General features: G+C 45.0%; 1 protein-coding gene across 1 annotated transcript; it reads right to left on the minus strand.

Moving 5' to 3' along the window:
* Positions 1 to 37,896: 37,896 nt before the first annotated feature.
* LOC140016483 (uncharacterized) lies at positions 37,897 to 42,648 on the minus strand. The gene is made up of 3 exons (XM_072070011.1): positions 40,308 to 42,648; positions 38,804 to 39,734; positions 37,897 to 38,506 (listed from the first exon to the last, which is right to left on the minus strand). The coding sequence occupies exons 1-3, from the start codon at positions 42,646 to 42,648 to the stop codon at positions 37,897 to 37,899; spliced, it is 3,882 nt and encodes a 1,293-aa protein (XP_071926112.1).
* Between the last annotated feature and the right edge of the window lie 29,441 nt (positions 42,649 to 72,089).

The raw sequence follows: 72,089 nt of genomic DNA on the forward strand, positions 1-72,089 counted from the left end.
TTAAGAGGTTGGCTCGTGCATGAGTGACTATGCCCAATGGAACTCGGACCGGATCATTTCATGGGCCATGATCCATGCACACATTACTGATACGGTCCTTGATCAACTCGTTACGAGACACATAGCACGTTTGGTCAAGTATCTAGCGAAGTGGTCCAACACTTGGATTGCGTAACCTAGAATCTAACGGACGACACGATTTGATTATAGGGGGTAGAACGACGACTCCACAGTTGTGAGTACTCTAATGGATACGTTGGTAGAACAATCTAGGACGAGACGCAAAATTGCTCACAACCCTTGCAAAGGCAAGTAAAAAGGCTCGACTCTCTCTTGACAAGAAGAAACGAAATTAACCAAACTTTATTGATCCAACTTGTGTCCAAAACCCTTATAATGCAAGCCCTTTTATAGGCTAGAGGTTACTAAAACCCTACGAAAATCCTAAAAGAACAGTCGGCCATCTTGGTACCAAGACGGGCCGGCCCATGTTTCTACTACGTAGTTAATCCAACGCTAAGCAACATTAAGGCCTAAAGACCCTACTCGGCCCAATCACTTGGAGGCCCGCTTGACTCTCCATGGGCTTGGATCATGGTGTAGGTGATTTGCTTGTATCCTTCTTGGCCTTCAATATCCCTATGGACTCCTTTTTGGTCTTGGACCATTCGAACAAGCCCTTGGAGGGATTCCTTGAAGAACTTGGCTCGTACACGTGTTACTGGGCCCAATGGAACTCGGACCAGCTCATTGCGTGGGCCCTGATCCATACCCACGTCACTGATACGGTCCACGGTCAACTCGTTTCGAGGCACGTAGCACGTTTGCCCAAGGATCTAGCGAGGAGGTCCAACGCTTGGATTGCGGAACCTGGAATCAAGCGGGACGATAAGATTTAATTATAAGTGTTAGAACGATGACTCCACAGAGATGATTACTCGAATGGATAGGTTGGTAGAACAATCTAGGACGAGACGCAATATTGCTTACAACCCTTGCCAAAGCAAGTGAAAAGGCTCGAGAATCTATTAACAAGAAGAATCGACATTAATCAAAATGTATTGATCCAATTTGTGGACAAAACCCTTGCAAAGCAAGCCCTTTTATAGGCTAGAGGTTTCTAAAACCCTAAAGGAGCAGTCGGCCATCTTGGTGTCTAGATTGGCCGACCCATGCTTCTATTACGCAGTTAATCTAACCCTAAGCAACATTAAGGCCTAAAGTCCCAACTCGGCCCAATCACTTGGAGGCCCGCTTGACTCTCAATGGGCTTAAGACCCAACTCGGCCCAATCACTTGGAGGCCAGCTTGACTCTCCATGGGTTTGGATCATGGTGTAGATGATTTGCTTTTATCTTTCTTGGCCTTCAATATCCCTATGGACTCTATGTTCGTCTTGGACCATTCGAACAAGGCCTTGAAGGGATTCCTTGAAGAACTTGGATCGTACACGTGTGACTTGGCCCAATGGAACTCGGACCAGCTCATTGCGTGGGCTCTGATCCATACACACGTCATTAATACGGTCCTCAACCAATTCGTTTCGAGACACGTAGCACGTTTGCCTAAGGATCTAGAGAGGTGGTCGAACGCTAGGATTGCAGAAGCTAGAATCAAGCGGGACGATAAGATTTAATTATATGCGTTAGAACGATGACTCCAAAGAGGTGACTACTCGAATGGATAGGTCGGTAGAAAATTCTAGGATGAGACGCAATATTGCTTACAACCCTTGCCAAAGCATGTGAAAAGGCTCGAATATCTCTTAACAAGAAGAATCGACATTAATCAAATTGTATTGATCCAACTTGTGTCCAAAACCCTTGCAAAGCAAGCCCATTTACAGGTTAGAGGTTTCTAAAACCCTAAAGGAGCAGTCGGCCATCTTGGTGTCTAGATTGGCCGACCCATGCTTCTATTACACAGTTAATCTAACTCTAAGCAACATTAAGGCCTAAAGACCCTACTCGGCCCAATCACTTGGAGACCCGCTTGACTCTCCATGGCCTTGGATGATGGTGTAGGTGATTTTCTTGTATCCTTCTTGGCCTTCAATATCCCTATGGAGTCCTTGTTGGTCTTGGACCATTCGAACAAGGCCTTGGAGGGATTCCTTGAAGAACTTGGCTCGTACACGTGTTACTTGGCCCAATGGAACTCGGACCAACTCATTGCGTGGGCCCTGATCCATACACACATCACTGATACGGACTTCGGTCAACGCGTTTCGAGGCACGTAGAACGTTTGCCCAAGGATCTAGCGAGGTGGTCCAACGCTTGGATTACGAAACCTGGAATCAAGCGGGACGATAAGATTTAATTGTAGGCGTTGGAACGATGACTCCACAGAGGTGATTACTCGAATGGATAGGTCGGTAGAATATTCTAGGACGAGACGCAATATTGCTTACAACCCTTGCCAAAGCAAGTGAAAAGGCTCGAATATCTCTTAACAAGAAGAATCGACATTAATCAAATTGTATTGATCCAATTTGTGTCCAAAACCCTTGCAAAGCAAGCCCTTTTATAGGCTAGAGGTTTCTAAAACCCTAAAGGAGCAGTCGGCCATCTTGGTGACTAGATTGGCCGACCCATGCTTCTATTACGCATTTAATCTAACCCTAAGCACCATTAAGGCCTAAAGCCCCAATTCAGCCCAATCACTTTGAGGCCCGCTTGACTCTCCATGGGCTTGGATCAATGTGTTGATGATTTGTTTGTATCCTTCTTGGCCTTCAATATCCCTATGGACTCCATGTTGGTCTTGGACCATTTGAACAAGGCCTTGGAGGGATTTCTTTAAGAGCTTGGCTCGTGCATGTGTGACTAGGCCCAATAGAACTCGAACCGGATCATTTTATGGGCCATGATCCATGCACACATAACTGATACGGTCCTTGATCAACTCGTTACGAGACAAATAGCACGTTTGCTCAAGTATCTAGCGAGGTGGTCCAACGCTTGGATTCTGGAACCTAGAATCAAGTGGGACAACACGATTTGATTATAGGGGGTAGAACGAAGACTCCACAGAGGTGATTACTCTAATGGATAGGTCGGTAGATCAATCTAGGACGAGACGCAAGATTGCTCACAACCCTTGCAAAGGCAAGTAAAAAGGCTCGACTCTCTCTTGACAAGAAGAATCGAAATTAACCAAACTTTATTGATCCAACTTGTGTCCAAAACCCTTATAATACAAGCCCTTTTATAGGCTAGAGGTTCCTAAAACCCTATGAAAACCCTAAAAGAGCAGTCGGCCATCTTGGTATCAAGACGGGCCGGCCCATGCTTCTACTACGTAGTTAATCCAACCCTAAGCAACATTAAGGCCTAAAGACCCTACTCGGCCCAATCACTTGGAGGCCCGCTTGACTCTCCATAGGCTTGGATCATGGTGTAGATGATTTGCTTGTATCCTTCTTGGCCTTCAATATCCCTATGGACTCCATGTTTGTCTTGGACCATTCGAACAAGGCCTTGGAGGGATTCCTTGAAGAACTTGGCTCGTACACGTGTGACTGGGCCAATGGAACTCGGACCAGCTCATTGCGTGGGCCCTGATCCATAAACACGTCACTGATACGGTCCTCCATCAACTCGTTTCGAGACACGTAGCACGTTTGCCCAAGGATCTAGTGAGGTAGTCCAACGCTTGGATTGCGGAACCTAGAATCAAGCGGGACGATAAGATTTAATTATAGGCGTTAGAACGATGACTCCACAGAGTTGATTACTCGAATGGATAGGTCGTTAGAACAATCTAGCACGAGACGCAATATTGCTTACAACCCTTGCCAAAGCAAGTGAAAAGGCTCAAATATCTCTTAACAAGAACAATCGACATTAATCAAATTGTATTGATCCAACTTGTGTCCAAAACCCTTGCAAAGCAATCCCTTTTATAGGCTAGAGGTTTCTAAAACCCTAAAGGAGCAGTCGGCCATCTTGGTGTCTAGATTGGCTGACCCATGCTTCTATTACGCAGTTAATCTAACCCTAAGCAACATTAAGGCGTAAAGACCCAACTCGGCCCAATCACTTAGAGGCCCGCTTGACTCTCTACGGGCTTAAGACCCAACTCGGCCCAATCACTTGGAGTCCAGCTTGACTCTCCATGGGTTTGGATCATGGTGTAGATGATTTGCTTGTATCCTTCTTGGCCTTCAATATCCCTATGGACTCTATGTTGGTCTTGGACCATTCGAACAAGGCCTTGGAGGGATTCCTTGAAGAACTTGGATCGTACACGTGTGACTTGGCCCAATGGAACTCGGACCAGCTCATTGCGTGGGCCCTGATCCATACACACGACATTGATACGGTCCTCCATCAACTCGTTTCGAGACACGTAGCACGTTTGCCCAAGGATCTAGAGAGGTGGTCCAACGCTTGGATTGCGGAAACTAGAATCAAGCGGGACGATAAGATTTAATTATAGGCGTTAGAACGATGACTCCACAGAATTGATTACTCGAATGGATAGGTCGGTAGAACAATCTAGGACGAGACGCAATATTGCTTACAACCCTTGCCAAAGCAAGTGAAAAGGCTCGACTATCTCTTAACAAGAACAATCGACATTAATCAAATTGTATTGATCCAACTTGTGTCCAAAACCCTTGCAAAGCAAGCCCTTTTATAGGCTAGAGGTTTCTAAAACCCTAAAGGAGCAGTCGGCCATCTTGGTGTCTAGATTGGCCGACCCATGCTTCTATTACGCAGTTAATCTAACCCTAACCAACATTAAGGCCTAAAGACCCAACTCGGCCGAATCACTTGGAGGCCCGCTTGACTCTCCATCCGCATGGATCATGGTGTAGATGATTTGCTTGTATCCTTCTTGGCCTTCAATATCCCTATGGACTCCATGTTTGTGTTGGACCATTCGAACAAGGCCTTGGAGGAATTCCTTGAAGAACATGGATCGTACACGTGTGATTGGGCCCAATGGAACTCGGACCAGCTCATTGCGTGGGCCCTGATCCATACACACGTCACTGATACGGTCCTCCATCAACTCGTTTCGATACACGTAGCACGTTTGCCCAAGGATCTAGCGAGGTGGTCCAACGCTTGGATTGCAGAACCTAGAATCAAGCAGGACGATAAGATTTAATTATAGGCCTTAGAACGACGACTCCACAGAGGTGATTACTCGAATGGATAGGTCGATAGAACAATCTAGGACGAGACGCAATATTGCTTACAATCCTTGCCAAAGCTAGTGAAAAGGCTCGAATATCTCTTGACAAGAAGAATCGACATTAATCAAATTGTATTGTTCCAACTTGTGTCCAAAACCCTTGCAAAGCAAGCCGTTTTATACGCTAGAGGTTTCTAAAACCCTAAAGGAGCAGTCGGCCATCTTGGTGTCCAGATTGGCTGACCCATGCTTCTATTACGCAGTTAATCAAACCCTGAGCAACATTAAAGCCTAAAGACCCAACTCGGCACAATCACTTGGAGGCCCGCTTGACTCTCCAAAGGCTAGGATCATGATGTAGATGTTTTGCTTGTCTCCTTCTAGGCCTTCAATATTCCTATGGACTCCACGTTGGTCTGGGACCATTTGAACAAGGCCTTGGAGGGATTTCTTTGAGAGTTTGGCTCGTGCATATGTGACTAGGCCCAATAGAACTAGGACCGGATCATTTTGTGGGCCATGATCCATGCACACATCACTGATACGGTCCTTGATCAACTCGTTACGAGACACATAGCGCGTTTACTCAAGTATCTAGCGAGGTGGTCCAACGCTTGGATTGCGGAACCTAGAATCAAGTGGGACAACACAATTTGATTATAGGGGGTAGAATGACGACTCCACAGAGGTGATTACTCTAATGGATAGGTCGGTAGAACAATCTAGGACGAGACGCAAGATTCCTCACAACCCTTGCAAAGGCAAGCAAAAAGGCTCGACTCTCTCTTGACAAGAAGAATCGAAATTGACCAAACTTTATTGATCCAACTTGTGTCCAAAACCCTTATAATGTAAGCCCTTTTATAGGCTAGAGGTTACTAAAACCCTACGAAAACCCTAAAAGAGCTGTCGGCCATCTTGGTATCAAGACGGGCCGGCCCATGCTTCTACTACGTAGTTAATCCAACCCTAAGCAACATTAAGGCCTAAAGACCCTACTCGGCCGAATCACTTGGAGGCCCGCTTGACTCTCCATAGGCTTGGATCATGGTGTAGATGATTTGCTTGTATCCTTCTTGGCCTTCAATATCCCTATGGACTCCATGTTTGTCTTGGACCATTCGAACAAGGCCTTGGAGGGATTCCTTGAAAAACTTGGCACGTACACGTGTGACTGGGCCCAATGGAACTCGGACCAGTTCATTACGTGGGCCATGATCCATACACACGTCACAGATACGGTTCTCGATCAACTCGTTTCGAGACACGTAGCACGTTCGCCCAAGGATCTAGTGAGGTGGTCCAACACTTGGATTGCGGAACCTAGAATCAAGCGGGACGGTAAGATTTAATTATTGGCGTTAGAACGATGACTCCACAGAGGTGATTACTCGAATGGATAGGTCGGTAGAACCATCTAGGACGAGACGCAATATTGCTTACAACCCTTGCCAAAGCAAGTGAAAAGTCTCGAATATCTCTTAACAAGAAGAATCGACATTTGTCAAATTGTATTGATCCAACTTGTGTCCAAAACCCTTGCAAAACAAGCCCTTTTATAGGCTAGAGGTTTCTAAAACCCTAAACGAGCAGTAGGCCATCTTGGTGTCTACATTGGCCGACCCATGCTTCTATTACGCAGTTAATCAAACCCTAAGCAACATTAAGGCCTAAAGACCCAACTCGGCCCAATCACTTGGAGGCCCGCTTGACTCTCCACGGTCTAAAGACCCAACTCGGCCCAATCACTTGGATACCCGCTTGACTCTCCACGGGTTTGGATCATGGTGTACATGATTTGCTTGTATCCTTCTGGGCCTTCAATATCCCTATGGACTCCATGTTGGTCTTGGACCATTCGAACAAGGCCTTGGAGGGATTCCTTGAAGAACATGGATCGTACACGTGTGACTGGTTCCAACGGAACTCGGACCAGCTCATTACGTGGGCCCTGATCCTTACACACGTCACTGATACGGTCCTCCATCAACTCGTTTCAAGACACGTAGCACGTTTGCCCAAGGATCTGGCGAGGTGGTCCAACGCTTGGATTGCAGAACCTAGAACCAAGCGGGACGATAAGATTTAATTATAGGCGTTAGAACGATGACTCCACAGAGGTGATTACTCGAATGGATAGGTCGGTAGAACAATCTAGGACGAGACGCAATATTGCTTACAACCCTTGCCAAGGCAAGTAAAATGGCTCGAATATCTCTTAAAAAGAAGAATCGACATTAATCAAATTGTATTGATCCAACTTGTATCCAAAACCCTTGCGAAACAAGCCCTTTTATAGTCTAGAGGTTTCTAAAACCCTAAACGAGCAGTCGGCCATCTTGGTGTCTAGATTGGCCGACCCATATTTCTATTACGCAGTTAATCTAACCCTAAGCAACATTAAGGCCTAAAGACCCAACACGGCTGAATCACCTGGAGGCCCGCTTGACTCTCCATAGGCTTGGATCATGGTGTAGATGATTTGCTTGTATCCTTCTTGGCCTTCAATATCCCTATGGACTCCATGTTTGTCTTGGACCATTTGAACAATGCCTTGGAGGGATTCCTTGAAGAACATGGATCGTACACGTGTGATTGGGCCCAACGGAACTCGGACCAGCTCATTGCGTGGGCCCTGATCCTTACACACGTCACTGATACGGTCCCCCATCAACTCGTTTCGAGACACGTAGCACGCTTGCCCAAGGATCTAGCGAGATGGTCCAACGCTTGGATTGCGGAACCTAGAATCAAGCGGGACGATAAGATTTAATTATAGGCGTTAGAACGATGACTCCACAGAGGTGATTACTCGAATGGATATGTCGGTAGAACAATCTAGGACGAGACGCAATATTGCTTACAACCCTTGCCAAAGCAAGTGAAAAGGCTCGAATATCTCTTAACAAGAAGAATCGACATTAATCAAATTGTATTGATCCAACTTGTGTCCAAAACCCTTGCAAAGCAAGCCCTTTTGTAGGCTAAAGGTTTCTAAAACCCTAAAAGAGCGGTCGGCCATCTTGGTGTCTAGATTGGCCGACCCATGCTTCTATTACGCAGTTAATCTAACCCTAAGCAACATTAAGGCCTAAAGACCCAACTCGGCCCAATCACTTGGAGGCCCGCTTGACTCTCCTTGGACTTGAATCATGGTGTAGATGTTTTGCTTGTCTCCTTCTAGGCCTTCAATATCCCTATGGACTCCATGTTGGTCTTGGACCATTTGAACAAGGCTTTGGAGGGATTTCTTTAAGAGCTTGGCCCGTGCATGTGTGTGACTAGGCCCAATGAAACTCAGACCGGATCATTTCGTGGCCCAGGATCCATGCACACATCACTGATACGATCCTTGATCAACTCGTTACGAGACACATAGCACGTTTGCTCAAGTATCTAGCGAGGTGGTCCAACGCTTGGATTGCGGAACCTAGAATCAAACGAACGACACGATTTGATTATAGGGGGTAGAACGACGACTCCACAGTGGTGATTACTCTAATAGATACATCGGTAGAACAATCTAGGACGAGACGTAAGATTGCTCACAACCCTTGCAAAGGCAAGTAAAAAGGCTCGACACTCTCTTAACAAGAAGAACCGAAATTAACCAAACTTTATTGATCCAACTTGTGTCCAAAACCCTTATAATGCAAGCACTATTATGGGCTAGAGGTTACTAAAACCCTACGAAAACCCTAAAAGAGCAGTCGGCCATCTTGGTATCAAGACGGGCCGGCCCATGCTTCTACTACGCAGTTAATCCAACCCTAAGCAACATTAAGGCCTAAAGACCTTAATCGGCCCAATCACTTGGAGGCCCGCTTGACTCTCCATGGGCTTGGATCATGGTGTAGAAGATTTGCTTGTATCCTTCTTGGCCTTCAATATCCTTATGGACTCCATGTTGGTCTTGGACCATCCGAACAAGGCCTTGAAGGGATTCCTTGACGAACTTGGATCGTACACGTGTGACTGGGCCCAATAGAACACGGATCAGCACATTGCGTGAGCCCTGATCCATACACACGTCACTGATACGGTCCTCAATCAACTCGTTTCGAGACACGTAGCACGCTTGCCCAAAGATCTGGGGAGGTGGTCCAACGCTTGGATTGCAGAACCTAGAACCAAACGGGACGATAAGATTTAATTATAGGCGTTAGAACGATGACTCCACAGAGGTGATTACTCGAATGGATAGGTCGGTAGAACAATCTAGGACGAGACGCAATATGGCTTACAACCCTTGCCAAAGCAAGTGAAAAGGCTCGAATATCTCTTAACAAGAAGAATCGACATTAATCAAATTGTATTGATCCAACTTGTATCCAAAACCCTTGGGAAACAAGCCCTTTTATAGTCTAGAGGTTTCTAAAACCCTAAACGAGCAGTCGGCCATCTTGGTGTCTAGATTGGCCGACCCATACTTCTATTACGCAGTTAATCTAACCCTAAGCAACATTAAGGCCTAAAGACCCAACACGGCCGAATCACTTGGAGGCCCGCTTGACTCTCCATAGGCTTGGATAATGGTGTAGATGATTTGCTTGTATCCTTCTTGGCCTTCAATATCCCTATGGACTCCATGTTTGTCTTGGACCATTCGAACAAGGCCTTGGTGGGATTCCTTGAAGAACATGGATCGTACACGTGTGACTGGGCCCAACGAAACTCGGACCAGCTCATTGCGTGGGCCCTGATCCTTACACACGTCACTGATACGGTCCTCCATCAACTCGTTTCGAGACACATAGCACGTTTGCCCAAGGATCTGGCGAGGTGGTCCAACGCTTGGATTGCAGAACCTAGAACCAAGCGGGACGATGAGATTTAATTATAGGCCTTAGAACGATGACTCCACAGAGGTGATTACTCGAATGGATAGGTCGGTAGAACAATCTAGGACGAGACGCAATATTGCTTACAACCCTTGCCAAAGCAAATGAAAAGGCTCGAATATCTCTTAACAAGAAGAATCGACATTAATCAAATTGTATTGATCCAACTTGTGTCCAAAACCCTTGCAAAGCAAGCCCTTTTGTAGGCTAAAGGTTTCTAAAACCCTAAAAGAGCTGTCGGCCATCCTGGTGTCTAGATTGGCCGACCCATGCTTCTATTACGCAGTTAATCTAACCCTAAGCAACATTAAGGCAAAAAGACCCAACTCGGCCCAATCACTTTGAGGCCCGCTTGACTCTCCATGGGCTTGGATCATGATGTAGATGTTTTGCTTGTCTCCTTCTAGGCCTTCAATATCCCTATGGACTCCATGTTGGTCTTGGACCATTTGAACAAGGCTTTGGAGGGATTTCTTTAAGAGCTTGGCTCGTGCATGTGTGACTAGGCCCAATGGAACTTAGACCGGATCATTTCGTGGGGCATGATCCATGCACACATCACTGATACGATCCTTGATCAACTAGTTACGATACACATAGCACGTTTGCTCAAGTATCTAGCGAGGTGGTCCAACGCTTGGATTGCGGAACCTAGAATCAAACGAACGACACGATTTGATTATAGGGGGTAGAACAACGACTCCACAGTGGTGATTACTCTAATAGATACGTCGGTAGAACAATCTAGGACGAGACGCAAGATTGCTCACAACCCTTGCAAAGGCAAGTAAAAAGGCTCGACTCTCTCTTAACAAGAAGAACCGAAATTAACCAAACTTTGTTGATCCAACTTGTGTCCAAAACCCTTATAACGCAAACCCTTTTATAGGCTAGAGGTTACTAAAACCCTACGAAAACCCTAAAAGAGCAGTAGGCCATCTTGGTATCAAGACGGGCCGGCCCATGCTTCTACTACGTAGTTAATCCAACCTTAAGCCACATTAAGGCCTAAAGACCCTACTCGGCCCAATCACTTGGAGGCCCGCTTGACTCTCCATGGGCTTGGATCATGGTGTAGATGATTTGCTTGTATCCTTCTTGGCCTTCAATATCCGTATGGACTCCATGTTGGTCTTGGACCATCCGAACAAGGCCTTGGAGGGATTCCTTGAAGAACTTGGATCGTATACGTGTGACTAGGCCCAATAGAACTCGGATCAGCTCATTGCGTGAGCCCTGACCCATACACACGTCACTGATACGGTCCTCGATCAACTCGTTTCGAGACACGTAGCACGTTTGCCCAAGGATCTAGTGAGGTGGTCCAACGCTTGGATTGCGGAACCTAGAATCAAACGGGACGAAAAGATTTAATTATTGGCCTTAGAACGATGACTCCACAGAGGTGATTACTCGAATGGATAGGTCGGTAGAACAATCTAGGACGAGACGCAATATTGCTTACAACCCTTGCCAAAGCAAATGAAAAGGCTCGAATATCTCTTAACAAGAAGAATCGACATTAATCAAATTGTATTGATCCAACTTGTGTCCAAAACCCTTGCAAAGCAAGCCCTTTTGTAGGCTAAAGGTTTCTAAAACCCTAAAAGAGCTGTCGGCCATCCTGGTGTCTAGATTGGCCGACCCATGCTTCTATTACGCAGTTAATCTAACCCTAAGCAACATTAAGGCAAAAAGACCCAACTCGGCCCAATCACTTTGAGGCCCGCTTGACTCTCCATGGGCTTGGATCATGATGTAGATGTTTTGCTTGTCTCCTTCTAGGCCTTCAATATCCCTATGGACTCCATGTTGGTCTTGGACCATTTGAACAAGGCTTTGGAGGGATTTCTTTAAGAGCTTGGCTCGTGCATGTGTGACTAGGCCCAATGGAACTTAGACCGGATCATTTCGTGGGGCATGATCCATGCACACATCACTGATACGATCCTTGATCAACTAGTTACGATACACATAGCACGTTTGCTCAAGTATCTAGCGAGGTGGTCCAACGCTTGGATTGCGGAACCTAGAATCAAACGAACGACACGATTTGATTATAGGGGGTAGAACAACGACTCCACAGTGGTGATTACTCTAATAGATACGTCGGTAGAACAATCTAGGACGAGACGCAAGATTGCTCACAACCCTTGCAAAGGCAAGTAAAAAGGCTCGACTCTCTCTTAACAAGAAGAACCGAAATTAACCAAACTTTGTTGATCCAACTTGTGTCCAAAACCCTTATAATGCAAGCCCTTTTATAGGCTAGAGGTTACTAAAACCCTACGAAAACCCTAAAAGAGCAGTAGGCCATCTTGGTATCAAGACGGGCCGGCCCATGCTTCTACTACGTAGTTAATCCAACCTTAAGCCACATTAAGGCCTAAAGACCCTACTCGGCCCAATCACTTGGAGGCCCGCTTGACTCTCCATGGGCTTGGATCATGGTGTAGATGATTTGCTTGTATCCTTCTTGGCCTTCAATATCCCTATGGACTCCATGTTGGTCTTGGACCATCCGAACAAGGCCTTGGAGGGATTCCTTGAAGAACTTGGATCGTATACGTGTGACTAGGCCCAATAGAACTCGGATCAGCTCATTGCGTGAGCCCTGACCCATACACACGTCACTGATATGGTCCTCAATCAACTCATTTCGAGACACGTAGCACGCTTGCCCAAGGATCTAGCGAGGTGGTCCAACGCTTGGATTGCGGAACCTAGAATTAAGCAGGACGATAAGATTTAATTATAGGCGTTAGAACGATGACTCCACAGAGGTGATTAGTCGAACGGATAGGTCAATAGAACAATCTAGGACGAGACGCAATATTGCTTACAACCCTTGCCAAAGCAAGTGAAAAGGCTCGAATATCTCTTAACAAGAAGAATCAACATTAATCAAATTGAATTGATCCAACTTGTGTCCAAAACCCTTGCAAAACAAGCCCTTTTATAGGCTAGAGGTTTCTAAAACCCTAAACGAGCAGTCGGCCATCTTGGTGTCTAGATTGGCCGATCCATGCTTCTATTACGCAGTTAATCTAACCCTAAGCAACATTAAGGCCTAAAGACCCAACTCGGCCCAATCACTTGGAGGCCCGCTTGACTCTCCACGGGCTTAAGACCCAACTCGGCCCAATCACTTGGAGACCCGCTTGACTCTCCACCGGTTTGGATCATGGTGTACATGATTTGCTTGTATCCTTCTTGGCCTTCAATATCCCTATGGACTCCATGTTGGTCTTGGACCATTCGAACAAGGCCTTGGAGGGATTCCTTGAAGAAAATGGATCGTACACGTGTGACTGGGCCCAAAGGAACTCGGACCAGCTCATTGCGTTGGCCCTGATCCATACACACGTCACTGATACGGTCCTCCATCAACTCGTTTCGAGACACATAACACGTTTGCCCAAAGTTCTAGCGAGGTGGTCCAACGCTTGGATTGCAGAACCTAGAATCATGCGGGATGATAAGATTCAATTATCGGCCTTAGAACGATGACTCCACAGAGGTGATTACTCGACTGGATATGTCGGTAGAACAATCTAGGAGGAGAGGCAATATTGCTTACAACCCTTGCCAAAGCAAGTGAAAAGGCTCGAATATCTCTTAACTAGAAGAATCGACATTAATCAAATTGTATTGATCCAACTTGTGTCCAAAACCCTTGCAAAACAAGCCCTTTTATAGGCTAGAGGATTCTAAAACCCTAAACGAGCAGTCGGCCATCTTGGTGTCTAGATTGGCCGACCCATGCTTCTATTACGCAGTTAATCTAACCTTAAGCAACATTAAGCAACAAAGACCCAACTCGGCCCAATCACTTGGAGGCCCGCTTGACTCTCCACGGGCTTAAGACCCAACTCGGCCCCAATCACTTGGAGACACGCTTGACTCTCCACGGGTTTGGATCATGGTGTGCAAAATTTGCTTGTATACTTCTTGGCCTTCAATATCCCTATGGACTCCATGTTGGTCTTGGACCATTCGAACAAGGCCTTGGAGGGATTCCTTGAAGAACATGGATCGTACACGTGTGACTGGGCCCGACGGAACTCGGACCAGCTCATTGCGTGGGCCCTGATCCTTACACACGTCACTGATACGGTCCTCCATCAACTCGTTTCGAGACACGTAGCACGCTTGCCCAAGGATCTGGCGAGGTGGTCCAACGCTTGGATTGCAGAACCTAGAACCAAGCGGGACGATGAGATTTAATTATAGGCCTTAGAACGATGACTCCACAGAGGTGATTACTCGAATGGATATGTCGGTAGAACAATCTAGGACGAGACGCAATATTGCTTACAACCCTTGCCAAAGCAAGTAAAAAGGCTCGAATATCTCTTAACAAGAAGAATCGACATTAATCAAATTGTATTGATCCAATTTGTGTCCAAAACCCTTGCAAAGCATGCCCTTTTATAGGCTAGAGGTTTCTAAAACCCTAAAGGAGCAGTCGGCAATATTGGTGTCTAGATTGGCCGACCTATGCTTCTATTACGCAGTTAATCTAACCCTAAGCAACATTAAGGCATAAAGACCCAACTCGGCCCAATCACTTGGAGGCCCGCTTGACTCTCCATGGACTTGAATCATGGTGTAGATGTTTTGCTTGTCTCCTTCTAAGCCTTCAATATCCCTATGGACTCCATGTTGGTCTTGGACCATTTGAACAAGGCTTTGGAGGGATTTCTTTAAGAGCTTGGCTCGTGCATGAGTGACTAGGCCCAATGGAACTCAGACCGGATCATTTCGTGGGACAGGATCCATGCACACATCACTGATACGATCCTTGATCAACTCGTTACGAGACACATAACACGTTTGCTCAAGTATCTAGCGAGGTGGTCCAACGCTTGGATTCCGGAACCTAGAATCAAACGAACGACACGATTTGATTATAGGAGGTAGAACGACGACTCCACAGTGGTGATTAATCTAATAGATACGTCGGTAGAACAATCTAGGACGAGACGCAAGATTGCTCACAACCCTTGCAAAGGCAAGTAAAAAGGCTTGACACTCTCTTAACAAGAAGAACCGAAATTAACCAAACTTTATTGATTCAACTTGTGTCCAAAACCCTTATAATGCAAGCCCTTTTATGGGCTAGTGGTTACTAAAACCCTACGAAAACTCTAAAAGAGCTGTCGGCCATCTTGGTATCAAGACGGGCCGGCCCATCTTCTATTACGCAGTTAATCCAACCCTAAGCAACTTTAAGGCCTAAAGACCCTACTCGGCCCAATCACTTGGAGGCCCGCTTGACTCTCCACGGGCTTGGATCATGGTGTAGAAGATTTGCTTGTATCTTTCTTGGCCTTCAATATCCTTATGGACTCTATGTTGGTCTTGGACCATCCGAACAAGGCCATGGAGGGATTTCTTGAAGAACTTGGATCGTACACGTGTGACTGGGCCCAATAGAACACGGATAAGCTCATTGCGTGAGCCCTGATCCATACACACGTCACTGATACGGTCCTCAATCAACTCGTTTCGAGACACGTAGCACGCTTGCCCAAGGATCTAGCGAGGTGGTCCAACGCTTGGATTGCAGAACCTAGAATCAAGTGGGACGTTAAGATTTAATTATAGGCCTTAGAACGATGACTCCACAGAGGTGATTACTCGAATGGATAGGTCGGTAGAACAATCTAGGACGAGACGCAATATTGCTTACAACCCTTGCCAAAGCAAGTGAAAAGGCTCGAATATCTCTTAACAAGAAGAATCGACATTAATCAAATTGTATTGATCCAACTTGTGTCCAAAACCCTTGAAAAACAAGCCCTTTTATAGGCTAGAGGATTCTAAAACCCTAAACGAGCAGTCGGCCATCTTGGTGTCCAGATTCGCCGACCCACGCTTCTGTTGCGCAGTTAATCTAACCTTAAGCAACATTAAGCAACAAAGACCCAACTCGGCCCAATCACTTGGAGGCCCGCTTGACTCTCCACGGGCTTAAGACCTAACTCGGCCCAATCACTTGGAGACCCGCTTGACTCTTCACGGGTTTGGATCATGGTGTGCATAATTTACTTGTATCCTTCTTGGCCTTCAATATCCCTATGGACTCCATGTTGGTCTTGGACCATTCGAACAAGGCCTTGGAGGGATTCCTTGAAGAACATGGATCGTACACGTGTGACTGGGCCCAACGGAACTCGGACCAGCTCATTGCGTGGGCCCTGATCCTTACACACGTCACTGATACGGTCCTCCATCAACTCGTTTCAAGACACGTAGCACGTTTGCCCAAGGTTCTGGGTAGGTGGTCCAACGCTTGGATTGCAGAACCTAGAACCAAACGGGACGATAAGATTTAATTATAGGCGTTAGAACGATGACTCCACAGAGGTGATTACTCGAATGGATAGGTCGGTAGAACAATCTAGGACGAGACGCAATATTGCTTACAACCCTTGCCAAAGCAAGTGAAAAGGCTCGAATATCTCTTAACAAGAAGAATCGACATTAATCAAATTGTATTGATCCAACTTGTGTCCAAAACCCTTGCAAAGCAAGCCGTTTTATACGCTAGAGGTTTCTACAACCCTAAAGGAGCAGTTGGCCATCTTGGTGTCCAGATTGGCTGACCCATGCTTCTATTACGCAGTTAATCAAACCCTAAGCAACATTAAAGCCTAAAGACCCAACTCGGCACAATCACTTGGAGGCCCGCTTGACTCTCCATGGGCTTGGATCATGATGTAGATGTTTTGCTTGTCTCCTTCTATGCCTTCAATATTCCTATGGACTCCACGTTGGTCTTGGACCATTTGAACAAGGCCTTGGAGGGATTTCTTTAAGAGTTTGGCTCGGCATATGTGACTAGGCCCAATAGAACTCGGACCGGATCATTTTGTGGGCCATGATCCATGAACACATCATTGATACGGTCCTTGATCAACTCGTTACGAGACACATAGCACGTTTGCTAAAGGATCTAGCGAGGTGGTCCAACGCTTGGATTGCGGAACCTAGAATCAAGTGGGACAACACGATCTGATTATAGGGGGTTGAACGACGTCTCCACAGAGGTGATTACTCTAATGGATAGGTCGGTAGAACAATCTAGGACGAGACACAAGATTCCTCACAACCCATGCAAAGGCAAGCAAAAAGGCTTGACTCTTTCTTGACAAGAAGAATCGAAATTAACCAAACTTTATTGATCCAACTTGTGTCCCAAACCCATATAATGCAAGCCCTTTTATAGGCTAGTGGTTACTAAAACCCTACGAAAACCCTAAAAGAGCAGTCGGCCATCTTGGTATCAAGACGGGCCGGCCAATGCTTCTACTACGTAGTTAATCCAACCCTAAGCAACATTAAGGCCTAAAGACCCTACTCGGCCGAATCACTTGGAGGCCCGCTTGACTCTCCATAGGCTTGGATCATGGTGTAGATGATTTGCTTGTATCCTTCTTTGCCTTCAATATCCCTATGGACTCCATTTTTGTCTTGGACCATTCGAACAAGGCCTTGGAGGGATTCCTTGAAGAACTTGGCACGTACACGTGTGACTGGGACCAATGGAACTCGGACCGGTTCATTACGCGGGCCCTGATCCAGACACACGTCACAGATACGGTACTCGATCAACTCGTTTCGAGACACGTAGCACGTTTGCCCAAGGATCTAGCGAGGTGGTCCAACACTTGGATTGTGGAACCTAGAATCAAGCGGGACGATAAGATTTAATTATAGGCGTTAGAACGATGACTCCACAGAGGTGATTACTCGAATGGATAGGTCGGTAGAACAATCTAGGACGAGACGCAATATGGCTTACAACCCTTGCCAAAGCAAGTGAAAAGGCTCGAATATCTCTTAACAAGAAGAATCGACATTAATCAAATTGTATTGATCCAACTTGTATCCAAAACCCTTGGGAAACAAGCCCTTTTATAGTCTAGAGGTTTCTAAAACCCTAAACGAGCAGTCGACCATCTTGGTGTCTAGATTGGCCGACCCATACTTCTATTACGCAGTTAATCTAACCCAAAGCAACATTAAGGCCTAAAGACCCAACACGGCCGAATCACTTGGAGGCCCGCTTGACTCTCCATAGGCTTGGATCATGGTGTAGATGATTTGCTTGTATCCTTCTTGGCCTTCAATATCCCTATGGACTCCATGTTTGTCTTGGACCATTCGAACAAGGCCTTGGTGGGATTCCTTGAAGAACATGGATCGTACACGTGTGACTGGGCCCAACGGAACTCGGACCAGCTCATTGCGTGGGCACTGATCCTTACACACGTCACTGATACGGTCCTCCATCAACTCGTTTCGAGACACGTAGCACGTTTGCCCAAGGATCTGGCGAGGTGGTCCAACGCTTGGATTGCAGAACCTAGAACCAAGCGGGACGATGAGATTTAATTATAGGCCTTAGAACGATGACTCCACAGAGGTGATTACTCGAATGGATAGGTCGGTAGAACAATCTAGGACGAGACGCAATATTGCTTACAACCCTTGCCAAAGCAAGTGAAAAGGCTCGAATATCTCTTAACAAGAAGAATCGACATTAATCAAATTGTATTGATCCAACTTGTGTCCAAAACCCTTGCAAAGCAAGCCCTTTTGTAGGCTAAAGGTTTCTAAAACACTAAAAGAGCTGTCGGCCATCTTGGTGTCAAGATTGGCCGACCCATGCTTCTATTACGCAGTTAATCTAACCCTAAGCAACATTAAGGCATAAAGACCCAACTCGGCCCAATCACTTTGAGGCCCGCTTGACTCTCCATGGGCTTGGATCATGGTGTAGATGTTTTGCTTGTCTCCTTCTAGGCCTTCAATATCCCTATGGACTCTATGTTGGTCTTGGACCATTTGAACAAGGCTTTGGAGGGATTTCTTTAAGAGCTTGGCTCGTGCATGTGTGACTAGGCCCAATGGAACTCAGACCGGATCATTTCGTGGGGCATGATCCATGCACACATCACTGATACGATCCTTGATCAACTCGTTACGAGACACATAGCACGTTTGCTCAAGTATCTAGCGAGGTGGTCCAACGCTTGGATTCCGGAACCTAGAATCAAACGAACGACACGATTTGAATATAGGGGGTAGAACAACGACTCCACAGTGGTGATTACTCTAATAGATACGTCGGTAGAACAATCTAGGACGAGACGCAAGATTGCTCACAACCCTTGCAAAGGCAAGTAAAAAGGCTCGACACTCTCTTAACAAGAAGAACCGAAATTAACCAAACTTTATTGATTCAACTTGTGTCCAAAACCCTTATAATGCAAGCCCTTTTATGGGCTAGTGGTTACTAAAACCCTACGAAAACTCTAAAAGAGCTGTCGGCCATCTTGGTATCAAGACGGGCCGGCCCATCTTCTACTACGCAGTTAATCCAACCCTAAGCAACATTAAGCCTAAAGACCCTACTCGGCCCAATCACTTGGAGGCCCGCTTGACTCTCCACGGGCTTGGATCATGGTGTAGAAGATTTGCTTGTATCTTTCTTGGCCTGCAATATCCTTATGGACTCCATGTTGGTCTTGGACCATCCGAACAAGGCCTTGGAGGGATTTCTTGAAGAACTTGGATCGTACACGTGTGACTGGGCCCAATAGAACACGGATCAGCTCATTGCGTGAGCCCTGATCCATACACACGTCACTGATACGGTCCTCAATCAACTCGTTTCGAGACACGTAGCACGCTTGCCCAAGGATCTAGTGAGGTGGTCCAACGCTTGGATTGCAGAACCTAGAATCAAGTGGGACGATAAGATTTAATTATAGGCCTTAGAACGATGACTCCACAGAGGTGATTATTCGAATGGATAGGTCGGTAGAACAATCTAGGACGAGACGCAATATTGCTTACAACCCTTGCCAAAGCAAGTGAAAAGGCTCGAATATCTCTTAACAAGAAGAATCGACATTAATCAAATTGTATTGATCCAACTTGTGTCCAAAACCCTTGCAAAACAAGCCCTTTTATAGGCTAGAGGATTCTAAAACCCTAAACGAGCAGTCGGCCATCTTGGTGTCTAGATTGGCCGACCCATGCTTCTGTTACGCAGTTAATCTAACCTTAAGCAACATTAAGCAACAAAGACCCAACTCGGCCCAATCACTTGGAGGCCCGCTTGACTCTCCACGGGCTTAAGACCTAACTCGGCCCAATCACTTGGAGACCTTGTGATGCGAGACGCGGAAGCAACTTCGGATCTAGAGGAACACGATGAAGATTGGATGGAGTTGAACCTGAACTTGGACCACTCAAGAACAGATTTAACGGTAGAGGACGCCACAATCAAGTATGTGTGCTTGATTGATAAGTCAAGAACAGCCTAGGATCAACTCTAGGATGTTCAACTTAGCTTTCACAAGCTAAGGGAATTTGCCACAAGGAATGGACGAAATTCTGGAAATTTTATTCAATACTCTCAAAAACTGAATGTAACATGCGGCTTGAGGCTATTAATAGCCGTGACTAAGACCTAATAAACTGGAAAGATAACAAGGAAAGTTCGGCCAGCCCCTTGGGCCTCCACTTGACCGAAAGCTAGCCCAACTAACTATAGATCTTAAGCGTCGGGGGCGTTGCCCCCGAACCCCCACCGGCTCAGCGAGATCCCCGTACGGCTCAGCGAGGGTACTTACTGCGGCTCAGCCCGCCGTTTGGAGCTTGAACACTTGCATCTTCAATTGTAAGCAGCATTTTAGTAGTCGTGCAAGGATGTTCCAACTCAATTCCTTCAATGCCTGGTTTCTCTTGGGTTTGGATGGCACGTACCAAGGCTTGGAGGGACTCCTTGAATCTCTTAGCTCGTCCTCGTGTCACTGGGCCTTGGGGCACCTTCACAGGGTCTACTTGTACACTTTGGCCTCGTGCTCAACCGCATCATTCCCCTCCTCTTGAAAAGGATTTGCCCTCAAATCGTACTCGTCCCCTGCAATAAATGGACTTAGATCAGCAACATTGAATGTAGCACTAACAGTATACTCACCAGGCAGATCTAAGCGGTATGCGTTGTCGTTGATGCGCTCAATGACTTGAAAAGGCCCATCTCCTCGTGGTGACAGCTTGCTTTGCCGTTGTTTTGGAAACCTCTCCTTGCGCAAATGTAACCAGACCCAATCACCTGGTTCAAAGACAAGCTTGCGCCTGTGCTTATTGGCTTGTTGGACATATTGGGTCGTCCTCCTCTCGATGTTGGTACGAACCTTGTCATGTAATGATCTCACGAACTCAGCTTTCTTCTTGCCATCTAAGTTCATATGCTCAGAAGAAGGTAATGGCAACAAATCTAAGGGAGTTAAGGGGTTCAAACCATACACAACTTCAAAAGGCGAGAATTGTGTAGCACTATGCACAGCCCTATTGTATGCAAACTCAACATGAGGTAGACACTCCTCCCATGACTTGATATTTTTCTTTATGATTGCACGTAGGAGTGTGGATAAAGTCCTATTGACTACCTCAGTTTGTCCGTCCGTTTGAGGATGACTAGAGGTAGAGAACAACAGTTTGGTTCCCAACCGACCCCATAAAGATTTCCAGAAATAGCTCAAAAACTTGACATCTCTATCGGATACTATTGTCCTAGGTATGCCATGCAAACGAACAACCTCTTTAAAGAATAAATCAGCAATGTGTAAAGCATCATCCTTCTTATGACATGCAATAAAGTGAGCCATTTTGGAGAACCTATCTACCACAACAAATATTGAGTCATGGCCACGCTTTGAACGAGGTAACCCAAGCACGAAATCCATGGAGATGTCAACCCAAGGTTGGTGAGGTATGGGTAAAGGAGTATACAAACCGTTTGGGTTGACCCGAGATTTAGCTTTGTGGCACACACCACATCTTCCAACAATCCTCTCCACGTCCTTGCGCATGCGAGGCCAATGGAAGTGTTCCTGCAATACAGCTAATGTCTTGGTGACACCAAAGTGTCCCATTAGTCCACCACTATGTGACTCCCGAATAAGTAAGTCACGTATGGACCCTCGAGGAATGCACAGCTTGGTAAGATAAAATAAGAACCCATCATGTACAAAGAACTTTTCAAAGTCAGATTTTCCCCAATTCGCATAAGCGTTGGCAAAATCCAAGTCATCCTGATACAACTCCTTCATGAGCTCAAAGCCTAGGAGTTTAGCATCTAAGGCAGTGAGCAAAATGTGTCTCCGAGATAAAGCGTCAGCTACTACATTAGACTTACCTGTTTTGTATTTGATGACGTATGGAAAAGACTCGATGAAGGCTACCCATCGGGCATGCCGTTTGCTCAGCTTTTGTTGTCCTTTTAGGTGCTTGAGAGACTCGTGGTCAGTTTTGATGACGAATTCCCGGGCACGTAGGTAGTGTTGCCATGTCTCCAGAGCACGTACAAGGGCAAACATCTCCTTGTCATAAGTTGAATAGTTGAGGACCGCGCCATTTAATTTCTCACTAAAGTAGGCAATCGGTCTCCCTCCTTGCATGAGTACGGCTCCTACTCCTACACCTGATGCATCACATTCCACTTCAAAAGTCAGATCAAAATTAGGTATTGCAAGGAGTGGTGCATGTGTGAGTTTGTGTTTCAGCAATTGGAAAGCCTTATCTTGGGCTTCCCCCCAAAAGAACTTCTCGTTCTTCTTTATGATCGCGGTAAGAGGTGCAGCAATGGTGCTAAAATCCTTCACAAAGCGACGGTAGAAGCTTGCTAATCCATGAAAGCTGCGCACATCACTTACAGAGGTAGGTGTTGGCCACTCCTGGATGGATTTAATCTTCTCTTCATCTACATGAATGCCCTGCGCACTTACAACATATCCTAGAAACACAACACGATCAGTGCAAAATGTGCACTTCTTAAGGTTGGCATATAGCCTTTCCCTTCGAAGTACTGCAAAGATGGCTTTGAGGTGCTCAAGGTGTTCCTCTAAGCTTCTACTATAAATCAGAATATCATCAAAGTAAACCACTACAAATTTCCCAAGAAAAGGTCTCGAAACATGGTTCATCAAACGCATGAAGGTACTAGGTGCATTAGTTAAGCCAAATGGCATTACTAACCACTCGTATAGACCATTTTTAGTTTTGAAAGCGGTTTTCCACTCATCTCCCTCTTTCATTCTTATTTGGTGGTAACCACTTTTCAAATCAATTTTAGTGAATATAATGGCACCATGCAATTCATCTAACATATCATCTAACCTAGGGATAGGGTGACGATATTTTACCGTGATTGCATTGACTGCTCGACAGTCGGTGCACATTCTCCACGCTCCATCTTTCTTTGGCACGAGAATCACTGGTACAGCGCATGGACTTAGACTTTCTCTAGCCCAACCTTTCCTTAGCAATTCCTCCACTTGCCTTTGCAATTCCTTTGTTTCCTCAGGACCCATTCTATAGGCTGGTTTGTTAGGCAATGGTGCTCCAGGAATGAGATCGATTTGGTGCTCGATTCCCCTTAATGGTGGTAGTCCATCAGGTACATCCTCAGGAAATATGTCTTCAAATTCCTGCAAGAGAGGTAAAATAGTAGAAGGCAAGGAGTCAGTGGGTATGGATGAAGTGACCAACTCTTCCTTGCACACAAGCATAAGTAAGAGTTGGTTGGAAGACAAAGCTCGCCTTATATCCTTGGCTTTTGCTAGCAAACTTAGCTTCCCCTTATTTTCTTCTCTCATAGCCGACCCACTTGTTGCCTTTTTCTTCCCTAGGGGTTCGGCCCTACTCTCTCCTTTTTCTTCCTCACTTTTCTCTCGCTTTTTCCTCTCAAGTTCTAGCTCATACTCCTTTTGGAGCCTCATTTGATCTTCATACACTTGTTTTGGGGTGAGAGGTACAAGTGTCACCTTTCTATTGCAATGAGTAAAGACATATTTATTAGCTCTTCCCTTGAATTCGACATCGCGATCATATTGCCAAGGCCGTCCAAGAATGAGGTGACTTGCTTGCATTGGCACGACATCACAAGTAATCTCGTCTTCATACTTGCCAATTCGGAATGGCACTTTCACTTGTCTAAACACACGTATTTCCCCTTCATTGTTCAACCATTGAAGGCGATAAGGTCTTGGATGTTTGATAACTTGGAGCCCTAGCATTTCTACCATGAGTAGACTAGCGACATTGGCACAACTCCCACTATCAATAACAACACTACACACCTTATCCTTGATATGACACCTTGTGTAGAAAAGGTTGTCCCGTTGTACCTCCATTTCCTCCTCTTTGGCGCGGGTAGTGAGGACCTTTCGAACCACTAGGCATCCAATCTCCTCATGCGTAGGTATCTCCTCACTCGATTCATTCTCTTCCTCTTCTAGAGGTGGCATCCCCTCGTACTCCTCTTCCTCATCTGATACAATTTCCCCATTTGGCAACATCAGCATGGTCCTTTGGCTGGGGCATTGAGAAGCGATGTGGCCAAATCCTTGACACTTAAAGCACTTGGTGTCTCGGCCACGTGGTTTGGAAGCTGCATTATTAGCCTTAAAGTCAGGCTTGGGCGTCGCCTTGGAAGGGAGGCCATTCGGCCTTGGAGGGTAAGAAGGAGCTGCGGCCTTCTCCTCCCTTTTTGGTTGAGAAGTGCGCCAATTTCCAGCTTGATAAGTAGTGCTTTGTCGTGCAGTACCCCTCCTCTTGAGGCGCCGTTCAATTGTAACCGCCTTCTCTAGCATTTCATTCATGTCGAGGTAGTGTTGGAGTTCCACTACTTCAGCAATCTCGGGCCTCAATCCATGTAGAAAACGAGCCATCGTGGCCTCTCCATCTTCACGCAAATCCGCCTTCATGATGGCCATTTCCATCTCCTTGTAATAATCCTCAACTGACATGGACCCTTGGTTGAGAGCTTGTAGCCGACGGTGTAGATCTCGGCTATAGTAGCTCGGAACGAATCTTTTTCTCATCAGACTCCTCATTTCCTCCCAAGTTTCCACAGGTCTCTCACGATTTCTCCTTCGGCTTAGTCTAAGTTGGTCCCACCAAATGGAGGCGTAGTCAGTGAATTCTACGGCTGCTAGTTTCACCTTTTGCTCCTCCGTATAGGTGTGGCATTCATAGACTAACTCAATTTTCCGTTCCCATTCCAAGTACGCCTCGGGGTCCGACTTGCCTTGGAATGAGGGAATCTTGAGTTTGACACCTTTAATGGTGTCGTCTCCTCGACGTTGGAACCTTTGATCATTTTGGTGCCTCCCCTCAAACGCTTCCTCTTCATCGTTTGAGTATGCCGATTCTTTGCCCTTACTCGGGGTAGGTGGAGGTTTCGAGTTCTCCAACTGATCAATTCGATCATGCAATGGTTCAATTTCATTCTTAAGCAATCGTTTGAACTCCCTCATCATGGCTTCCAACTGTAGTTTGATGTCCATGGTTTGTTCACCAACTTCACTAGACATATTTAGTCCACCTGCAAAACAAATAAACAAAACGAGTTCCTCTCTTTTTTTTTTTTTTTTTAATACAATGTATAGGTCACTCACACTCGTGTTTCACTCAAGTGTATCACTCTCTAATAATCTTACCAAGCAATTCCTTGGCTTGCTAGTTGCTCGAGTTGAACAAACCAGGCGTCACCGCAGTGTACGTTCTTGACTAGTCAACAAGTGACACACAAGCTAGTAGCAATAAATGGAGGTTAATGACTAAGACCTAGACACGACTCAAGACTCAGAATATAGCTGGACAATAACTAACAACTCAAAAGAAAGTAAGACAATTAACTTGAATGCTGAAATTTTGAAAATCCTAGAAAACTCTACCCGAAACCCAATTTTCTGGAATTTGTTGAGCTGCTGGTCCGTGGTCTTTTTGGTAAGGGTTTTGGAGTATTTTGGGTGGCCTTAGGCTGCTCAAATAATGGGCACTCTACTACCTAAAACTCAGCCCAATCGGGTGTCACAATTGCTCCAACGGTTTTAGGAAAATTCAAGAATTCAAGATTCGGAAATTGGAAAGTTTGATCTGATTTGGACACTTGGGGTTGCCAAGGATTGGAAACCTTGGAGTTTGGTTAGATTTGGGAGTCCCAAGTGGTTCAAATTCGAAATTTTGGGGCTGGTCAGATTTGGAAGTCAGATTTTGCACCAAATTTGGTAAACTTGTAGGCTGTCAAGAATTGGAGGTTGTTCAGATTCGGAAGTCCAAGTTTGAATCAGATTTGGTGGCTTGAAGGTTGACCAAGACTAGGGCTGTTCAGATTTGGAAGTCCAAGTTTGAATCAGATTTGGTAAAACTTGAAGGCTGGTCAAGAATTGGAGGTTGTTCAGATTTGGAAGTCCAAGTTTGAATCAGATTTGGTAAAACTTGAAGGCTGGTCGAAAATTGGAAACTAGAGCCGTCATTCTTAGAATTTTTTTTTTTTTTGGACTTCTGTTGGGGTGTTTTCACACAATATCCAGCTAGTTTAGACCAGAATTTCACAGCAATTAACGTAAACAACTTGGACAGATTTGGTTTCAAGATCAAAGTTCCATGAAAACAAGAACACGGTTGAAGGTTTATTTCAGGTTTCAAGACTGCCAAGATTAACCTCTTTGATCCAAGAAGCTCAAGACTTCCCCAATAAGGTTTTGATGTTCGAGTTTTGCAAAGCAACAACACAAAGGTTCAAGAAACAAGTGCAAACAGGTTCGGCATCCCAGCAAATTAATTCCAGCAACGACTCAAGGGAATGACAATAAGGTATGCATCACAATAGTTTTTTTTTTTTTTTTTTTTGGATTTAAACAGAACATAAACACAAGACAAAACTGGACAGAAAATTTCGGACAACAACTAAACAACAAAGACAGATTTCTGACAAGGAAACAACCAAGACAGATTTAGGACTTGACAAACCCGAGCACTTGAGCTACGAATTTAGAAGACTAAAACAGATCTAAAAACAATAAAAAAGGATATTCGTGATACCTCTAACCAGCTCTGATGCCAGCTGATGCGAGACGCGGAAGCAACTTCGGATCTAGAGGAACACGATGAAGATTGGATGGAGTTGAACCTGAACTTGGACCACTCAAGAACAGATTTAACGGTAGAGGACGCCACAATCAAGTATGTGTGCTTGATTGATAAGTCAAGAACAGCCTAGGATCAACTCTAGGATGTTCAACTTAGCTTTCACAAGCTAAGGGAATTTGCCACAAGGAATGGACGAAATTCTGGAAATTTTATTCAATACTCTCAAAAACTGAATGTAACATGCGGCTTGAGGCTATTAATAGCCGTGACTAAGACCTAATAAACTGGAAAGATAACAAGGAAAGTTCGGCCAGCCCCTTGGGCCTCCACTTGACCGAAAGCTAGCCCAACTAACTATAGATCATAAGCGTCGGGGGCGTTGCCCCCGAACCCCCACCGGCTCAGCGAGATCCCCGTACGGCTCAGCGAGGGTACTTACTGCGGCTCAGCCCGCCGTTTGGAGCTTGAACACTTGCATCTTCAATTGTAAGCAGCATTTTAGTAGTCGTGCAAGGATGTTCCAACTCAATTCCTTCAATGCCTGGTTTCTCTTGGGTTTGGATGGCACGTACCAAGGCTTGGAGGGACTCCTTGAATCTCTTAGCTCGTCCTCGTGTCACTGGGCCTTGGGGCACCTTCACAGGGTCTACTTGTACACTTTGGGCCTCGTGCTCAACCGCATCACCTTGGAGGGATTCCTTGAAGAACACGGATCGTACACGTGTGACTGGGCCCAACGGAACTCGGACCAGCTCATTGCGTGGGCCCTGATCCTTACACACATCACTCATACGGTCCTCCATCAACTCGTTTCAAGACACATAGCACGTTTGCCCAAGGATCTGGGGAGGTGGTCCAACGCTTGGATTGCAGAACCTAGAACCAAACGGGACGATAAGATTTAATTATAGGCGTTAGAACGATGACTCCACAGAGGTGATTACTCGAATGGATAGGTCGGTAGAACAATCTAGGACGAGACGCAATATTGCTTACAACCCTTGCCAAAGCAAGTGAAAAGGCTCGAATATCTCTTAAAAAGAAGAATCGACATTAATCAAATTGTATTGATCCAACTTGTGTCTAAAACCCTTGCAAAGCAAGCCCTTTTGTAGGCTAAAGGTTTCTAAAACCCTAAAAGAGCTGTCGACCATCTTGGTGTCAAGATTGGCCGACCCATGCTTCTATTATGCAGTTAATCTAACCCTAAGCAACATTAAGGCATAAAGACCCAACTCGGCCCAATCACTTTGAGGCCCGCTTGACTCTCCATGGGCTTGGAACATGGTGTAGATGTTTTGCTTGTCTCCTTCTAGGCCTTCAATATCCCTATGGACTCTAAGTTGGTCTTGGACCCTTTGAACAAGGCTTTGGAGGGATTTCTTTAAGAGCTTGGCTCGTGCATGTGTGACTAGGCCCAATGGAACTCAGACCGGATCATTTCGTGGGGCATGATCCATGCACACATCACTGATACGATCCTTGATCAACTCGTTACGAGACACATAGCACGTTTGCTCAAGTATCTAGCGAGGTGGTCCAACGCTTGGATTCCGGAACCTAGAATCAAACGAACGACACGATTTGAATATAGGGGGTAGAACAACGACTCCACAGTGGTGATTACTCTAATAGATACGTCGGTAGAACAATCTAGGACGAGACGCAAGATTGCTCACAACCCTTGCAAAGGCAAGTAAAAAGGCTCGACACTCTTGGCCTTCAATATCCTTATGGACTCCATGTTGGTCTTGGACCATCCGAACAAGGCCTTGGAGGGATTTCTTGAAGAACTTGGATCGTACACGCGTGACTGGCCCCAATAGAACACGGATCAGCTCATTGCGTGAGCCCTGATCCATACACACGTCACTGATACGGTCCTCAATCAACTCGTTTCGAGACACGTAGCACGCTTGCCCAAGGATCTAGCGAGGTGGTCCAACGCTTGGATTGCAGAACCTAGAATCAAGTGGGACGATAAGATTTAATTATAGGCCTTAGAACGATGACTCCACAGAGGTGATTACTCGAATGGATAGGTCGGTAGAACAATCTAGGACGAGACGCAATATTGCTTACAACCCTTGCCAAAGCAAGTGAAAAGGCTCGAATATCTCTTAACAAGAAGAATCGACATTAATCAAATTGTATTGATCCAACTTGTGTCCAAAACCCTTGCAAAACAAGCCCTTTTATAGGCTAGAGGATTCTAAAACCCTAAACGAGCAGTCGGCCATCTTGGTGTCTAGATTGGCCGACCCATGCTTCTGTTACGCAGTTAATCTAACCTTAAGCAACAAAGACCCAACTCGGCCCAATCACTTGGAGGCCCGCTTGACTCTCCACGGGCTTAAGACCTAACTCGGCCCAATCACTTGGAGACCCGCTTGACTCTTCACGGGTTTGGATCATGGTGTGCATAATTTGCTTGTATCCTTCTTGGCCTTCAATATCCCTATGGACTCCATGTTGGTCTTGGACCATTCGAACAAGGCCTTGGAGGGATTCCTTGAAGAACATGGATCGTACACGTGTGATTGGGCCCAACGGAACTCGGACCAGCTCATTGCGTGGGCCCTGATCCTTACACACGTCACTGATACGGTCCTCCATCAACTCGTTTCGAGACACGTAGCACGTTTGCCCAAGGATCTGGGGAGGTGGTCCAACGCTTGGATTGCAGAACCTAGAATATAGCGGGATGATAAGATTTAATTATAGGCCTTAGAACGATGACTCCACAGAGGTGATTACTCGAATGGATAGGTCGGTAGAACAATCTAGGACGAGACGCAATATTGCTTACAACCCTTTCCAAAGCAAGTGAAAAGGCTCGAATATCTCTTAACAAGAAGAATCGACATTAATCAAATTGTATTGATCCAAATTGTGTCCAAAACCCTTGCAAAGCAAGCCCTTTTGTAGGCTAATGGTTTCTAAAACCCTAAAAGAGCTGTCGGCCATCTTGGTGTCAAGATTGGCCGACCCATGCTTCTATTATGCAGTTAATCTAACCCTAAGCAACATTAAGGCATAAAGACCCAACTCGGCCCAATCACTTTGAGGCCCTCTTGACTCTCCATGGGCTTGGAACATGGTGTAGATGTTTTGCTTGTCTCCTTCTAGGCCTTCAATATCCCTATGGACTCTATGTTGGTCTTGGACCCTTTGAACAAGGCTTTGGAGGGATTTCTTTAAGAGCTTGGCTCGTGCATGTGTGACTAGGCCCAATGGAACTCAGACCGGATCATTTCGTGGGGCATGATCCATGCACACATCACTGATACGATCCTTGATCAACTCGTTACGAGACACATAGCACGTTTGCTCAAGTATCTAGCGAGGTGGTCCAACGCTTGGATTCCGGAACCTAGAATCAAACGAACGACACGATTTGAATATAGGGGGTAGAACAACGACTCCACAGTGGTGATTACTCTAATAGATACGTCGGTAGAACAATCTAGGACGAGACGCAAGATTGCTCACAACCCTTGCAAAGGCAAGTAAAAAGGCTCGACACTCTCTTAACAAGAAAAACCGAAATTAACCAAACTTTATTGATTCAACTTGTGTCCAAAACCCTTATAATGCAAGCCCTTTTATGGGCTAGTGGTTACTAAAACCCTACGAAAACTCTAAAAGAGCTGTCGGCCATCTTGGTATCAAGACGGGCCGGCCCATCTTCTACTACGCAGTTAATCCAACCCTAAGCAACATTAAGGCCTAAAGACCCTACTCGGCCCAATCACTTGGAGGCCCGCTTGACTCTCCACGGGCTTGGATCATGGTGTAGAAGATTTGCTTGTATCTTTCTTGGCCTTCAATATCCTTATGGACTCCATGTTGGTCTTGGACCATCCGAACAAGGCCTTGGAGGGATTTCTTGAAGAACTTGGATCGTACACGTGTGACTGGGCCCAATAGAACACGGATCAGTTCATTGCGTGAGCCCTGATCCATACACACGTCACTGATACGGTCCTCAATCAACTCGTTTCGAGACACGTAGCACGCTTGCCCAAGGATCTAGCGAGGTGGTCCAACGCTTGGATTACAGAACCTAGAATCAAGTGGGACGATAAGATTTAATTATAGGCCTTAGAACGATGACTCCACAGAGGTGATTACTCGAATGGATAGGTCGGTAGAACAATCTAGGACGAGACGCAATATTGCTTACAACCCTTGCCAAAGCAAGTGAAAAGGCTCGAATATCTCTTAACAAGAAGAATCGACATTAATCAAATTGTATTGATCCAACTTGTGTCCAAAACCCATGCAAAACAAGCCCTTTTATAGGCTAGAGGATTCTAAAACCCTAAACGAGCAGTCGGCCATCTTGGTGTCTAGATTGGCCGACCCATGCTTCTGTTACGCAGTTAATCTAACCTTAAGCAACATTAAGCAACAAAGACCCAACTCGGCCCAATCACTTGGAGGCCCGCTTGACTCTCCACGGGCTTAAGACCCAACTCGGCCCCAATCACTTGGAGACACGCTTGACTCTCCACGGGTTTGGATCATGGTGTGCATAATTTGCTTGTATACTTCTTGGCCTTCAATATCCCTATGGACTCCATGTTGGTCTTGGACCATTCGAACAAGGCCTTGGAGGGATTCCTTGAAGAACATGGATCGTACACGTGTGACTGGGCCCAACGGAACTCGGACCAGCTCATTGCGTGGGCCCTGATCCTTACACACGTCACTGATACGGTCCTCCATCAACTCGTTTCGAGACACGTAGCACGCTTGCCCAAGGATCTGGCGAGGTGGTCCAACGCTTGGATTGCAGAACCTAGAACCAAGCGGGACGATGAGATTTAATTATAGGCGTTAGAACGATGACTCCACAGAGGTGATTACTCGAATGGATAGGTCGGTAGAACAATCTAGGACGAGACGCAATATTGCTTACAACCCTTGCCAAAGCAAGTGAAAAGGCTCGAATATCTCTTAACAAGAAGAATCGACATTAATCAAATTGTATTGATCCAACTTGTGTCCAAAACCCTTGCAAAGCAAGCCGTTTTATACGCTAGAGGTTTCTAAAACCCTAAAGGAGCAGTTGGCCATCTTGGTGTCCAGATTGGCTGACCCATGCTTCTATTACGCAGTTAATCAAACCCTAAGCAACATTAAAGCCTAAAGACCCAACTCGGCACAATCACTTGGAGGCCCGCTTGACTCTCCATGGGCTTGGATCATGATGTAGATGTTTTGCTTGTCTCCTTCTATGCCTTCAATATTCCTATGGACTCCACGTTGGTCTTGGACCATTTGAACAAGGCCTTGGAGGGATTTCTTTAAGAGTTTGGCTCGTGCATATGTGACTAGGCCCAATAGAACTCGGACCGGATCATTTTGTGGGCCATGATCCATGAACACATCACTGATACGGTCCTTGATCAACTCGTTACGAGACACATAGCACGTTTGCTAAAGGATCTAGCGAGGTGGTCCAACGCTTGGATTGCGGAACCTAGAATCAAGTGGGACAACACGATTTGATTATAGGGGGTAGAACGACGTCTCCACAGAGGTGATTACTCTAATGGATAGGTCTGTAGAACAATATAGAATGAGACACAAGATTTCTCACAACCCATGCAAAGGCAAGCAAAAAGGCTCGACTCTTTCTTGACAAGAAGAATCGAAATTAACCAAACTTTATTGATCCAACTTGTGTCCCAAACCCATATAATGCAAGCCCTTTTATAGACTAGTGGTTACTAAAACCCTACGAAAACCCTAGTGCATAATTTGCTTGTATCCTTCTTGGCCTTCAATATCACTATGGACTCCATGTTGGTCTTGGACCATTCGAACAAGGCCTTGGAGGGATTCCTTGAAGAACATGGATCGTACACGTGTGACTGGGCCCAACGGAACTCGGACCAGCTCATTGCGTGGGCCCTGATCCTTACACACGTCACTGATACGGTCCTCCATCAACTCGTTTCAAGACACGTAGCACGTTTGCCCAAAGATCTGGGGAGGTGGTCCAACGCTTGGATTGCAGAACCTAGAACCAAACGGGACGATAAGATTTAATTATAGGCGTTAGAACGATGACTCCACAGAGGTGATTACTCGAATGGATAGGTCGGTAGAACAATCTAGGACGAGACGCAATATTGCTTACAACCCTTGCCAAAGCAAGTGAAAATGCTCGAATATCTCTTAACAAGAAGAATCGACATTAATCAAATTGTATTGATCCAACTTGTGTCCAAAACCCTTGCAAAGCAAGCCCTTTTGTAGGCTAAAGGTTTCTAAAACCCTAAAAGAGCTGTCGGCCATCTTGGTTTGAAGATTGGCCGACCCATGCTTCTATTACGCAGTTAATCTAACCCTAAGCAACATTAAGGCATAAAGACCCAACTCGGCCCAATCACTTTGAGGCCCGCTTGACTCTCCATGGGCTTGGATCATGGTGTAGATGTTTTGCTTGTCTCCTTCTAGGCCTTCAATATCCCTATGGACTCTATGTTGGTCTTGGACCATTTGAACAAGGCTTTGGAGGGATTTCTTTAAGAGCTTGGCTCGTGCATGTGTGACTAGGCCCAATGGAACTCAGACCGGATCATTTCGTGGGGCATGATCCATGCACACATCACTGATACGATCCTTGATCTACTCGTTACGAGACACATAGCACGTTTGCTCAAATATCTAGCGAGGTGGTCCAACGCTTGGATTCCGGAACCTAGAATCAAACGAACGACACGATTTGAATATAGGGGGTAGAACAACGACTCCACAGTGGTGATTACTCTAATAGATACGTCGGTAGAACAATCTAGGACGAGACGCAAGATTGCTCACAACCCTTGCAAAGGCAAGTAAAAAGGCTCGACTCTCTCTTAACAAGAAGAACCGAAATTAACCAAACTTTATTGATCCAACTTGTGTCCAAAACCCTTATAACGCAAACCCTTTTAGAGGCTAGAGGTTACTAAAACCCTACGAAAACCCTAAAAGAGCAGTCGGCCATCTTGGTATCAAGACGGGCCGGCCCATGCTTCTACTACGTAGTTAATCCAACCCTAAGCAACATTAAGGCCTAAAGACCCTACTCGGCCCAATCACTTGGAGGCCCGCTTTACTCTCCATGGGCTTGGATCATGGTGTAGATGATTTGCTTGTATCCTTCTTGGCCTTCAATATCCCTATGGACTCCATGTTGGTCTTGGACCATCCGAACAAGGCCTTGGAGGGATTCCTTGAAGAACTTGGATCGTACACGTGTGACTAGGCCCAATAGAACTCGGATCAGCTCATTGCGTGAGCCCTGACCCATACACACGTCACTGATATGGTCCTCAATCAACTCATTTCGAGACACGTTGCACGCTTGCCCAAGGATCTAGCGAGGTGGTCCAACGCTTGGATTGAGGAACCTAAAATTAAGCGGGACGATAAGATTTAATTATAGGCGTTAGAACGATGACTCCACAGAGGTGATTACTCGAACGGATAGGTCAGTAGAACAATCTAGGACGAGACGCAATATTGCTTACAACCCTTGCCAAAGCAAGTGAAAAGGCTCGAATATCTCTTAACAAGAAGAATCGACATTAATCAAATTGAATTGATCCAACTTGTGTCCAAAACCCTTGCAAAACAAGCCCTTTTATAGGCTAGAGGTTTCTAAAACCCTAAACGAGCAGTCGGCCATCTTGGTGTCTAGATTGGCCGACCCATGCTTCTATTACGCAGTTAATCTAACCCTAAGCAACATTAAGGCCTAAAGACCCAACTCGGCCCAATCACTTGGAGGCCCGCTTGACTCTCCACGGGCTTAAGACCCAACTCGGCCCAATCACTTGGAGACCCGCTTGACTCTCCACGGGTTTGGATCATGGTGTACATGATTTGCTTGTATCCTTCTTGGCCTTCAATATCCCTATGGACTCCATGTTGGTCTTGGACCATTCGAACAAGGCCTTGGAGGGATTCCTTGAAGAACATGGATCGTACACGTGTGACTGGGCCCAAAGAAACTCGGACCAGCTCATTGCGTGGGCCCTGATCCATACACACGTCACTGATACGGTCCTCCATCAACTCGTTTCGAGACACGTAGCACGCTTGCCCAAGGATCTAGCGAGGTGGTCCAACGCTTGGATTGCAGAACCTAGAATCAAGCGGGATGATAAGATTCAATTATCGGCCTTAGAACGATGACTACACAGAGGTGATTACTCGACTGGATATGTCGGTAGAACAATCTAGGAGGAGAGGCAATATTGCTTACAACCCTTGCCAAAGCAAGTGAAAAGGCTCGAATATCTCTTAACAAGAAGAATCGACATTAATCAAATTGTATTGATCCAACTTGTGTCCAAAACCCTTGCAAAACAAGCCCTTTTATAGGCTAGAGGATTCTAAAACCCTAAACGAGCAGTCGGCCATCTTGGTGTCTAGATTGGCCGACCCATGCTTCTGTTACGCAGTTAATCTAACCTTAAGCAATATTAAGCAACAAAGACCCAACTCGGCCCAATCACTTGGAGGCCCGCTTGACTCTCCACGGGCTTAAGACCTAACTCGGCCCAATCACTTGGAGACCCGCTTGACTCTTCACGGGTTTGGATCATGGTGTGCATAATTTGCTTGTATACTTCTTGGCCTTCAATATCCCTATGGACTCAATGTTGGTCTTGGACCATTCGAACAAGGCCTTGGAGGGATTCCTTGAAGAACATGGATCGTACACGTGTGACTGGGCCCAATGGAACTCGGACCAGCTCATTGCGTGGGCCCTGATCCTTACACACGTCACTGATACGGTCCTCCATCAACTCGTTTCGAGACACGTAGCACGTTTGCCCAAGGATCTGGCGAGGTGGTCCAACGCTTGGATTGCAGAACCTAGAACCAAGCGGGACGATGAGATTTAATTATAGGCCTTAGAACGATGACTCCACAGAGGTGTTTACTCGAGTGGATATGTCGGTAGAACAATCTAGGACGAGACGCAATATTGCTTACAACCCTTGCCAAAGCAAGTGAAAAGGCTCGAATATCTCTTAACAAGAAGAATCGACATTAATCAAATTGTATTGATCCAATTTGTGTCCAAAACCCTTGCAAAGCATGCCCTTTTATAGGCTAGAGGTTTCTAAAACACTAAAGGAGCAGTCGGCAATATTGGTGTCTAGATTGGCCGACCCATGCTTCTATTACGCAGTTAATCTAACCCTAAGCAATATTAAGGCATAAAGACCCAACTCGGCCCAATCACTTGGAGGCCTGCTTGACTCTCCATGGACTTCAATCATGGTGTAGATGTTTTGCTTGTCTCCTTCTAGGCCTTCAATATCCCTATGGACTCCATGTTGGTCTTGGACCATTTGAACAAGGCTTTGGAGGGATTTCTTTAAGAGCTTGGCTCGTGCATGTATGACTAGGCCCAATGGAACTCAGACCGGATCATTTCGTGGGCCAGGATCCATGCACACATCACTGATACGATCCTTGATCAACTCGTTACGAGACACATAGCACGTTTGCTCAAGTATCTAGCGAGGTGGTTCAACGCTTGGACCACGGAACCTAGAATCAAACGAACGACACGATTTGATTATAGGGGGTAGAACGACGACTCCACAGTGGTGATTACTCTAATAGATACGTCGGTAGAACAATCTAGGACGAGACGCAAGATTGCTCACAACCCTTGCAAAGGCAAGTAAAAAGGCTCGACACTCTCTTAACAAGAAGAACTGAAATTAACCAAACTTTATTGATTCAACTTGTGTCCAAAACCCTTATAATGCAAGCCCTTTTATGGGCTAGTTGTTACTAAAACCCTACGAAAACCCTAAAAGAGCAGTCGGCCATCTTGGTATCAAGACGGGCCGGCCCATCTTCTACTACGCAGTTAATCCAACCCTAAGCAACATTAAGGCCTAAAGACCCTACTCGGCCCAATCACTTGGAGGCCCGCTTGACTCTCCACGAGCTTGGATCATGGTGTAGAAGATTTGCTTGTATCTTTCTTGGCCTTCAATATCCTTATGGACTCCATGTTGGTCTTGGACCATCCGAACAAGGCCTTGGAGGGATTTCCTGAAGAACTTGGATCGTACGCGTGTGACTGGGCCCAATAGAACACGGATCAGCTCATTGCGTGAGCCCTGATCCATACACACGTCACTGATACGGTCCTCAATCAACTCGTTTCGAGACACGTAGCACGCTTGCCCAAGGATCTAGCGAGGTGGTCCAACGCTTGGATTGCAGAACCTAGAATCAAGTGGGACGATAAGATTTAATTATAGGCCTTAGAACGGTGACTCCACAGAGGTGATTACTCGAATGGATAGGTCGGTAGAACAATCTAGGACGAGACGCAATATTGCTTACAACCCTTGCCAAAGCATGTGAAAAGGCTCGAATATCTCTTAACAAGAAGAATCGACATTAATCAAATTGTATTGATCCAACTTGATATGAATGTGCGGATCTAGACGAACAATCAAGTTGAAAAGGCGGCACGTATGACCCTTCTAAACCCCGAGTTGATGAACTAAGATGAATCTCAACCCTCAACTAACGATTTAGTGAACCAACGATCTGGATAGAAGAACGCCACAATCAAGGTGTATACTTGGTTGATAAGTTCAAGTTGAATAACTCAAGAAAACTCTCAAGTATTCAAGCAAAGCTCTCTTGGAAGAGAAAAGTGAATAAACTCACAAATATAATGTAATTTCTGGATCCCTTAACAAGGAGGAAGTAAGGCTATTTATAGCCTTTACAAGCATTAACCCTAATCCCCAAAATTGACTAAACTAACCCTACTAATTAATGACAAGGATTCGGCCAGCCCTAAGAGTTTAATGGACTGACTTTAACTAATATTTAACTATAAAAAGATAAATAATTGAACTAGCTTAACTCTTCCTTAAGCGTGACCACTAGGTGAGGACACGCCTAACTAGCAACAGGCGCTGGAGGGTCTTCTACTTGGAGCAATGTGTAAAGTTTTGAATCTTCATTCTCCAAGCCTTCAATAATCTTTAAATCATCTCCAATGCGGCCTTGGATTGTACTCACAAGGGCTTGTAAAGATTCACGCATCTTCTTGGCACGAGCTCTTGTGACTGGACCACTTGGTACTTGAATGACTTGGGCAACTTGTGTTTGACCAGCCTTGAGCCCCTCATCAATCCCCTCCTCTTGTAGGCGATTTGTCCCCAAATCAAGCTCGTCATCTGCATGAAAAGGACTCAAGTCAGCCACATTGAATGTAGCATGTACTCCATACTCACCTGGAAGGTCAAGTTTGTAGGCATTGTCATTGATGCGCTCCACAACTTGAAATGGTCCATCACCCCGTGGAAGTAGTTTGTTGCGCCTTTGGTTTGGAAAACGCTCCTTTCTCATGTGTATCCAAACCCAATCACCTGGTTCAAACACCATCTGGCGACGTCCCTTGTTGGCACTTTGAATGTATTGAAGGGTACGTTTCTCAATATTAGCTCTAGCTTTGGTATGCAAATCCCGCACAATCTCAGCCTTTTTCTTACCATCTAGGTTAACTCTCTCAGAAATAGGTAAATGAGACAAGTCTAAAGGTGTGAGAGGGTTAAATCCATAAACAATTTCAAAAGGTGAAAATTGAGTAGAAGTATGCACAGTGCGATTATATGCAAATTCAACATGAGGCAAGCAATCTTCCCAAGATTTAATGTTCTTTTTAATAATTGCTCGCAACAATGTAGATAAAGTCCGATTAACCACTTCAGTTTGTCCATCAGTTTGTGGGTGACTAGAAGTAGAAAAAAGCAATTTAGTCCCTAGTTTACACCACAAAGTTTTCCAAAAGTAGCTAAGGAACCTTACATCCCTATCAGAAACAATGGTACGAGGTACCCCATGTAAACGCACTATGTCTCTGAAGAATAAATCAGCCACATGTTTAGCATCATCAGTTTTATGGCAAGGAATGAAGTGAGCCATCTTTGAGAAACGATCAACTACCACATAAATGGAATCATGCCCTTGTCTAGTTCTAGGTAATCCAAGTACAAAGTCCATAGACAAATCTACCCAAGGTTCATGTGGGATAGGTAAAGGAGTGTAGAGTCCATAAGGATGTACCTTTGATTTTGCTTGGTGACAAGTGACACACCTTTGTGTATGCCTCTCGACGTCCCTCTTCATGCGAGGCCAGTAGAAATGCTCTTGGAGAATTGACAAGGTCTTCGCCACTCCAAAATGTCCCATGAGGCCTCCACCATGAGCCTCTCTAACCAATAAAAGTCGCATGGAGCACATTGGGATACATAGTTTGCCTTTGTAGTACAAGAACCCCTGCGACATAGAATAATGCTCACGAGTAACTCGTGGCAAGGTTGTGAAAATCTCACCAAAGTCTAGGTCAGCTGCATATAAATCCTTAATGAACTCAAAGCCAAGCAACTTAGTGTCTAGTGTAGTGATTAGTGTATACCTTCTAGAAAGTGCATCAGCCACTACATTAGTCTTTCCAACCTTATATTTGATGACAAACACAAAACTATCAATGAAAGCCACCCACCTCGCATGCCTTTTGCTCAATTTGGTTTGTGATTTGATGTGTTTGAGCGATTCATGATCAGTGTGGAGTACGAATTCCCGAGGTCTGAGGTAGTGTTGCCAAGTTTGGAGAGCTCGCACCAAGGCCATCAATTCTTTGTCATAAGTAGAGTAGTTCAACGAGGCACCAGTCAACTTCTCACTAAAGTAGGCCACTGGTTTCCCCTCTTGAATGAGCACAGCTCCAATACCTATACCAGAAGCATCACACTCTACTTCAAAAGCCTTGTCAAAATTAGGTAAACTTAATACAGGTGCATGTGTGAGCTTGTGTTTAAGTAATTGGAAAGACTTAGCTTGTTCTTCTTCCCATTGGAATGGCACATTTTTCTTGATAATGGCTGTAAGTGGGGCAGCAATGGTGCTGAAATCCTTGACAAAGCGTCTATAGAAGCTTGCCAAGCCATGGAAACTCCTTACCTCACTTACACTGGTTGGTATTGGCCATTCATTTATGGCCTTCACCTTTTCTTGGTCAACTCGTATTCCCTGGTCACTCACAACATAACCTAGGAAGACAAGTTGATTAGTGCAAAAAGTACACTTCTTAAGGTTAGCATAGAGGCTCGCCTTTCGAAGTGCATCTAAGACCATTCGTACATGCACAACATGCTCTTCTGTACTCTTACTATAGATCAATATGTCATCAAAGTAGACTACCACAAATTTACCAATAAAAGAACGCAAAACATGGTTCATTAACCTCATGAAGGTACTAGGTGCATTAGTTAAGCCAAAAGGCATGACCAACCATTCATACAGACCATGTTTTGTTTTAAATGCTGTTTTCCACTCATCCCCTTCTTTCATGCGTATTTGGTGATAACCACTCTTCAAGTCAATCTTAGTAAATATAATAGCACCATGTAACTCATCAAGCATGTTATCTAATCGAGGTATGGGATGGCGATACTTTACCGTTATGGCATTTATGGCTCTACAATCGGTGCACATCCTCCATCCTCCATCTTTCTTTGGTACAAGTAGGATAGGTACAGCACAAGGACTTAAACTCTCTTGAATCCAGCCCTTACCAAGCAAGTCTTCTACTTGCCTTTGTTGCTCCTTAGTTTCCTCCGGATTAGTCCTATATGGTGCCTTATTAGGAAGGGAAGAGCCAGGAATGAAATCAATTTGATGTTCTATTCCCCTCAAAGGTGGCAACCCATTAGGTATATCCTCAGGAAATACGTCTTGGTACTCCTGTAAAAGGTCAGCAATAGCACTAGGCAAAGAAGCACCAAGTTCATTAGTGAGCAAAGACTCTTTACAAAACAAGATAAGCAAAATCTGGTTAGAGTGCAAAGCCTTTCGCACATCTCTAGTTCTAGCAAGCATGATGGATTTTCTCTCCTTTTTCCCTTCAATGACCGAATGTGAAGTGTCAATTTTATGAGAAGATGGTTCGGCCATTTTGCTCTTTGTTTCATGCAAATTTTTCTTTTTATTGTCACAATGCATGTCATATTCCTTTTGCAACCCAATTTGGTCCTCATGCACTTGTTGAGGTGTAAGAGGTGCAAGGGTGATCTTTTTAGTATTATGCACAAAGGAATACTTATTCAAGAATCCATCAAAAATGACCCTTTTATCAAATTGCCATGGCCTTCCCAAAATAATATGAGTAGCTTGCATAGGCACAACATCACATAAAACATCATCCTTATATCTACCAATGGCAAAATTAATTAAAACTTGCTTATGAACACGTACCTCACCACTATTATTCAGCCATTGTAGTTTGTAAGGTCGGGAGTGATCACTTGTTGGCATGCTCAATCGTTCCACCATGAGTGCACTAGCAACATTGGTACAGCTCCCTGGGTCAATTACCAAGCTACAAAGCTTGTCCATCACATGACACCTTGAGTAAAATATGTTCTCTCGTTGAAGGTCATCTCTACTAGCTTGAGCAGTTAGAGCTCGCCTTGCAACCATACCAACTTTACCATGAGCTGGTATCTCCTCAAATTCCTCTTCATCCTCAACCAAGGGAGGCATGTCCTCACACTCATCTTCCTCATCCGTTTGTACTTCCCCATTGGGTAGTATAAGCATAACCCTTTGATTTGGGCATTGGGAAGCAATATGTCCAAACCCTTGACACTTAAAACACTTAGTGTCTCGGTATCGAACTTTGCTTACCTCATGAGTAGGCCTACCATCGCCCCTTGAGGGTGGTTTTGAGGGAGGTGCATTCGGCCTTAGAGACTCCTTGGTTGTCCCACCTTGTTTGGCCAAGGGGAATGCACTAGAGGGGTTGACTTCCCTCTTGAAGGGTTGGTTCCTCCAATTTCCAACTTGAAAGTTGGAATTTTGTCGAATTGGACCCCTCCTCTTGAGCCTCCGTTCAATCTTAATAGCCTTGTCTAGCATATCATGGAGGTCCACATAATGGTGCATTTCCACTTGATCCGCTATTTCAGGCCTCAATCCACTTAAAAATCGTGCCATAGTAGCTTCCCGGTCCTCGACAATGTCGGCCCTTAACATGGCTATCTCCATCTCCTTATGATAGTCCTCCACGCTTTTGGCTCCTTGTGTTAAATTTTGAAGTTTGAGGTACAAGTCACGGTGGTAGTGACTAGGAACAAAGCGTTTCTTCATGACACCTCTCAATTCGGTCCATGTAGTGATAGGGTATTCACCACTTCGCCTTCTACTAGTAGTGATTTGATCCCACCACACTATGGCGTAGTCGGTGAATTGCATGACTGCAAGTCTCATTTGCTGCTCTTCAGTGTAATCATTGCAATCAAAGATCAACTCCACTCGTTTCTCCCATTCCAAATAGACATCGGGGTCGGATTTGCCTTGGAAAGTAGGCAATTGCATTTTAACACCTTTGATTGGATCCACACCAGCTTTACGGTGTTTATTCTTCCATGTCCTCGACCCATATTCCTCCTCGGAGTTGGAACTTTCATAGTCACGGGTTGGTGCTTTGTGTCTCCGGGACTTAGAATTGGTTTGGGAGTGTTCGAGACTATCCATCCTCTCATGCAATGGTTCTAATTCCTGTTTCATTAGCTTGAGCAATTTATCAGTCATAGCTTCCATCACAAGTTTAATATCAAAAGGAGTAGTTTCCTTCCCGTCGGACATGTTGAGGTATTCCTGCAAAAATAGAGTTAGAGAAAATAACACCTCACTCACTCCCTTAGTATATCACTCACACTCGTGTTTCACTCAAGTGGATTAAAACACTCTAATGATCTCACCAAACACTTCTCAAGTCACTAGATTGCTTTTCTTGAAGAAATCAGAATTTTCTTGAAGAAATTCAATCAAACTTGAACCAAATTACACCCAAGTGTGGCGGATGAAGGCTGTGAGTTTTGGAAGCTTGGTGGACTGATGGTAAGACACAAAATGAGATGTATAATATGCTGGAAAAACACCCTAAGCTGTCCGCCTAAAAAAAAAAAAAGAAAAGAAACCAAAAGAAATAAAAAAGGAAAGTTTGGTTTGTGACTAGTAGCTAATTTTAGGAGTTAACTACCAAGTGGAATCCAAAACTGATTAGGACTCTTGGGACTTGTAAACCACGTTTTTATTGGCTGGAAATACTATAAAATAGGCATCAAAGGTCGGCTGGGCAGTTGGCACAAATCACAATCAAGAAACAAAAGCAAGAGGCGGCTACAAAGTAGGAAACCCTATCTTATCTTTCCACCTTTTGTGGCTATCTAATAGCAAGGTTTCTTGGTTGTTTTGGGGTGTTAATGGCTGCTGGTTTTCTGGTATTTCGTGGACAAAGAAATGCGGCCAATAGTTCAAGATTGAAGGCAACAAGGTTTGTTCTTTCAACCCAAGTTCGGCTAGGCTACCCAAGCAACTTGCTAGGCTACCCAAGCAAACTATTTCTTGTTCTTGAAATCCGATTTGTGTGTTTTTGTTTTTTTTTTTTTTTCTCTCTTGCGTTGTTTTTTTTTTTTTTTTTTCTCTGCAAGATGGATCTTTCTTTCTTTTTCAATTCGGATCCCACACACAAGAAACAAGATCTTTGTCAAATTTGAGCAAGGCAGCCGCAAGTTTGAGCCAAGAACTTTGGTTTTGTTTTGAAGGTTCAAGATTTGGAAAAGGTTGAGAACAAGATTTTCAAGAACCCTTGTTTTCCCACCCAAGAACTTCAAGATTCAATCAAATTTTCCAGATTGCAGGAGTTTGAACAACAATATGCAACAAAAACTTGATGGCAGCCCACGAAAATTCAAGAAACTACAAAACCCTAACTTCAAGAAATTCAAGATATCAATTTTTGCAGCCCAAGAACTTCAAGATTCAATCCCCACAATATCAAGGACGCTAGGAAATTTCAAGGTCAGCCATGGTTTCATCAAGACACAACCAGAAAATAGGTTTTTTCTCTCTTTTTCGGATGAACAGTGTTTTCGGGTGAATAGTACCCGATGAACAGTAACCTCTTTTTTTTTTTTTTTTGTTGTTGTTGTTGTTTTTGGATGACTCTATATGAATTCAAGACTTCAAGATACAAGACACAAGACCCACGAAAACAAGACACACGATGGATGAATTGCGGACAACAACAAACACGAAAATTCAAGACAATCAACGAAAACAAGGATAAACAACAAGAACCAAGACAAAACCCTAGCCGCTTATGGAATTCCTAAACGACCAGAATTTGACACTATAAGAAACGGAAAAAATTTTTTTTTTTTTTTTTTTTTTAAGGAAAACTTACAAGATGCAATGGGATATACTTGATGTCGTCGACTAGCTCTAATACCAACTGATATGAATGTGCGGATCTAGACGAACAATCAAGTTGAAAAGGCGGGCACGTATGACCCTTCTAAACCCCGAGTTGATGAACTAAGATGAATCTCAACCCTCAACTAACGATTTAGTGAACCAACGATCTGGATAGAAGAGCGCCACAATCAAGGTGTATACTTGGTTGATAAGTTCAAGTTGAATAACTCAAGAAAACTCTCAAGTATTCAAGCAAAGCTCTCTTGGAAGAGAAAAGTGAATAAACTCACAAATATAATGTAATTTCTGGATCCCTTAACAAGGAGGAAGTAAGGCTATTTATAGCCTTTACAAGCATTAACCCTAATCCCCAAAATTGACTAAACTAACCCTACAAATTAATGACAAGGATTCGGCCAGCCCTAAGAGTTTAATGGACTGACTTTAACTAATATTTAACTATAAAAAGATAAATAATAGAACTAGCTTAACTCTTCCTTAAGCGTGACCACTAGGTGAGGACACGCCTAACTAGCAACAGGCGCTGGAGGGTCTTCTACTTGGAGCAATGTGTAAAGTTTTGAATCTTCATTCTCAAAGCCTTCAATAATCTTTAAATCATCTCCAATGCGGCCTTGGATTGTACTCACAAGGGCTTGTAAAGATTCACGCATCTTCTTGGCACGAGCTCTTGTGACTGGACCACTTGGTACTTGAATGACTTGGGCAACTTGTGTTTGACCAGCCTTGAGCCCCTCATCACAACTTGTGTCCAAAACCCTTGCAAAACAAGCCCTTTTATAGGCTAGAGGATTCTAAAACCCTAAACGAGCAGTCGGCCATCTTGGTGTCTAGATTGGCCGACCCATGCTTCTATTACGCAGTTAATCTAACCTTAAGCAACATTAAGCAACAAAGACCCAACTCGGCCCAATCACTTGGAGGCCCGCTTGACTCTCCACGGGCTTAAGACCCAACTCGGCCCAATCACTTGGAGACCCGCTTGACTCTCCACGGGTTTGGATCATGGTGTGCATCATTTGCTTGTATCCTTCTTGGCCTTCAATATCCCTATGGACTCCATGTTGGTCTTGGACCATTCGAACAAGGCCTTGGAGGGATTCCTTGAAGAACATGGATCGTACACGTGTGACTGGGTCCAACGGAACTCGGACCAGCTCATTGCGTGGGCCCTGATCCTTACACACGTCACTGAAACGGTCCTCCATCAACTCGTTTCAAGACACGTAGCACGTTTGCCCAAGGATCTGGGGAGGTGGTCCAACGCTTGGATTGCAGAACCTAGAACCAAGCGGGACGATAAGATTTAATTATAGGCGTTAGAACGATGACTCCACAGAGGTGATTACTCGAATGGATAGGTCGGTAGAACAATCTAGGACGAGACGCAATATTGCTTACAACCCTTGCCAAAGCAAGTGAAAAGGCTCGAATATCTCTTAACAAGAAGAATCGACATTAATCAAATTGTATTGATCCAACTTGTATCCAAAACCCTTGCGAAACAAGCCCTTTTATAGTCTAGAGGTTTCTAAAATCCTAAATGAGCAGTCGGCCATCTTGGTGTCTAGATTGGCCGACCCATACTTCTATTACGCAGTTAATCTAACCCTAAGCAACATTAAGGCCTAAAGACCCAACACGGCTGAATCACTTGGAGGCCCGCTTGACTCTCCATAGGCTTGGATCATGGTGTAGATGATTTGCTTGTATCCTTCTTGGCCTTCAATATCCCTATGGACTCCATGTTTGTCTTGGACCATTCGAACAAGGCCTTGGAGGGATTCCTTGAAGAACATGGATCGTACACGTGTGATTGGGCCCAACGGAACTCGGACCAGCTCATTGCGTGAGCCCTGATCCTTACACACGTCACTGATACGGTCCTCAATCAACTCGTTTCGAGACACGTAGCACGCTTGCCCAAGGATCTAGCGAGGTGGTCCAACGCTTGGATTGCAGAACCTGGAATCATGCGGGACGATAAGATTTAAATAAAGGCCTTAGAACGATGACTCCACAGAGGTGATTACTCGAATGGACAGGTCGGTAGAACAATCTAGGACGAGACGCAATATTGCTTACAACCCTTGCCAAAGCGTGAAAAGGCTCGAATATCTCTTAACAAGAAGAATCGACATTAATCAAATTGTATTGATCCAATTTGTGTCAAAAACCCTTGCAAAGCATGCCCTTTTATAGGCTAGAGGTTTCTAAAACACTAAAGGAGCAGTCGGCAATATTGGTGTCTAGATTGGCCGACCCATGCTTCTATTACGCAGTTAATCTAACCCTAAGCAACATTAAGGCATAAAGACCCAACTCGGCCCAATCACTTGGAGGCCCGCTTGACTCTCCATGGACTTCAATCATGGTGTAGATGTTTTTGCTTGTCTCCTTCTAGGCCTTCAATATCCCTATGGACTCCATGTTGGTCTTGGACCATTTGAACAAGGCTTTGGAGGGATTTCTTTAAGAGCTTGGCTCGTGCATGTGTGACTAGGCCCAATGGAACTCAGACCGGATCATTTCGTGGGCCAGGATCCATGCACACATCACTGATACGATCCTTGATCAACTCGTTACGAGACACATAGCACGTTTGCTCAAGTATCTAGCGAGGTGGTCCAACGCTTGGATTCTGGAACCTAGAATCAAACGAACGACACGATTTGATTATAAGGGGTAGAACGACGACTCCACAGTGGTGATTACTCTAATAGATACGTCGGTAGAACAATCTAGGACGAGACGCAAGATTGCTCACAACCCTTGCAAAGGCAAGTAAAAAGGCTCGACACTCTCTTAACAAGAAGAACCGAAATTAACCAAACTTTATTGATTCAACTTGTGTCCAAAACCCTTATAATGCAAGCCCTTTTATGGGCTAGTGGTTACTAAAACCCTACGAAAACTCTAAAAGAGCTGTCGGCCATCTTGGTATCAAGACGGGCCGGCCCATCTTCTACTACGCAGTTAATCCAACCCTAAGCAACATTAAGGCCTAAAGACCCTACTCGGCCCAATCACTTAGAGGCCCGCTTGACTCTCCACGGGCTTCGATCATGGTGTAGAAGATTTGCTTGTATCTTTCTTGGCCTTCAATATCCTTATGGACTCCATGTTGGTCTTGGACCATCCGAACAAGGCCTTGGAGGGATTTCTTGAAGAACTTGGATCGTACACGTGTGACTGGGCCCAATAGAACACGGATCAGTTCATTGCGTGAGCCCTGATCCATACACACGTCACTGATACGGTCCTCCATCAACTCGTTTCGAGACACGTAACACGTTTGCCCAAAGTTCTAGCGAGGTGGTCCAACGCTTGGATTGCAGAACCTAGAATCAAGCGGGATGATAAGATTCAATTATCGGCCTTAGAACGATGACTACACAGAGGTGATTACTCGACTGGATATGTCGGTAGAACAATCTAGGAGGAGAGGCAATATTGCTTACAACCCTTGCCAAAGCAAGTGAAAAGGCTCGAATATCTCTTAACAAGAAGAATCGACATTAATCAAATTGTATTGATCCAACTTCTGTCCAAAACCCTTGCAAAACAAGCCCTTTTATAGGCTAGAGGATTCTAAAACCCTAAACGAGCAGTCGGCCATCTTGGTGTCTAGATTGGCTGACCCATGCTTCTGTTACGCAGTTAATCTAACCTTAAGCAACATTAAGCAACAAAGACCCAACTTGGCCCAATCACTTGGAGGCCCGCTTGACTCTCCACGGGCTTAAGACCTAACTCGGCCCAATCACTTGGAGACCCGCTTGACTCTTCACGGGTTTGGATCATGGTGTGCATAATTTGCTTGTATCCTTCTTGGCCTTCAATATCCCTATGGACTCCATGTTGGTCTTGGACCATTCGAACAAGGCCTTGGAGGGATTCCTTGAAGAACATGGATCGTACACGTGTGACTGGGCCCAACGGAACTCGGACCAGCTCATTGCGTGGGCCCTGATCCTTACACACGTCACTGATACGGTCCTCCATCAACTCGTTTCGAGACACGTAGCACGTTTGCCCAAGGATCTGGGGAGGTGGTCCAACGCTTGGATTGCAGAACCTAGAACCAAACGGGACGATAAGATTTAATTATAGGCGTTAGAACGATGACTCCACAGAGGTGATTACTCGAATGGATAGGTCGGTAGAACAATCTAGGACGAGACGCAATATTGCTTACAACCCTTGCCAAAGCAAGTGAAAAGGCTCGAATATCTCTTAACAAGAAGAATCGACATTAATCAAATTGTATTGATCCAACTTGTGTCCAAAACCCTTGCAAAGCAAGCCGTTTTATACGCTAGAGGTTTCTAAAACCCTAAAGGAGCAGTTGGCCATCTTGGTGTCCAGATTGGCTGACCCATGCTTCTATTACGCAGTTAATCAAACCCTAAGCAACATTAAAGCCTAAAGACCCAACTCGGCACAATCACTTGGAGGCCCGCTTGACTCTCCATGGGCTTGGATCATGATGTAGATGTTTTGCTTGTCTCCTTCTATGCCTTCAATATTCCTATGGACTCCACGTTGGTCTTGGACCATTTGAACAAGGCCTTGGAGGGATTTCTTTAAGAGTTTGGCTCGTGCATATGTGACTAGGCCCAATAGAACTCGGACCGGATCATTTTGTGGGCCATGATCCATGAACACATCACTGATACGGTCCTTGATCAACTCGTTACGAGACACATAGCACGTTTGCTAAAGGATCTAGCGAGGCGGTCCAACGCTTGGATTGCGGAACCTAGAATCAAGTGGGACAACACGATTTGATTATAGGGGGTAGAACGACGTCTCCACAGAGGTGATTACTCTAATGGATAGGTCGGTAGAACAATATAGAATGAGACACAAGATTTCTCACAACCCATGCAAAGGCAAGCAAAAAGGCTCGACTCTTTCTTGACAAGAAGAATCGAAATTAACCAAACTTTATTGATCCAACTTGTGTCCCAAACCCATATAATGCAAGCCCTTTTATAGACTAGTGGTTACTAAAACCCTACGAAAACCCTAGTGCATAATTTGCTTGTATCCTTCTTGGCCTTCAATATCCCTATGGACTCCATGTTGGTCTTGGACCATTCGAACAAGGCCTTGGAGGGATTCCTTGAAGAACATGGATCGTACACGTGTGACTGGGCCCAACGGAACTCGGACCAGCTCATTGCGTGGGCCCTGATCCTTACACACGTCACTGATACGGTCCTCCATCAACTCGTTTCAAGACACGTAGCATGTTTGCCCAAGGATCTGGGGAGGTGGTCCAACGCTTGGATTGCAGAACCTAGAACCAAACGGGACGATAAGATTTAATTATAGGCGTTAGAACGATGACTCCACAGAGGTGATTACTCGAATGGATAGGTCGGTAGAACAATCTAGGACGAGACGCAATATTGCTTACAACCCTTGCCAAAGCAAGTGAAAATGCTCGAATATCTCTTAACAAGAAGAATCGACATTAATCAAATTGTATTGATCCAACTTGTGTCCAAAACCCTTGCAAAGCAAGCCCTTTTGTAGGCTAAAGGTTTCTAAAACCCTAAAAGAGCTGTCGGCCATCTTGGTGTGAAGATTGGCCGACCCATGCTTCTACTACGCAGTTAATCTAACCCTAAGCAACATTAAGGCATAAAGACCCAACTCGGCCCAATCACTTTGAGGCCCGCTTGACTCTCCATGGGCTTGGATCATGGTGTAGATGTTTTTGCTTGTCTCCTTCTAGGCCTTCTATATCCCTATGGACTCCATGTTGGTCTTGGACCATTTGAACAAGGCTTTGGAGGGATTTCTTTAAGAGCTTGGCTCGTGCATGTGTGACTAGGCCCAATGGAACTCAGACCGGATCATTTCGTGGGGCATGATCCATGCACACATCACTGATACGATCCTTGATCTACTCGTTACGAGACACATAGCACGTTTGCTCAAATATCTAGCGAGGTGGTCCAACGCTTGGATTCCGGAACCTAGAATCAAACGAACGACACGATTTGAATATAGGGGGTAGAACAACGACTCCACAGTGGTGATTACTCTAATAGATACGTCGGTAGAACAATCTAGGACGAGACGCAAGATTGCTCACAACCCTTGCAAAGGCAAGTAAAAAGGCTCGACTCTCTCTTAACAAGAAGAACCGAAATTAACCAAACTTTATTGATCCAACTTGTGTCCAAAACCCTTATAACGCAAACCCTTTTAGAGGCTAGAGGTTACTAAAACCCTACGAAAACCCTAAAAGAGCAGTCGGCCATCTTGGTATCAAGACGGGCCGGCCCATGCTTCTACTACGTAGTTAATCCAACCCTAAGCAACATTAAGGCCTAAAGACCCTACTCGGCCCAATCACTTGGAGGCCCGCTTTACTCTCCATGGGCTTGGATCATGGTGTAGATGATTTGCTTGTATCCTTCTTGGCCTTCAATATCCCTATGGACTCCATGTTGGTCTTGGACCATCCGAACAAGGCCTTGGAGGGATTCCTTGAAGAACTTGGATCGTACACGTGTGACTAGGCCCAATAGAACTCGGATCAGCTCATTGCGTGAGCCCTGACCCATACACACGTCACTGATATGGTCCTCAATCAACTCATTTCGAGACACGTAGCACGCTTGCCCAAGGATCTAGCGAGGTGGTCCAACGCTTGGATTGAGGAACCTAGAATTAAGCGGGACGATAAGATTTAATTATAGGCGTTAGAACGATGACTCCACAGAGGTGATTACTCGAACGGATAGGTCAGTAGAACAATCTAGGACGAGACGCAATATTGCTTACAACCCTTGCCAAAGCAAGTGAAAAGGCTCGAATATCTCTTAACAAGAAGAATCGACATTAATCAAATTGAATTGATCCAACTTGTGTCCAAAACCCTTGCAAAACAAGCCCTTTTATAGGCTAGAGGTTTCTAAAACCCTAAACGAGCAGTCGGCCATCTTGGTGCCTAGATTGGCCGACCCATGCTTCTATTACGCAGTTAATCTAACCCTAAGCAACATTAAGGCCTAAAGACCCAACTCGGCCCAATCACTTGGAGGCCCGCTTGACTCTCCACGGGCTTAAGACCCAACTCGGCCCAATCACTTGGAGACCCGCTTGACTCTCCACGGGTTTGGATCATGGTGTACATGATTTGCTTGTAGCTTTCTTGGCCTTCAATATCCCTATGGACTCCATGTTGGTCTTGGACCATTTGAACAAGGCCTTGGAGGGATTCCTTGAAGAACATGGATCGTACACGTGTGACTGGGCCCAAAGGAACTCGGACCAGCTCATTGCGTGGGCCCTGATCCATACACACGTCACTGATACGGTCCTCCATCAACTCGTTTCGAGACACGTAACACGTTTGCCCAAAGTTCTAGCGAGGTGGTCCAACGCTTGGATTGCAGAACCTAGAATCAAGCGGGATGATAAGATTCAATTATCGGCCTTAGAACGATGACTACACAGAGGTGATTACTCGACTGGATATGTCGGTAGAACAATCTAGGAGGAGAGGCAATATTGCTTACAACCCTTGCCAAAGCAAGTGAAAAGGCTCGAATATCTCTTAACAAGAAGAATCGACATTAATCAAATTGTATTGATCCAACTTCTGTCCAAAACCCTTGCAAAACAAGCCCTTTTATAGGCTAGAGGATTCTAAAACCCTAAACGAGCAGTCGGCCATCTTGGTGTCTAGATTGGCCGACCCATGCTTCTGTTACGCAGTTAATCTAACCTTAAGCAACATTAAGCAACAAAGACCCAACTCGGCCCAATCACTTGGAGGCCCGCTTGACTCTCCACGGGCTTAAGACCTAACTCGGCCCAATCACTTGGAGACCCGCTTGACTCTTCACGGGTTTGGATCATGGTGTGCATAATTTGCTTGTATACTTCTTGGCCTTCAATATCCCTATGGACTCAATGTTGGTCTTGGACCATTCGAACAAGGCCTTGGAGGGATTCCTTGAAGAACATGGATCGTACACGTGTGACTGGGCCCAACGGAACTCGGACCAGCTGTGAGAACCCGTAAAACCCTAATATTTTCCCTAGGGTTTATTTCCCCTTAATTGCATGTTTTCGGCATTATCTGGCTTAGAAATATTTTCTTAGTGGATTTTATGAGCAATTATGGTTTTAAGATGATTTTTCTAGCATTGGAGAATTTTTAGAAAATTAAGAGTAAATAGTGGACGTGGGACCCACTAGTGCGAAAAGTTCGGAAAAATTCGGCCAATAAGGTTAAGTTTCGGATACTGTTTAAAATTTATCGGGTGTTAAGAGATAAGTAGTGTGTGTAAAGTGATTGATGTGAGAGAGAAAAGAAATGATAAGATTGCATTTAATGTAGTGCCACTTGTCACCATGTCATTAGTCTTACTTTAAGAGTTACTATTCACCTTTTGACATTTTTTGACTTTTGACCCAAATAAGTAAATATCTTCAAAAAAATTCACCAAAAATTCTCTCATTTTCTTCCTCCATGGCCGGCCCTCCCTAAGCAAGAAGAAAGACAAAACTCTTCAATATTCTAACCAACTCCAAGCTCAAATCAACTAAACCACTTGCTTAACTTAGTTTTTACTCCATAAATTTCTTCCTTCTAGTGCTAGCAAGTTGTTTGGTGAACTTTGTTTGAAGAGCAAAGGTGTCCTACATCCCTCTTTCTCTTGATTTCTTGGTAAGTGTTGCTTGAACACCCTACTACCTCTAATAATGGTCATATGATGCTTAGAAGTGGCATGAGTGTGTGAAAATGTGATTTATTTCTTGATTTGGCTTGTTATGGTGAAGTTTTTATTTTATTGGGAATTTTTCTGGTTTAATATGATCTTGATGTTGGGGGCTTGTATGATGAATTGTAATGGTTGGAAATGACTCTAGTGAGTGTGAATTATGGTTAAATGCAATCAATTTTGGATTTGGTGTGAAATTTGAAAAGTTAGGGTTCTTGAAGCCCCAATTCTGTCCGGTTTTAGATCACTGTGTTAGAGGCCGAATTTGACTTTGCTCAAAACATGAAAGTTGTAGGTATTGATGAGGTTGATGTGCCTACAAAATTTCAGGTCATTTGGATTAATGTAGAATGAGTTATGACGAAATTACTGTAGCTGTTCTGCTTTGAGCAGAATGCGAAAACTGCGATAGTAATTGGCTATTTTGACTGGAATTGGTTTGGATTTTGGAGTTGGTGTCTTCTGATGAAATGTAGCTGAGTGTCTTAGCTAACATATGCCTTTGGAATTTCGGCATTTGGACTTGTAAGGACTGATATATACTGATTACAGTTTTTTGTGTTTTGCGAACCTGTTTTAGGAATTCTGGGTTAGTATTTGGCATATTTGACCTAGTTGTGTTAAGAACTGGATTGAGTGGTCTTCTACATTATTGTAACCCTGTTCCATAGCTTCGAAACGGTGGGTCTTACACCCCCAACCGATATTTGTAGTGAGAGTTATACCATTACCGCATAATGAGTGTAAAACAGTTTTCTATTTGGGGCCAAGACTAAGGCCATTTTCTAATTTCTGGTTTGCTATTATGCTCATTTATGCATATGAAACCCTATTAGGGTTGTGAATTGGTGTTGTTTATGGCTCGGCATGGAGTCTTATTGTATGTGTTGCATGATTCTAGGGCGTGAAGGTAGTGCACGACGGCTTGGTGATCGTGGTACATGAAATACCACTTACTTGCTTGGTGAGTATACCACTCACTAAATTGTTACTATGTGGCTTTGTTAAATGTTATGTGATGCCTTGATGGCTTATTCGAATATTGAAATTGATTAAGGTGAGGGTGTACTTGACCGCCCTCACCTCTTTTGTTATTGTCACTGAATGGCTACCGTTTTATTGCATTACTAAACTTGATATATTGGTTGATGAATTCCATTTCATGGAAACCGAATTGATGTCGTTTGGACGATGTCCAACGGCCTTACTGCATTACTGAGCTCAACCCCGTTTGGTAGTCAATTGGATCGAGCCGGCGAGGGCTTGGTCGTGAAGATTGAATCGCCACGGGGACTGTACTGGGGAACCTTGTGGTAATGAGACCCTTGGTTCCGGTAAACTCGAGTATTACCAAAAATATTACTGAATGGAGTGCGGGCCCGGTTGGGGTATGTTGGGTGGAAGGAATGGAAGTAAAGAGTTGTCTACGGTTTGGTATTTTAACATTGACGGAGAGTCAATGAGGTTAGTTCAAGATTGCAAGCGTGGAAATGGGCTCTTGAGAGCCGACCGTATCCTTTTACTGTTTTGCTTCATTGCTTATTTGTGCACTTTAAATGAAGGTTCATTCTTATATGACTTTGATTGCTTATTGGGTGGTATACCACTGGGCTTTAGCTCATTCCGTGTTATTTGTTTTCCTTACAGGGTTATAATTACTTTTGAGAAGGGATTGGATAGTCAATTGCCGAATTGAGCATGTAAATGCCTTTTGTGTTGCTCTTGAAGTGAAACCCTAATGTATACCGGGTTCATTTCCTTTTGATAGGCAAATCGAATGTGTACTTCTTTATTGAATGGTTTTGGCTTGCCGTTGTGGCTTGTAAATGGCTAATGTTATGTTGTATATGTTTTTAAATGCTTGGTTGGGTTTCGGACGGGTCGGTTACCATTCATGGCCGACTCTGGAGTTCGTTTCTTTTATTTTGGGTTATTTTGCCCTTTTGCATTGTTGCGCGCGTTATAAGTTTCAAAACGTGATAGATTGCTTTATACTGCACCGTTAGTCCTGGCGAGAGCTGGGCAAGCAGTCCGCTAACCTCTTTGGTTCGCCTTAGAGGAAGGTGGGGCTGTCACAGGTGGTATCAGAGCCTAGGTTTGAATTAGCCTGGGTGTAATAGAAGTGCTCGACTTGAGGGTTTTATTGATTATGGTTTTTAAGGTTATTCATGTTGTTTATTCCTTTGCTATAGGATGGATGCCAGTGGTGACCCGAGTGACCGTCCGGCAGGAGATCGTCCTCATAGCACGTTGCCGCCGTTTAAGTATCAACTTAGGCAGAAGGGGGCCGTGGTCCGTTGGAGCCCGGCCAGCCGCGTTCGACAGTGTGGGTGTCGTAGCAACTTTGCCTACCCAAATACACTAGTTTTGTCGGTGGCAAAGGAACGCGAGGAGTTTGCTAAGGAAAATACTAAGCTTGAAGCTGTGGTTGCTGCGTTGGAAGCTGAGGTGACTCAGGCTAAGGCGACCAATGAGAAGCAAGCCTCGCGTATTAAAGAGCTAGAATATGACGTGCAAGAGGTCGAGGAAAGAGTTGATGATCTATGTGATCAGTTGAGAGATGCACGCGAGCGCGAGACTAAGCGAGCTCGTAAGGTCAGGGGTCGTGCTGAGGCGATCCTTAACCTATGCGACGACGGACTCGAGGAGTCGAGTGATGAGGCCTCGTATGCTGGGGCCGAGGCTGGGGAGGAGTCTACCCCATCGCCTGGGTCTCAGACCCCGGCGACTGATTAGGCCTTGATCTTAGAGGCTTCTTTTGGCTAGTGGTGGCTCTTGTGTGTATAGAGGGATAGGGATAGTGCCTTAGCTAACCGTTTTGGATGTAGAGTTAGCTACGTGTAAATCTCTTTTGATAGGCCTATCCTCAGGTGGATCTTTTGTGTACGTACGTGCTTTGGCCGTACCTGACTGACTGCTTGTATATATGTTTGGCTTGTATATATGTGCTTTTGATCTTGTTTGAAATGCATCGTTATGTGCTAAGTGAAAGTTTATTTGCTACTTATATGCTTTGTTACTGCTTTGGTTTAGTAATCTTGCCTAGACCAAGTATATCTTATGGAAGGAACGCGAAGTGGTCGGGGACGTGGGCGCGGTAGTAGGCAACCCACACCAGTTAGGGAAATGGGAGAAGCTTCTACTGGACCGAATCCTGAACCCCAAATAGACCCTAATGTGCAAATAGCTGCTGCTATGCAGCAAATGACCAACCTACTTGCACAAGTAGTGCAACAACAGGGCCAAAACCCAAACCCTAACCCCGGAAATCCTGGTAACCACGTTGAGAGCGAGGATAGAGCTCTTGAGCGTTTTCAAAAGTTTTCCCCACCAAAGTTTATTGGGGGACCCGACCCTGACGTCGCCGAGAAATGGCTGGAGAAGATGGTTGATATATTCGCGGCTTTACACTACCCGGACGAACGGCAGGTCACTTTTGCCGTGTTTCAACTGGAAGGAGCTGCCGTTCCTGGTGGAACGTAATTAGGCAGAAATGGGAGCGAGAGCAGACATCGAGGACATGGGTGAACTTTATACGAGAGTTTAATGCCAAGTTTTTCCCTCCTCTAGTCCAGGAGAGGAAGGAAGACGAGTTTATCCGGCTCCGGCAAGGGGCTCAGACTGTGGCGGAGTATGAGAGCCAGTTTACCCGCCTGTCCAAATTTGCGCCTGAATTAATCATGACTGAGCAAAGACGAGTGAGGCGCTTCATTCAGGGCTTGAACGTTGAGATCCAGAAGGACCTCGCGGCGGCTCAAATTACCACGTTTAGCGAGGCTATGGAAAAAGCCCAACGAGTTGAGAGTGCACGGCTTCAGGTCCGAAACTTCCAGGCTAAGAAGCGTGGATTTCCTGGGAGTACGTCTGGACAAGGTGAGAAGAGCACTCCCTCCAAGTTTGGACGAGGAACTGGAGGTGGTCGTCATTCTGGACCAGGCAGAGGGACTCCGTTTAGGGGTGGACAAGCTGGGCGAGGACCAAGGGGAAACACCCAGAGTGGCTCGGCTTCTGCACCTCGCGGTCCCTGTGGACACTGTGGGAAGACAAACCACACCGAGGACAATTGCTGGAGGAAACTGGGGAAATGTCTGCGGTGTGGAAGTGCGGACCATCAGCTGGCTACATGTCCGGTCCTGAAACAAGACGAAAAGGGGAATCAACTACCGTCGAGAACCAATACTGGATCGGCCAAGGGAGACGGATCCAAACCAAAAGTTCCGGCTAGGGTATATTCCTTAGAGCCTCACCAGATCCCAGAGTCTTCCGAGGTGGTGGAAGGTACGATCCCTATTTTCCACCGCTTTGCCAAAGTTTTAATTGATCCTGGTGCCACTCATTCGTTTGTTAACCCTGATTTCATGTGTGGCATCGATATAAAACCTGCTAGTTTACCATATGACTTAGAAGTTAGTACACCTACGGGGAGTCAACGTTTGGTGACTAGTATGGTTTATAGGGATTGCGACGTATGGGTAGGTGAAAGGAGGTTTTTAGGGGACTTGATTAGTTTATCCATTAAGGGGTACGACGTGATTTTGGGTATGGACTGGTTAGCTAAATATAACGCCCAACTGGATTGTAAAACGAAAATAGTTGAATTTCGCATTCCTGGCGAGGCAACCTTAAGGTTAGATATAAGGGGTAGGTTAGCCTCATCTGCTCTCATTTCGGGCATTCGAGCTAGGAAACTGATAAGTAGAGGGGCGCAAGGATTTTTGGCCTTCTTAATTAATACCCCTAAGGATAAGTTAAAAGTGGAAGACGTGGCCATAGTGAGGGAATTTCCGGATGTGTTTCCTGATGAATTAGTGGCCTTACCTCCGGAAAGGGAGATAGAATTCCGAATAGATCTTTTACCTGGAACCGCACCTATCTCCAAAACCCCTTACCGAATGGCGCCTGCAGAACTTAAAGAGCTTAAGTTGCAATTACAAGACCTTTTGGAGCGGGGATTCATCCACGAGAGTGAGTCTCCTTGGGGAGCTCCGGTCCTATTCGTGAAGAAAAAGGATGGAACTTTGAGGATGTGTATTGACTATAGGGGGCTGAACAACGTGACGATCAAGAATAAGTATCCACTGCCCCACATCGACGAGTTGTTTGACCAGCTGCAAGGAGCAGTGGTCTTCTCGAAGTTGGACCTCCGACAGGGATACTACCAGTTGTTGATTAGGAAGGAGGACATTCCGAAAACTGCTTTCAACTCGAGATACGGGCATTACGAGTTCGCCGTTATGCCCTTTGGATTGACTAATGCTCCCGCCGCCTTCATGGACCTAATGCATAGGGTTTTTAAACCCTATCTAGACCGGTTTGTCGTGGTGTTCATTGACGACATTTTGGTCTACTCTAAGTCACGTGAGGAGCATGAGGAACATTTGAGAGTGGTGTTGCAGACCTTGAGGGAACATCAGCTATACGCCAAGTTTAGCAAATGCGAGTTCTGGTTGGAGAAAGTGGCATTTCTAGGGCACGTGATCTCTCATGAAGGTATTTCGGTGGACCCGGCGAAGGTTGAGGCCGTGACAAATTGGAAGAGGCCAGAAACCCCCACGGAAATTCGTAGCTTTCTAGGGCTAGCTGGGTACTACCGAAGGTTCATTAAGGATTTTTCCAAACTGGCAGGACCTCTAACTGACTTGACAAAGAAACATGGCCAGTTTATCTGGAACGGCCGATGCGAAACGAATTTTCAGGAATTAAAGAAAAGATTGACCATGGCTCCAGTACTGGTCTTGCCAAATGGAGTGGACGGGTTTGCAGTATATGCAGACGCGTCGCGAGAAGGATTGGGATGTGTTTTGATGCAGAACCGGAATGTGATAGCTTTTGCCTCTAGGAAATTGAAGCTTCACGAGCAGAACTACCCGACTCATGACCTAGAATTAGCTGCAGTTGTTTTTGCACTGAAAAAGTGGAGGCATTACCTATATGGGGTGACCTTCGAAGTGTTTTCGGATCACAAGAGTCTGAGATACCTTTTCTCCCAGAAGGAGCTGAACATGAGGCAACGGCGATGGATGGAATTTCTGGAGGACTACGATTGTACAATCAACTACCATCCGGGAAAGGCAAATGTAGTAGCAGATGCCCTGAGTCGTAAAGTGCAAGTGGCAGGGCTAATGATCAAGGAATGGGATTTGCTAGAATTCGTGTGCGAGTGGAAACCCTGTCTTGGGAGCTATAAGGTGATATTTGGCAATATTAGGGTTACATCCACTCTACTGGAACATATAAAAGAGGCGCAAGGCAAGGATTTGATGGTGCGGAAGTGGAGAGAGAAAGTGGAAAAGGGAGAAACTACGGACTTCAATTTGAGTCCTGAGGGTCTTCTGAAGTATCGAAACCGAATTGTAGTACCAAAGGACGAGTCATTAAAAGCAGAAATTCTGGAGGAAGCTCATCGGTCCAAGTATACAATCCATCCGGGTAGCAGCAAGATGTATCAAGACCTGAAAGGGACCTACTGGTGGGATAATATGAAGAGGGAAATCGCGCAGTACGTGCAGAAATGTCTCATTTGCCAGCAAGTGAAGGCGGAGCATAAAAAACCATCGGGTTTGTTACAACCCTTGGAGATACCCGAGTGGAAGTGGGAAAACATCACTATGGACTTCGTTTCAGGTTTACCAAGGACGCAAAGGGGACACGATGCCGTTTGGGTGATCGTTGATCGATTAACCAAATCGGCCCATTTCTTGCCGGTGAACATGAAGTACTCAATGGATCAGTTGGCCCGACTGTACATGGACGAAGTAGTAAGACTACACGGTGTTCCTGTGAGCATCGTTTCCGATCGGGATCCACGGTTTGTGTCGCGATTTTGGCAGAAGTTCCAAGAAACCCTGGGGACGAAACTCAACTTGAGCACTACTTATCATCCTCAGACGGATGGCCAGTCAGAACGGACAATTCAAACTCTCGAGGACATGCTGCGAACGTGCATCTTGGACTTTGGAGGCAACTGGGGTCAGCACATGACCTTAGTAGAGTTCGCGTACAACAATAGCTTCCACTCGTCGATTCAAATGGCTCCGTACGAAGCTCTCTACGGACGCAAGTGTCGCTCACCGATTTACTGGGACGAAGTTGGCGAAAAGAAAGCACTGGACCCGACAACTATTCCGTGGATGAAAGAGGCTCACGAGAAGGTTAAGTTGATACGGCAACGAATCCAAACTGCCCAAAGTCGCCAAAAGAGCTACGCGGATAACCGAAGAAAAGACTTGGAGTTTGAAGTTGGGGACTACGTATTTCTCAAGATCACACCCTTACGAAGTCTTACAACGGGTAAAGGAAAGAAACTTCAACCACGGTACGTCGGACCCTACAAAATCCTTCAGAGGGTTGGAGCGGTCGCGTATCGATTGGAACTGCCATCCAGTCTATCTCGAATCCACGATGTATTTCACGTCTCGATGCTAAAGAAGTACCATCCTGACCCATCCCATGTATTGCAACCAGAGGATATCGAAGTAGATGAATCACTGGCCTATGAAGAGAAACCGGTCCAAGTACTTGATCGAAAAGTCAAGGAGCTCAGAAACAAGAAGATTCCATTAGTGAAAGTGCTATGGAGAAACCACGGAGTGGAGGAAGCTACCTGGGAGATAGAAGAGGAGATGCGAAAGAAATACCCAAACCTTTTCGGGAATTAAGGTGAGAAATTTCGAGGACGAAATTCTTTTAAGGGGGGGAGAGTGTGAGAACCCGTAAAACCCTAATATTTTCCCTAGGGTTTATTTCCCCTTAATTGCATGTTTTCGGCATTATCTGGCTTAGAAATATTTTCTTAGTGGATTTTATGAGCAATTATGGTTTTAAGATGATTTTTCTAGCATTGGAGAATTTTTAGAAAATTAAGAGTAAATAGTGGACGTGGGACCCACTAGTGCGAAAAGTTCGGAAAAATTCGGCCAATAAGGTTAAGTTTCGGATACTGTTTAAAATTTATCGGGTGTTAAGAGATAAGTAGTGTGTGTAAAGTGATTGATGTGAGAGAGAAAAGAAATGATAAGATTGCATTTAATGTAGTGCCACTTGTCACCATGTCATTAGTCTTACTTTAAGAGTTACTATTCACCTTTTGACATTTTTTGACTTTTGACCCAAATAAGTAAATATCTTCAAAAAAATTCACCAAAAATTCTCTCATTTTCTTCCTCCATGGCCGGCCCTCCCTAAGCAAGAAGAAAGACAAAACTCTTCAATATTCTAACCAACTCCAAGCTCAAATCAACTAAACCACTTGCTTAACTTAGTTTTTACTCCATAAATTTCTTCCTTCTAGTGCTAGCAAGTTGTTTGGTGAACTTTGTTTGAAGAGCAAAGGTGTCCTACATCCCTCTTTCTCTTGATTTCTTGGTAAGTGTTGCTTGAACACCCTACTACCTCTAATAATGGTCATATGATGCTTAGAAGTGGCATGAGTGTGTGAAAATGTGATTTATTTCTTGATTTGGCTTGTTATGGTGAAGTTTTTATTTTATTGGGAATTTTTCTGGTTTAATATGATCTTGATGTTGGGGGCTTGTATGATGAATTGTAATGGTTGGAAATGACTCTAGTGAGTGTGAATTATGGTTAAATGCAATCAATTTTGGATTTGGTGTGAAATTTGAAAAGTTAGGGTTCTTGAAGCCCCAATTCTGTCCGGTTTTAGATCACTGTGTTAGAGGCCGAATTTGACTTTGCTCAAAACATGAAAGTTGTAGGTATTGATGAGGTTGATGTGCCTACAAAATTTCAGGTCATTTGGATTAATGTAGAATGAGTTATGACGAAATTACTGTAGCTGTTCTGCTTTGAGCAGAATGCGAAAACTGCGATAGTAATTGGCTATTTTGACTGGAATTGGTTTGGATTTTGGAGTTGGTGTCTTCTGATGAAATGTAGCTGATTGTCTTAGCTAACATATGCCTTTGGAATTTCGGCATTTGGACTTGTAAGGACTGATATATACTGATTACAGTTTTTTGTGTTTTGCGAACCTGTTTTAGGAATTCTGGGTTAGTATTTGGCATATTTGACCTAGTTGTGTTAAGAACTGGATTGAGTGGTCTTCTACATTATTGTAACCCTGTTCCATAGCTTCGAAACGGTGGGTCTTACACCCCCAACCGATATTTGTAGTGAGAGTTATACCATTACCGCATAATGAGTGTAAAACAGTTTTCTATTTGGGGCCAAGACTAAGGCCATTTTCTAATTTCTGGTTTGCTATTATGCTCATTTATGCATATGAAACCCTATTAGGGTTGTGAATTGGTGTTGTTTATGGCTCGGCATGGAGTCTTATTGTATGTGTTGCATGATTCTAGGGCGTGAAGGTAGTGCACGACGGCTTGGTGATCGTGGTACATGAAATACCACTTACTTGCTTGGTGAGTATACCACTCACTAAATTGTTACTATGTGGCTTTGTTAAATGTTATGTGATGCCTTGATGGCTTATTCGAATATTGAAATTGATTAAGGTGAGGGTGTACTTGACCGCCCTCACCTCTTTTGTTATTGTCACTGAATGGCTACCGTTTTATTGCATTACTAAACTTGATATATTGGTTGATGAATTCCATTTCATGGAAACCGAATTGATGTCGTTTGGACGATGTCCAACGGCCTTACTGCATTACTGAGCTCAACCCCGTTTGGTAGTCAATTGGATCGAGCCGGCGAGGGCTTGGTCGTGAAGATTGAATCGCCACGGGGACTGTACTGGGGAACCTTGTGGTAATGAGACCCTTGGTTCCGGTAAACTCGAGTATTACCAAAAATATTACTGAATGGAGTGCGGGCCCGGTTGGGGTATGTTGGGTGGAAGGAATGGAAGTAAAGAGTTGTCTACGGTTTGGTATTTTAACATTGACGGAGAGTCAATGAGGTTAGTTCAAGATTGCAAGCGTGGAAATGGGCTCTTGAGAGCCGACCGTATCCTTTTACTGTTTTGCTTCATTGCTTATTTGTGCACTTTAAATGAAGGTTCATTCTTATATGACTTTGATTGCTTATTGGGTGGTATACCACTGGGCTTTAGCTCATTCCGTGTTATTTGTTTTCCTTACAGGGTTATAATTACTTTTGAGAAGGGATTGGATAGTCAATTGCCGAATTGAGCATGTAAATGCCTTTTGTGTTGCTCTTGAAGTGAAACCCTAATGTATACCGGGTTCATTTCCTTTTGATAGGCAAATCGAATGTGTACTTCTTTATTGAATGGTTTTGGCTTGCCGTTGTGGCTTGTAAATGGCTAATGTTATGTTGTATATGTTTTTAAATGCTTGGTTGGGTTTCGGACGGGTCGGTTACCATTCATGGCCGACTCTGGAGTTCGTTTCTTTTATTTTGGGTTATTTTGCCCTTTTGCATTGTTGCGCGCGTTATAAGTTTCAAAACGTGATAGATTGCTTTATACTGCACCGTTAGTCCTGGCGAGAGCTGGGCAAGCAGTCCGCTAACCTCTTTGGTTCGCCTTAGAGGAAGGTGGGGCTGTCACAGGTGGTATCAGAGCCTAGGTTTGAATTAGCCTGGGTGTAATAGAAGTGCTCGACTTGAGGGTTTTATTGATTATGGTTTTTAAGGTTATTCATGTTGTTTATTCCTTTGCTATAGGATGGATGCCAGTGGTGACCCGAGTGACCGTCCGGCAGGAGATCGTCCTCATAGCACGTTGCCGCCGTTTAAGTATCAACTTAGGCAGAAGGGGGCCGTGGTCCGTTGGAGCCCGGCCAGCCGCGTTCGACAGTGTGGGTGTCGTAGCAACTTTGCCTACCCAAATACACTAGTTTTGTCGGTGGCAAAGGAACGCGAGGAGTTTGCTAAGGAAAATACTAAGCTTGAAGCTGTGGTTGCTGCGTTGGAAGCTGAGGTGACTCAGGCTAAGGCGACCAATGAGAAGCAAGCCTCGCGTATTAAAGAGCTAGAATATGACGTGCAAGAGGTCGAGGAAAGAGTTGATGATCTATGTGATCAGTTGAGAGATGCACGCGAGCGCGAGACTAAGCGAGCTCGTAAGGTCAGGGGTCGTGCTGAGGCGATCCTTAACCTATGCGACGACGGACTCGAGGAGTCGAGTGATGAGGCCTCGTATGCTGGGGCCGAGGCTGGGGAGGAGTCTACCCCATCGCCTGGGTCTCAGACCCCGGCGACTGATTAGGCCTTGATCTTAGAGGCTTCTTTTGGCTAGTGGTGGCTCTTGTGTGTATAGAGGGATAGGGATAGTGCCTTAGCTAACCGTTTTGGATGTAGAGTTAGCTACGTGTAAATCTCTTTTGATAGGCCTATCCTCAGGTGGATCTTTTGTGTACGTACGTGCTTTGGCCGTACCTGACTGACTGCTTGTATATATGTTTGGCTTGTATATATGTGCTTTTGATCTTGTTTGAAATGCATCGTTATGTGCTAAGTGAAAGTTTATTTGCTACTTATATGCTTTGTTACTGCTTTGGTTTAGTAATCTTGCCTAGACCAAGTATATCTTATGGAAGGAACGCGAAGTGGTCGGGGACGTGGGCGCGGTAGTAGGCAACCCACACCAGTTAGGGAAATGGGAGAAGCTTCTACTGGACCGAATCCTGAACCCCAAATAGACCCTAATGTGCAAATAGCTGCTGCTATGCAGCAAATGACCAACCTACTTGCACAAGTAGTGCAACAACAGGGCCAAAACCCAAACCCTAACCCCGGAAATCCTGGTAACCACGTTGAGAGCGAGGATAGAGCTCTTGAGCGTTTTCAAAAGTTTTCCCCACCAAAGTTTATTGGGGGACCCGACCCTGACGTCGCCGAGAAATGGCTGGAGAAGATGGTTGATATATTCGCGGCTTTACACTACCCGGACGAACGGCAGGTCACTTTTGCCGTGTTTCAACTGGAAGGAGCTGCCGTTCCTGGTGGAACGTAATTAGGCAGAAATGGGAGCGAGAGCAGACATCGAGGACATGGGTGAACTTTATACGAGAGTTTAATGCCAAGTTTTTCCCTCCTCTAGTCCAGGAGAGGAAGGAAGACGAGTTTATCCGGCTCCGGCAAGGGGCTCAGACTGTGGCGGAGTATGAGAGCCAGTTTACCCGCCTGTCCAAATTTGCGCCTGAATTAATCATGACTGAGCAAAGACGAGTGAGGCGCTTCATTCAGGGCTTGAACGTTGAGATCCAGAAGGACCTCGCGGCGGCTCAAATTACCACGTTTAGCGAGGCTATGGAAAAAGCCCAACGAGTTGAGAGTGCACGGCTTCAGGTCCGAAACTTCCAGGCTAAGAAGCGTGGATTTCCTGGGAGTACGTCTGGACAAGGTGAGAAGAGCACTCCCTCCAAGTTTGGACGAGGAACTGGAGGTGGTCGTCATTCTGGACCAGGCAGAGGGACTCCGTTTAGGGGTGGACAAGCTGGGCGAGGACCAAGGGGAAACACCCAGAGTGGCTCGGCTTCTGCACCTCGCGGTCCCTGTGGACACTGTGGGAAGACAAACCACACCGAGGACAATTGCTGGAGGAAACTGGGGAAATGTCTGCGGTGTGGAAGTGCGGACCATCAGCTGGCTACATGTCCGGTCCTGAAACAAGACGAAAAGGGGAATCAACTACCGTCGAGAACCAATACTGGATCGGCCAAGGGAGACGGATCCAAACCAAAAGTTCCGGCTAGGGTATATTCCTTAGAGCCTCACCAGATCCCAGAGTCTTCCGAGGTGGTGGAAGGTACGATCCCTATTTTCCACCGCTTTGCCAAAGTTTTAATTGATCCTGGTGCCACTCATTCGTTTGTTAACCCTGATTTCATGTGTGGCATCGATATAAAACCTGCTAGTTTACCATATGACTTAGAAGTTAGTACACCTACGGGGAGTCAACGTTTGGTGACTAGTATGGTTTATAGGGATTGCGACGTATGGGTAGGTGAAAGGAGGTTTTTAGGGGACTTGATTAGTTTATCCATTAAGGGGTACGACGTGATTTTGGGTATGGACTGGTTAGCTAAATATAACGCCCAACTGGATTGTAAAACGAAAATAGTTGAATTTCGCATTCCTGGCGAGGCAACCTTAAGGTTAGATATAAGGGGTAGGTTAGCCTCATCTGCTCTCATTTCGGGCATTCGAGCTAGGAAACTGATAAGTAGAGGGGCGCAAGGATTTTTGGCCTTCTTAATTAATACCCCTAAGGATAAGTTAAAAGTGGAAGACGTGGCCATAGTGAGGGAATTTCCGGATGTGTTTCCTGATGAATTAGTGGCCTTACCTCCGGAAAGGGAGATAGAATTCCGAATAGATCTTTTACCTGGAACCGCACCTATCTCCAAAACCCCTTACCGAATGGCGCCTGCAGAACTTAAAGAGCTTAAGTTGCAATTACAAGACCTTTTGGAGCGGGGATTCATCCACGAGAGTGAGTCTCCTTGGGGAGCTCCGGTCCTATTCGTGAAGAAAAAGGATGGAACTTTGAGGATGTGTATTGACTATAGGGGGCTGAACAACGTGACGATCAAGAATAAGTATCCACTGCCCCACATCGACGAGTTGTTTGACCAGCTGCAAGGAGCAGTGGTCTTCTCGAAGTTGGACCTCCGACAGGGATACTACCAGTTGTTGATTAGGAAGGAGGACATTCCGAAAACTGCTTTCAACTCGAGATACGGGCATTACGAGTTCGCCGTTATGCCCTTTGGATTGACTAATGCTCCCGCCGCCTTCATGGACCTAATGCATAGGGTTTTTAAACCCTATCTAGACCGGTTTGTCGTGGTGTTCATTGACGACATTTTGGTCTACTCTAAGTCACGTGAGGAGCATGAGGAACATTTGAGAGTGGTGTTGCAGACCTTGAGGGAACATCAGCTATACGCCAAGTTTAGCAAATGCGAGTTCTGGTTGGAGAAAGTGGCATTTCTAGGGCACGTGATCTCTCATGAAGGTATTTCGGTGGACCCGGCGAAGGTTGAGGCCGTGACAAATTGGAAGAGGCCAGAAACCCCCACGGAAATTCGTAGCTTTCTAGGGCTAGCTGGGTACTACCGAAGGTTCATTAAGGATTTTTCCAAACTGGCAGGACCTCTAACTGACTTGACAAAGAAACATGGCCAGTTTATCTGGAACGGCCGATGCGAAACGAATTTTCAGGAATTAAAGAAAAGATTGACCATGGCTCCAGTACTGGTCTTGCCAAATGGAGTGGACGGGTTTGCAGTATATGCAGACGCGTCGCGAGAAGGATTGGGATGTGTTTTGATGCAGAACCGGAATGTGATAGCTTTTGCCTCTAGGAAATTGAAGCTTCACGAGCAGAACTACCCGACTCATGACCTAGAATTAGCTGCAGTTGTTTTTGCACTGAAAAAGTGGAGGCATTACCTATATGGGGTGACCTTCGAAGTGTTTTCGGATCACAAGAGTCTGAGATACCTTTTCTCCCAGAAGGAGCTGAACATGAGGCAACGGCGATGGATGGAATTTCTGGAGGACTACGATTGTACAATCAACTACCATCCGGGAAAGGCAAATGTAGTAGCAGATGCCCTGAGTCGTAAAGTGCAAGTGGCAGGGCTAATGATCAAGGAATGGGATTTGCTAGAATTCGTGTGCGAGTGGAAACCCTGTCTTGGGAGCTATAAGGTGATATTTGGCAATATTAGGGTTACATCCACTCTACTGGAACATATAAAAGAGGCGCAAGGCAAGGATTTGATGGTGCGGAAGTGGAGAGAGAAAGTGGAAAAGGGAGAAACTACGGACTTCAATTTGAGTCCTGAGGGTCTTCTGAAGTATCGAAACCGAATTGTAGTACCAAAGGACGAGTCATTAAAAGCAGAAATTCTGGAGGAAGCTCATCGGTCCAAGTATACAATCCATCCGGGTAGCAGCAAGATGTATCAAGACCTGAAAGGGACCTACTGGTGGGATAATATGAAGAGGGAAATCGCGCAGTACGTGCAGAAATGTCTCATTTGCCAGCAAGTGAAGGCGGAGCATAAAAAACCATCGGGTTTGTTACAACCCTTGGAGATACCCGAGTGGAAGTGGGAAAACATCACTATGGACTTCGTTTCAGGTTTACCAAGGACGCAAAGGGGACACGATGCCGTTTGGGTGATCGTTGATCGATTAACCAAATCGGCCCATTTCTTGCCGGTGAACATGAAGTACTCAATGGATCAGTTGGCCCGACTGTACATGGACGAAGTAGTAAGACTACACGGTGTTCCTGTGAGCATCGTTTCCGATCGGGATCCACGGTTTGTGTCGCGATTTTGGCAGAAGTTCCAAGAAACCCTGGGGACGAAACTCAACTTGAGCACTACTTATCATCCTCAGACGGATGGCCAGTCAGAACGGACAATTCAAACTCTCGAGGACATGCTGCGAACGTGCATCTTGGACTTTGGAGGCAACTGGGGTCAGCACATGACCTTAGTAGAGTTCGCGTACAACAATAGCTTCCACTCGTCGATTCAAATGGCTCCGTACGAAGCTCTCTACGGACGCAAGTGTCGCTCACCGATTTACTGGGACGAAGTTGGCGAAAAGAAAGCACTGGACCCGACAACTATTCCGTGGATGAAAGAGGCTCACGAGAAGGTTAAGTTGATACGGCAACGAATCCAAACTGCCCAAAGTCGCCAAAAGAGCTACGCGGATAACCGAAGAAAAGACTTGGAGTTTGAAGTTGGGGACTACGTATTTCTCAAGATCACACCCTTACGAAGTCTTACAACGGGTAAAGGAAAGAAACTTCAACCACGGTACGTCGGACCCTACAAAATCCTTCAGAGGGTTGGAGCGGTCGCGTATCGATTGGAACTGCCATCCAGTCTATCTCGAATCCACGATGTATTTCACGTCTCGATGCTAAAGAAGTACCATCCTGACCCATCCCATGTATTGCAACCAGAGGATATCGAAGTAGATGAATCACTGGCCTATGAAGAGAAACCGGTCCAAGTACTTGATCGAAAAGTCAAGGAGCTCAGAAACAAGAAGATTCCATTAGTGAAAGTGCTATGGAGAAACCACGGAGTGGAGGAAGCTACCTGGGAGATAGAAGAGGAGATGCGAAAGAAATACCCAAACCTTTTCGGGAATTAAGGTGAGAAATTTCGAGGACGAAATTCTTTTAAGGGGGGGAGAGTGTGAGAACCCGTAAAACCCTAATATTTTCCCTAGGGTTTATTTCCCCTTAATTGCATGTTTTCGGCATTATCTGGCTTAGAAATATTTTCTTAGTGGATTTTATGAGCAATTATGGTTTTAAGATGATTTTTCTAGCATTGGAGAATTTTTAGAAAATTAAGAGTAAATAGTGGACGTGGGACCCACTAGTGCGAAAAGTTCGGAAAAATTCGGCCAATAAGGTTAAGTTTCGGATACTGTTTAAAATTTATCGGGTGTTAAGAGATAAGTAGTGTGTGTAAAGTGATTGATGTGAGAGAGAAAAGAAATGATAAGATTGCATTTAATGTAGTGCCACTTGTCACCATGTCATTAGTCTTACTTTAAGAGTTACTATTCACCTTTTGACATTTTTTGACTTTTGACCCAAATAAGTAAATATCTTCAAAAAAATTCACCAAAAATTCTCTCATTTTCTTCCTCCATGGCCGGCCCTCCCTAAGCAAGAAGAAAGACAAAACTCTTCAATATTCTAGCCAACTCCAAGCTCAAATCAACTAAACCACTTGCTTAACTTAGTTTTTACTCCATAAATTTCTTCCTTCTAGTGCTAGCAAGTTGTTTGGTGAACTTTGTTTGAAGAGCAAAGGTGTCCTACATCCCTCTTTCTCTTGATTTCTTGGTAAGTGTTGCTTGAACACCCTACTACCTCTAATAATGGTCATATGATGCTTAGAAGTGGCATGAGTGTGTGAAAATGTGATTTATTTCTTGATTTGGCTTGTTATGGTGAAGTTTTTATTTTATTGGGAATTTTTCTGGTTTAATATGATCTTGATGTTGGGGGCTTGTATGATGAATTGTAATGGTTGGAAATGACTCTAGTGAGTGTGAATTATGGTTAAATGCAATCAATTTTGGATTTGGTGTGAAATTTGAAAAGTTAGGGTTCTTGAAGCCCCAATTCTGTCCGGTTTTAGATCACTGTGTTAGAGGCCGAATTTGACTTTGCTCAAAACATGAAAGTTGTAGGTATTGATCAGGTTGATGTGCCTACAAAATTTCAGGTCATTTGGATTAATGTAGAATGAGTTATGACGAAATTACTGTAGCTGTTCTGCTTTGGGCAGAATGCGAAAACTGCGATAGTAATTGGCTATTTTGACTGGAATTGGTTTGGATTTTGGAGTTGGTGTCTTCTGATGAAATGTAGCTGAGTGTCTTAGCTAACATATGCCTTTGGAATTTCGGCATTTGGACTTGTAAGGACTGAGATATACTGATTACAGTTTTTTGTGTTTTGCGAACCTGTTTTAGGAATTCTGGGTTAGTATTTGGCATATTTGACCTAGTTGTGTTAAGAACTGGATTGAGTGGTCTTCTACATTATTGTAACCCTGTTCCATAGCTTCGAAACGGTGGGTCTTACACCCCCAACCGATATTTGTAGTGAGAGTTGTACCATTACCGCATAATGAGTGTAAAACAGTTTTCTATTTGGGGCCAAGACTAAGGCCATTTTCTAATTTCTGGTTTGCTATTATGCTCATTTATGCATATGAAACCCTATTAGGGTTGTGAATTGGTGTTGTTTATGGCTCGGCATGGAGTCTTATTGTATGTGTTGCATGATTCTAGGGCGTGAAGGTAGTGCACGACGGCTTGGTGATCGTGGTACATGAAATACCACTTACTTGCTTGGTGAGTATACCACTCACTAAATTGTTACTATGTGGCTTTGTTAAATGTTATGTGATGCCTTGATGGCTTATTCGAATATTGAAATTGATTAAGGTGAGGGTGTACTTGACCGCCCTCACCTCTTTTGTTATTGTCACTGAATGGCTACCGTTTTATTGCATTACTAAACTTGATATATTGGTTGATGAATTCCATTTCATGGAAACCGAATTGATGTCGTTTGGACGATGTCCAACGGCCTTACTGCATTACTGAGCTCAACCCCGTTTGGTAGTCAATTGGATCGAGCCGGCGAGGGCTTGGTCGTGAAGATTGAATCGCCACGGGGACTGTACTGGGGAACCTTGTGGTAATGAGACCCTTGGTTCCGGTAAACTCGAGTATTACCAAAAATATTACTGAATGGAGTGCGGGCCCAGTTGGGGTATGTTGGGTGGAAGGAATGGAAGTAAAGAGTTGTCTACGGTTTGGTATTTTAACATTGACGGAGAGTCAATGAGGTTAGTTCAAGATTGCAAGCGTGGAAATGGGCTCTTGAGAGCCGACCGTATCCTTTTACTGCTTTGCTTCATTGCTTATTTGTGCACTTTAAATGAAGGTTCATTCTTATATGACTTTGATTGCTTATTGGGTGGTATACCACTGGGCTTTAGCTCATTCCGTGTTATTTGTTTTCCTTACAGGGTTATAATTACTTTTGAGAAGGGATTGGATAGTCAATTGCCGAATTGAGCATGTAAATGCCTTTTGTGTTGCTCTTGAAGTGAAACCCTAATGTATACCGGGTTCATTTCCTTTTGATAGGCAAATCGAATGTGTACTTCTTTATTGAATGGTTTTGGCTTGCCGTTGTGGCTTGTAAATGGCTAATGTTATGTTGTATATGTTTTTAAATGCTTGGTTGGGTTTCGGACGGGTCGGTTACCATTCATGGCCGACTCTGGAGTTCGTTTCTTTTATTTTGGGTTATTTTGCCCTTTTGCATTGTTGCGCGCGTTATAAGTTTCAAAACGTGATAGATTGCTTTATACTGCACCGTTAGTCCTGGCGAGAGCTGGGCAGGCAGTCCGCTAACCTCTTTGGTTCGCCTTAGAGGAAGGTGGGGCTGTCACACCAGCTCATTGCGTGGGCCCTGATCCTTACACACGTCACTGATACGGTCCTCCATCAACTCGTTTCGAGACACGTAGCACGTTTGCCCAAGGATCTGGCGAGGTGGTCCAACGCTTGGATTGCAGAACCTAGAACCAA

The sequence above is a fragment of the Coffea arabica genome, chromosome 11c (genome assembly GCF_036785885.1).
Source record: "Coffea arabica cultivar ET-39 chromosome 11c, Coffea Arabica ET-39 HiFi, whole genome shotgun sequence".
Taxonomy (NCBI): Eukaryota; Viridiplantae; Streptophyta; class Magnoliopsida; order Gentianales; family Rubiaceae; genus Coffea; species Coffea arabica.

Bases quoted from the DNA above. Each gene is read 5' to 3' on its own strand.
- LOC140016483 (XM_072070011.1), bottom strand. From the start codon at position 42,648: ATGTCCGACGGGAAGGAAACTACTCCTTTTGATATTAAACTTGTGATG. The intron at 39,735-40,307 runs GTCTGTATGAAT...CTTCTGGTATAG, and splicing joins AGCATTTAAAACAAAACATG to GTATTGGAGCTGTGCTCATT. The intron at 38,507-38,803 runs GTTCCTTAGCTA...TATTTCTGAGAG, and splicing joins GTTTCTGATAGGGATGTAAG to AGTTAACCTAGATGGTAAGA.